This window comes from Dermacentor variabilis, chromosome 1, assembly GCF_050947875.1.
Source record: "Dermacentor variabilis isolate Ectoservices chromosome 1, ASM5094787v1, whole genome shotgun sequence".
In the NCBI taxonomy this organism is placed as follows: Eukaryota; Metazoa; Arthropoda; class Arachnida; order Ixodida; family Ixodidae; genus Dermacentor; species Dermacentor variabilis.
This window is the reverse complement of record NC_134568.1, coordinates 74088100-74160188: the sequence shown is the minus strand read 5'-3', so window position 1 is coordinate 74160188 and position 72089 is coordinate 74088100. Positions and strand designations below refer to the sequence as shown.

At 46.1% G+C, this 72089-nt stretch overlaps 2 protein-coding genes across 3 annotated transcripts; one reads left to right on the top strand and one right to left on the bottom strand.

Moving 5' to 3' along the window:
- Positions 1-20290: 20290 nt before the first annotated feature.
- On the bottom strand, positions 20291-66213 carry PIG-K (Phosphatidylinositol glycan anchor biosynthesis class K). 2 transcript variants are annotated; one of them, XM_075689900.1, is made up of 10 exons: positions 65914-66213; positions 65673-65839; positions 65450-65585; positions 54644-54755; positions 53054-53150; positions 42827-42944; positions 41779-41889; positions 38202-38374; positions 29097-29161; positions 20473-20540 (listed from the first exon to the last, which is right to left on the bottom strand). In XM_075689900.1, exons 1-9 carry the CDS (start codon positions 65992-65994, stop codon positions 29128-29130), a joined length of 1029 nt encoding a protein of 342 aa, XP_075546015.1. In that variant the 5' UTR covers positions 65995-66213; the 3' UTR covers positions 20473-20540; positions 29097-29127. The 2 variants fall into 2 exon arrangements, with proteins under 2 accessions (XP_075546008.1, XP_075546015.1); XM_075689893.1 differs by lacking the exon at positions 29097-29161 and having other exon boundaries at positions 20291-20540; positions 65914-66212.
- Positions 66214-66421: 208 nt separating this feature from the next.
- On the top strand, positions 66422-70258 carry LOC142579549 (uncharacterized). The gene has a single exon (XM_075689887.1). It carries the CDS (start codon positions 66783-66785, stop codon positions 69837-69839), a length of 3057 nt encoding a protein of 1018 aa, XP_075546002.1. The 5' UTR covers positions 66422-66782; the 3' UTR covers positions 69840-70258.
- Positions 70259-72089: the final 1831 nt, after the last annotated feature.

Genomic DNA, 72089 nt, shown 5'->3' with positions numbered 1-72089 from the left:
CAGTTCCCCGGAATATGCACCCTGACCGTCAAAAGGCCGAAGAAGGGCAAGAGCACAAGCTCTGGCTCAACTGTTTGGCGATGACACATCGAACACACCGGTCCTTCAACCAACCCTTGAGCATGTCACCTGTCGCGTACTGCAGATTCCCCCCTTATGCGGCATGTGAAAGAAACTGGTCCGAGTTTGTAAATGTGAACAACAAGCTACGCAACAGGCTCCTTCAATACGGAAGGCTTTGTCCACTGCACAGCGAAGCGTTTACGCATCAAGCGGGAATGGGTCGGACACAGATTAATACAAATGTCGGTCTTGGCGCTTTGATGCGCCGGCCAGCAATGCCTTGACGTGAAATCGTGCCCAGATTTTGAACCCAGAAACGCTGCTGGGCCTTTTGTGATTCAATAATGTAATAACTATATTGTTTTCAGTGTTAGATAAATAAACGTGTCGGGTTTTTAATAGCTCTGTGCGCAATCGTCTTTTTTTCAATTCTGAGAAAGAAATGTGAAAGAAACCAGTTTTTTTTTTTTCACGCCCCTCAAGATTTCACGAAATTTTACATCTCTGGCTGGGTGTGCCGCGCAGGCCTGTGACTTTTTTTCTCGTTACCTTTAGCTCCTGCAGGCCCACTGCGCATCCCCTGTGCCATTGCCTGCACAGCCTGCATGCAGGTGGCTTAGGCATAGTAACTCCTTAGGCAATGGAGTCGTTTCCTTTAAATAGGTGAAGCGCCAATAGTGACGGCACACAAGAAGAAATGCAGACAGGACAAGGCATTACTTGCAACTGTTTATTGAAGTCACAGGTGGCTGATTATATAGCCATGAGGAGAGGGGAACGAAAAAAAGAGGGACACTGAATATGTGAATGCGCACGTGCGAGAACTCTGAAGATATGTATGAAGGGAATCACGCTTAATCTAAATTTAAAACTTATCTAAAAACATGCTTTCATTCGTGTATATATTCAAAGACGGGGTACTGACACAGTTGTCCCCTCTTAATCTCGTTGGCCTCCAACAATTCACGCGCAACAGAATCTTTACTTTTATACGTGATTGTCGTATCATGAAGCCTTGCTTTACATACTTGTTCATTCTCATTCCCGTAGGCCTTGCAATGAAGCGGCAAGTTTGAACCATATCCATTTTTCAATGAAAGCTTATGATCCCGTAGGCTTTCATTAATACATCGGCCAGTTTGGCCGATATACTCTTTTCCACACTTGAGTGGTGTGTGGTATACTACCCCTTCTTCACACTTAACAAAAGGGTTCGTATGTTTAATAGAACACCCTACTTTTTTAGAGTCATCCGGACCAATCAGGCGGCACAAAGTAGCAAGTTTTCACGGCGCGGAAGTCACAGGAATTTTGTATTTGACGGCGACGTGTTTCACATTATGCGCCACTTATGAGAATATGGTATCACCACCGCTTTAGCTTTCTTTTCGACTGTTTGACCTTCTTCACTTATTTTTCTTTCTTTATTCAGTTTTTTTCAATAACGCCTCCGAAACTGCGCTTAAAACCAAGCAAGGAAAGCCAGCCTTCCTCAACTTCAAAATCTGGTCGTCAAAGCTTGCTTGTGCCTTATGACAGCACGATTTTTTCAGCGCGGATTCGAGGCACATAGTGGCAATTGCTCGTTTAACAGTCTTGGAGTGTGTAGACTCATGCAGCAACAATTCTTTGCGTGCACGGGGTGGGTACATCCAGCAGGAGCCTTCGTCAGTAAGGGTTAGGTTAGGTTATGTCAAGATCTAAAAACTGCAAGCTGTTATCCTTGGCTAGTTCGAAAGTAAAATCTAAGCCTTTAAATAGGTTTAAAGCCTTTAAATTGCTGTTTAAAATCAGTTAAAATGCCATGCACAGTATGCGAGTAAGTCATGGGAGATCGTTCCGTCAGTAAAATTAAAAAATCGTCAACAGCGCCAAAAAAACACACCGCAGGAAAGCCAACGTTCACATCTGCGTAGAACACTACAGCTAGTTTACATTCGCAGTACCGTGCCAGCGTCGACTGGCCGGCCGGTTAGTGCCTGATAACGGCGCGAAGCGACGAGCTCAGCAAGAGTAGCGCATGCGTACAAAGTTCACTGGAAGCGCAAAGTTTCGTCCGTGTTGTGCCATGCTACGAGCACCACGTGGCGACCACGAGGTGACGGGAGCTGCCCTATTACATGCGCCACGTGGCTACCACGAGGCCACGAGAACTCCCCCTTCTCCGCGACGAATCGAGAATTCGACACGGGAGGCGACTTCAAGAAGCGCCCGGCCATCTCCGGCGCCCAGGCATCTCCGCCAGGCTCCGCGACGAATCAAGAATTCGACGCGGGCGAGGTCATCACCCTGCCCCGCTTGGTTCCTGCCGACGTGAACTCGCCCAAACCGGTTCCTGCCGACCAAATGTCGCCGAATGGATTTAAGGGAGAACCGGCCCATTGTGAGAACAGAGTCGCTTGCAGCCGCCCAGTCGGTCTGATGCGTTCCTACTGCTACCTGCACGCTATCATCCACGATATGTAAATATTGTATAAAGTTTTTCGTTTCTTCTTCGTCTACGGAACGAGTCCGTCTTTCGTCCTCCATCCCAAAGTCTGCTAGGCATATGACACGACTCCTGTCGCGATTCTGAGCTTCCCTGCTTATCAGAGACAGCAAGTGCGCGTGAACACGAGCTCCGTCTTAGGATATGGAAATTTTAAAAAGATCAAAGCGCGTTTTTTAAAGAAAGATGGCTGAACGCCACGCTACCCATACGAACTGTATGTATCTGCATTGCATTATGCACGTCACGCAATGCATTCCCGGCCGTCACCATGGGTAGACCGCGGGTGCAGCGCACGGCAGAATTGCCGTACACGAATGTAAGCGCGAACACGATCGTGCCCGTAAAGCCGATCCAGTGTATCGGCAACGGCATGCAGAAGCTATATGTGGGAGACACTTGTGGCTAGTCGAGATGCCTACTGGCGATCTTGTGATCGTCAGCATGTACAGCCTCGTCCACTCTTAGGGTGAACACGGCTCACCGTGGCCGCGCTCCGCGGGGCGCCAGTGCGTCCGGCGCGGCGGCGCATCGAAGTGAAGCGGCGCAGGCGCACACGGACCCAGGGGAGGTGCTTCGCGTCGTCTGCTACAGCGCTGGAGCGCGTCGCCTCTTGCTTTGCTGTAAAGTACACTTCGCTACACCCAGGTGACTGAGTGCCCGAGGCGGCATTGCGGGAAGACACACTTCACTAACTGGAGCATTTTCCAGCTAGTTCCGTCTACAGCTTGTGAACAGCCTGCTTAATCAATATACATAAACAGAAACAAGCTTCTCACCGCATAAATCACTTAGCATGTTTTTTATAAGTGATGAGGGTAAAAATATAGTCATTTCTTTCGCGCTCTATATTAGGCTGGGGCGTAGAGGAGACGCTTGATAGCCGTGTCAGGGACGTCACCCAGCCTGAGGCTGTTCTTAATTTCTCGGTGGAGGTCGGCTTTGCAGCAGCCGCCGCAACAATCGTCACTCTTTGCCGGGCTTTACGGGGAGCATCCGCAATTGCTCCATGCTTCTTGTAAGCCTGGACGATTCGATTCACAGTTTTCAGTGGCCTTTTTGTCATCTCCGATATAACGCGTCGAGCAGAGTTTTGTAGGCATAGATCTACGATGCGGCGTCTTTCTTTTTCCAGTACCCACGACATGGCTAGTTTCCAAAGTGCACCGGGGAAATGAAATTATCCTGCACTGTTACAGCGTTTTTATCGCCGAAGTGTCATGGCAACCAGCAACCGAACATGCAATTCATCATGCAAGTCGACGGGAATGCCTTTAATGGAAACACCTCTGGTGTCTTTCGATTTGGCGAGTCATCCCAGAATCTTTAACTCCGGAGCGGCCAGTCACTCAGTTGAGTAGTCGTTGGCTGCACCGCATCATCATATTAAGCTAAGATGGGGTAGCATGACCTAAGCAAAAAAAGAAGGGGGGGGGGGCTCGGCGGTTGATCGGGCTGATGCCCATGTTCAGTTAAAAAGTAGACTGGCTCGACCACAGCAATCTGGCTTGGGCCAGGCTTAGCTTTTACAAATGGCGAGCCTGTTTGCAGACCACCGGCATGCGGTGGGCAGGCGACACCGCGCCGGCATCATGACCGCCGGTTTAAATATCTTGGCGGCATTCGTCCGACACACGGACCGGCCACTTCCCCACGACGGCAACAGCATCGCTTGTTCGCGGCAAGGGTTCCTGGGCCGTATTCATATTTGTGTTTCACTCACTCAGCCCAGCCCACCCCTGCCTACCCCCTAAAAATAAAAAGAAGAAATAAATTCCTCCTAATCTCCAAATTTATCCGATGCCCACCTCTATGGCGTAACTCAGATGCCATATGGCGCTTCGGGACGTATACCGCACAATTAACAAATTATTATAAGCTAGTGAGAATATGCATATGGCCCATTCCGAGGAAGTACTGAAATGAAATAGAAGCGAATAACGACCTAATTACCAGGCAAGACGTAATTTAAGCTAGAAAACAGACATGCAGATTATAGATTTTCCACTCCAATTACCTATTCAAAACCGACGGAAACAGCATTCGCATGCGGCGTGCATTGACTCCAAGGGAAAAAAAAACGTCGGCACCACATGTTTTACTTCACCTAATCAACGTAATCAAATAATTGACCGACGATTCCTCTAAATGAGAATGCGACTTCTAGCGTCAGGTAGACGTCAGAAGACCGGCACCGCTTCGGTGATTTTACCCAAACTGTGACAACAAAAATGAATTTAGTTCTTTTATAGGATGTAGGAAGATGAAAAGGGGGAGTAAATGAAATTGCCGCCAAATCAGTTGCTATACCGGGAGAGCACTTTGCTACATCGCGTAAAGCGCTCCATGCTCTCCTACCAGCGACATTAACGCGTCAATAAGAGTGCGAATCAGCGGATACGACTTCTTAGTTGCTGTCGAAGTAATAGTATAGGAGTCATCATGTGATGAGCCTAACGCGCCGTTTCGCGCATGTCTTGATGCTAGAACGAACGTGCTTAATTGACTTAAGAAAACGACCTAAACCCGCTATAAATTTTGCAGAAAGTTAGAGAGCGATTGTTCAATCACGCATCATCATGTTTGCCATGGTTTTTACCATTAAGGAGGGCAATTGCCCTCCTTAACATGCTAACATGCTTAACATGCTAAAAAACATGCTAAGTGATTTATGTGTTGAGAAGCTTGTTTCTGTTTATGTATATTGATTAAGCAGGCTGTTCACAAGCTGTAGACGGAACCAGCTGGAAAATGCTTCAGTTAGGGCAGTGCGGCTTCCCGCAATGCCGCCTGGGGCACTCAGTCACCTGGGTGTAGCGAAGTGTACTTTACAGCAAAACAAGAGGTGGCGCGCTCCAGCGCTGTAGCAGACGACGCGAAGCACCTCCTCTGGGCCCGTGTGCGCCTGCGCCACTTTACTTCGATGCGCCGCCGCGCCGGACGCACTGGCGCCCCGCGGAGCGCGGCCAAGGGGCTTTACGCGGCCACGGTGAGCCGTGTTCACCCTAAAGGCCGCCCCACATTCAGCGTTTCTACCGGCGTTTTTTGGCGTTGCGTCTCCCGGCGTGGTCGCATGAACGGCGCCAGAGAGGGCGCCCAGCCACACGAGCGGCACGCGGACCAGCGCCAGCGCAGCGTCGCACAATGTGACCAGATTTATTTTACCAGATACCTCCTAAGCTAATTGTGTAATATCAATGAAAAGAGCTGTCATAAGTATTCTTCAATGCAATACTTATGCCTTTTGCATAGTTTTACGCTAAATAAAATATTCAGGGCTGTGTAGAAAAATTACACAAGGCTAAGCTTCAGAAAACTGGCAGCAATATCGGCGTGAACATCACGAGCGGTCGGCGCGTCGGCGTGCGAAGCTGAGCATCGAGGGTTCTTTATTCTATGATAGAGGGGGAAGTAGGTGCTTTTTATTGCTAGACGCCATACGCCACATCATGGAAAGAAGGCAGCAGCTTTTGCTGCTAAAAAAGAAGCTCCTGCTTCTCATTTGGTACACCCGGCAGGACGATGGCGGCGACTTCAATCCACAAAACGTTTCTTTAAACACGATTCTTGTGTTCCTTGTGTTTGGTCTGCCCCAATATCGGCCTTGCTTCTACAATGGCTATAAGAAGCTCGTTATCGATGTTCGCCGGTAGCATGATTGAAGCAACCAAACAAACAGCAATGGCGGCGCGAACTGCGAATCTGCGGAAGTTTCTTGCAAGAGTTGCCAGCAGCGCGGCCACGCCCTGCCACGCCCTGCCACGCGCTGATTAGTCGGCGCTGTCGAGCCGCTTCCGACGGCGGCGGCGAGATCTGGTGTCCCTTGAGCACGACGTTTTGGCTTGGCGCCAGCCTCAGCGTCGACGCCGAGCGACGCCGGGTGACAAATCGCCAGAAAACGCCGGGAAAACGCTGAATGTGGGGCGGCCTTAAGAGTGGACGAGGCTGTACATCAGACCGAACACGTCTCGTTGTGACGCGGAAACGTTCCTGGGAGAAACGATGAAGACCTTAAAGGGAAACTGAAGAGTCTGTTGAATTCAATAAGACGCTCATATACGGATGCGGGAACCTTATAAACCATGCAGGTAAAATTTTAGGGGGGATTTTTCACTTAGGAGCGACGCAATCGTCGGTTAAAATTGCGCTGTAGCTCCGCCCCCCGTCGAGCGCCGCGCGCTGCTGCTGACGATGCGAGCGGAGACCGGAAACCGCGGCGTAGTGACGTCAGCATTGGTGTTCCGCTCCTTCGCAGTCTCCGCGACCGTGCCTGACTGTCGGCCTGACCGGGCTTATTTCTGCGTGCGTGCCGTCCTAATCTGCTTCGCTCGACCCTACATTCCTTTGTTTGTGTGTATATAGCAGTAGTAGTTGACGTGTGCAGCATCAATTGAACTTGTAGGCCGATCATCCCGCCGTTCTGTGCAGCCTACGCTTGCACGAACACCAGCGGCCGCGACGATGTTCCGATGTTCCATTAGTTCCTGCAAGACAAGAAGCTTTTAGCTAAGTGGGAGGCTGCTGTGAAGCGAAACACTTCAAGCGCTCAAGAACAGTGTTGTGCTCTAACCACTTCCGTGACGATTACTGCCGGAGTTTATCAATAATGCGTGCTTTGGGTTCTCCTTCGTGTTAAAGGGGTTGAGACACCAAATTTTGAGGCTATAAAAAGCATGTTGTAGGCTGCTTCCGTATGCAAGGACACCCAGAACGAGGTATTGGACGCTGTAAACATTTCAAAATAATTTTAATTGAGCTCCAAAGAGTCATTAAAAATTCCTTCTCGTAGTCGAGACCCATCGCTAGCGCGGCAGTTACTACGTCACAGAGGAGGAACGAAAATATTGACGTCATAGCACACCAGCACAAAAACGTGACGTATGATGAGTAGCGATGAAATGCCGATTACGGAGCCTGCTGAGCCGAGCAACCGAGCATAGCCTCCACTACGACCGAGCCACAGGCATATAGAAATCCTTTCTTAATGCAAAGAAGGGGTAAGGCGTGCAGACACGGACACAAGAGGAGAGAAGTGGACAACACGAACGCCGCACGCCGGCCCGCGAACGGCAAACTGCGTGCGGCGAGTTGCCCTGCGGACGGGCCTTTACACGTTTGAGTGTAACACTAGCCGGCCGACTCCGAAAGGGACCAGGATATGCGGCGTTCGTGTTGTCTGCTTCTCTCCTCGCATAGTCGCGTAGTTCGGCCGCTCGGAGCGGACTCTCCTTCGCTTGGCCTTTCCACGTTACCGGCCCGTCCACGTTACCGGCACGGAAACTCGTCGCACGCCGTTTGCAGTTCGCGGGCTCCCGTGTGACAGCGGTTTTGCTCGCGAACGGCTGGATTTCCTTGCCGTAGAGAGGACGGGCCCAGGACCCATTTGTGCGGCAGCCGTACGGCGAAGCGGCCAATCAGCGACCGAGGAGTGGTCGCTCTGGCATCGACGGCAGCTTCACCGCCTCTGATCGTTCGGCGCCGCCGATATCGTCGCTAGGCCTTTTCCGGTTCACTTCAAAGCTAGAGCTTACGGCGCTTCGGAATGAATCACCGACTCTCACAAGCCGCAATATTTTCTTACCGTTGTTGTCGCTCTTCGCAATAATTATAATAATCACGACATGCACTTCGAATCGCCAGTGGTTGACCCCTGCTGGCAGAGCACGCGTATGCGCGAGCAGACGACGCAGCATAGTTTTACGTCACTATTTTTTGTGGGCCACGTGACCAAGCCATGTTGCGTTTCCTCCTCTGTGACGTCATAGCATCCCCCGGAGCCCAGAAACCGAAACCGAAATCGCTCGGTATAATAATGCTATTATTAAATTATTTATCGGATATATATGAATCCCGCTGTGTGTATCGTGCTCCCTGAAGCATGACGCAACGTTTGAATCAACAAACGCATGAACGAAAATTTTGATGTCTCCACCCCTTTAACACACTGAACGGAAAGTGCATGTTTATTTCCCACCCTTGACGCAGGTTTCATCGCCAAGCACCGCGAATTTTCTATTCGCACGTGTGTTGTGAAACAGCCTGCATGCAGCTACCATAACGCAGTGCAAGCGTAAAGTTTGCATGTGTTGGAACGCCTGCTCGCGCTAGGACGTTGTGCTCCCCCTTCTCTCACACACAGAGGAACTGGCCATCTCACTTAGCCGACATAATTCGCCGGTTACGAGTAGCGTGCGGATGGCGAGCTGATGAAGGTTCTATACTACACGTGCTACAACAGCCGGTAAACTTTTCCCGCGTTTAAACCGTCCGTGTAGATTGCCGACAGCTTTGGGGCAGCGCACAAATGCCGAATATCGCATCGCCGCTTACGTTCTACGAGGAGGCATGCATGAACATAACACTACAGTTGTTTGCCCAGAAACGTACTCACTGGAACGCTGAATGCAGCTTAGCAAAAAACCTACTCGCCAAAGAACATTTCCAACACAAGGACATGCTAACACTTCGCCTTCGTTCGCGTGGAAAGCAGTGCTTGCACCAGCATTTTTTGCTTCTTGGAGAGGCCGTCTCTTCGCAATCGGCTCGTACATGTAGGGAGTAAAGTATAAACCCCCTTACAAGTGATCTTGCACGCGACAGCGCGACAAGCGAGACGGTGGCTGTCGCGTTCACTCGTCGCCTGCAAGCCGAACTCCACGCCAGCGAAGGCTATGAGCGACGACTTCCCGGTATGAGGGCAGCAATATACGTGCCAAAACTAGCGTGACGCATGCTTTATCAAATTAAGTTGATGTATTTTACTGAAAAAGGAGCATAAATATTTCTGAAGGTCTTGCACTAGGTTCTTATTCTTGCGCGTGTAAAATTCAATAGTTTGCTCGTTCCGTGCGACAAGCAGTAGTATTTGAGTTATGTACATCCAGTTCGGGCATCGCACAATTGGCTAGTCGCTCATAGCACTTCCGGGCGACGAGTTCTAGATTTCTAGAAACGAGCGATCGAGCGACAACACCGAGCGATCTGTTCAAGCGACGGCCCGTTTTGTCGCTCGAAGCCGTCGCCGTCGCGCCCAAAATAGCTCTCGTGGGGTTTGCACTTAACGCCGAACTCCTCAGAGAAACGCAAGCTCTCGAAATTTTCGATGACCGTCTCAGCAAAATAGCAGCACACTACCTTGCACGGTGCTTCGTGTGTAGCGGCAGCAGTCGGTCCGGACGAACACCATTGTTGACGTCACGAGGCGCCCGACCAATCACAGGCGGAAACGAGGCGCGCGAGCTGGGCGTGTCTGCTGCTGCACTTTTCGTCGAAATATGTGTTTGCGCTTTCTTTCGCTCAATTTCGATGCGATATTTGAATTCAGAGGGTTGAAAACCACGACGTACTGCTCTTCACTCGTTTTTTCTGGAAAAGCTTTCAGCTTCCCTTTAAAGCCACATAGTATGCCGAGTCTCGTGTGCGGTGACTTCAATGTGGCGAGGGCACTGCAAATGGAGTTTCGCGCTAGATCGCTACTCGTCGAAACTGAAGACGCTACAAAGATCCACGACGCAACACCGTTCCTGCATTGATCTAGCTCATGTTGCAAGCAGGCTGTGTCACGTTACGATGGCAGAGCCTCTGACCGCCTACCACAGCTATCACAAGGTAATACTGTGCAAGTGTAAAGTCGTCTGTGAAAGTGTGAGTGTGTGCGTGTAATCAACGGCTACGTGATCTGAAATAAAGGCTATGTAACTTAACGAAATGTGTCTTCATTCAATTTCAACGTTCAAAAAGTACAATTCTAAAAAATCAAATCACGTATGTGTAGCATCGGTCCCTGAGCATTTCGTTGCGTGGTCGTCGGCTTTGTACTTTGATTCAGTTTGCATTTGGGGGAAAGTTTCGCGTTCAACCATCTTTCTTTAAGAAAGGGGCTTTGATTTTTTTTCGGACTGGCAGATTACTAGGACGTTTCTGGGGAAAATCGGCTGTCGCTTGTATTTATAATCAAATCTGACACTCAGTATGCGAATTGCGAACTCGGAGGCGCGGCAGTCTCGAAGCAAATGTGTACGAACCAACCAAGTGACGTAGATGATTTACGGTCGTAGCTATAGTATGCCTCATTTTTTATTTCAATACCCTGAAGGCCCAGAGGGCATTATACATAGGGGGAGGATTATTTACAATAATAAGGTACAACAAGGTCACAGACACCAAGGAAAATAACAATTATAATAAGTACAATAGAAATGGAGCATTTATAAATAAAGCCTGGCGGAGCTGTTTATAGCTGCTCTCCTTCTCTCGGTTGGCAAAAACAAGATTTCCTATGGGTATGTGCTGGAACACCTGCCAACGAAAGTGTTCGAAGGTTCAATGTAAAGTTGTGTTCGAAAATGCTGAAGTTCTTAGTATATATAATCCAGGCAAGTACCCAGGGGCGGCCCGGGGGGGCCGCCCCCCCCCCTATGGCACCACACCGCACACACGTTCCTAAAGCGTCGACAAATCCATCTACTCGGCGGTCAACATTTTACTGCTTTTTACATCGAAAGCAGTCTATGACTAATTTACGTAGTTTTTTTTTCAGCGTACGTTAACAGAAAAAATAATGTGGGCCGATCCTGGTGATAGTGCAGAAAGGGTCCAAGAACAATGGCACATACCCCTGTGGAGTCGGGAACCTATAACGCGCCCTTCGAAATCTTCGGGATGGGCCCACGTATGGGGAGTGCTTAACGCATGCTTCACTTCCACCGCGGGTCGGCCCGGCATTGCACTACCTTCAGGATGGACCCACGTATGGGGAGCGCTTAACGCCTGCTTCACCTCCGCCGCGGGTGGGCCCGGTATTGCAATATCTTCGGGATCGGCCCACGTATGGGGTGTGCTTAACGCCTGCTTCACCTTTGCCGCGGGTCGGCCCGGCATTGCACTACCTTCGGGATGGACCCACGTATGGCGAGCGCTTAACGCCTGTTTCACCTCCGCCGCGGGTGGGCCCGGTATTGCAATTTATTCGGGATCGGCCCACGTATGCGGGGTGCTTAACGCCTGCTTCACCTCCGCCGCGGGTCGGCCCGATATTGCAATATCTACGGTATCACCCTACGTATGGGGAGTTCTTAATACCTGCTTCACCTCCGCGAGGGGTCGGCCCAGTGTTGCACTATCTTCGGGATGGACCCGCGTATGGGGAGCGCTTAACGCCTGCTTCACCTCCGCCGCGTGCGGTCTCGGTGTTGCAATATCTTCGGGATAGACCCACGTATGGCGAGCGTTTAACGCCTGCTTCACCTCCGCCGCGGGTGGGCCCAGTATTGCAATATCTTCGGGGTCGCCCTACGTATGGGGAGTTCTTAATACATACTTCACCTCCGCCATGGGTCGGCCCGGTGTTGCACTATCTTCGGCATGGAGGAAGGAAACTCGGGAGGGGCCCCGAAGTCACTCTTTGTGAAGCTAAAGCGAAGCCGGAAGTTGGCGTTGCTCATGGCGTTGCTCCGCCTATCGGGCCGGCTGTCCTCTCTTGTTTATATTTCTCGCGAAACCACGCCGCGCTGCGCGCAACCGGGCTGCTCGGACGCGCGCACTCAGCAGCAATACTAAACAATCGCGATGTCTCATTGCATTACCGTTGCCGAAGTCATGTTGAAAGAAGTTCATAATGAACTTCGCAAATTGGGCTGTGAGGTCGAATCGGCTGCTTTTACCGGCTTTTATGAAAATAAACATGCCTTTAAGGCCAGCGAACTGAACTGTTCTCGTCAACTGCAGGTACTGGCCGCTGCCCAGTTCTTGCGTGTTTTTTTTTTTTTAGAGCTCACCTTTATCGCTGCCTTCTACTTGCTTTTCTCTGCTTGCGCTTCCTGGGGCTATCAGACGGTCTCGCGGGCTTGACGTCTGGCGATACGAAAAAAATGTACGCATTCTCACTGCACTGCAAGAACGCACTGGAGACACGTCGTACGACATACCGACCCATTTGCGATCCATTTGGAGTTTATGAGCACAAACACATATTCTCGCTGTGGCTTTAGGAATCGCCGTGCTTTATTGAACAAACTTCGGGTGGCCGAGCATCTCTACGACAGCGCGCCTGCGAGGAGGCAAAATGTCATTTCTGACTCCGCGTTCAGATTCATCGACTGCGCGCCCTGGGGTGCCTTCCCACGGTAAGCGAAGCTTCACGGAACCAAAGTTTTGCTATAGCCAGCCGGCGCACGGTGCAGAACAGTACGCGCGTAGAGCCGGCCTACGTGCGACCATGGAACAGCCGTTTGATGTGTTCGCGGGCGTACGTTCTGTGGATCCCTTGCCGACTCTTGCAGCGCATCCGCTAGCCTTCACTTCCCTGCGCTTCTCGTGCGCACAGATAAGATACGGCTGCGGTAGGGAGGATTCGTTCCTTAAGTCAAAGCAGCCGCTTCTTTCTCATCTTCCAGGATGAAGCCTCGGCTGGCAGGCGCGTACGGTGCCGAGGACACGAAAATGCACATATTCTGCGTAACGCTGTATCAGCTAGCACGTGCACTGAGGTTCATGCACACCTGTGCAGGTGTGCATGAACCTCGAACGCGCTCTGCTTAAAATACTTCGTGCTGTCGCGAGTACTGCGAGGAACAAGCAACAGCTAAGCAACATGTGTTTTATAATATGCACAAAAGCAAGTTGTTACTGAACACGAACTATGCATTCATAACGTACGTTCTACGTGCCGCAAATGCACCATGCGCTGTCAAAAGCAGGAATCACTGAGCTGCAAGGCGTTCATTGTACAGATTCTCAAACGCATCGGTTTCGGCCTGCGATGACACGTTAGCATGATTCCGCCAAAGAGGGCGAAATTTGCCACGGATATTCCTTCGTCCATTGCCGTGGCGCGGTACATTGCGTACAGCGTTGCATACGCGTTCATTTTACGAACTTTAGTTCCTCCTGTCCCACTTGGAGAGCATGGTCCAGATAACACAGCGCAAACAAAACACGGAGACCAACGCAAACCTACCCGCACGGCGCCTATGATACGGTAAGAAACCTACGGTGCAACACGTGTGAGCGCACAGAGCCATAACAAAGCCGCCGTTGTGGCCCGAAAGGCGGGGCCGCTACAGCAAATAAAAAAAAAAAGACAGCAAGAAATGGAGAACCTACTACGTCATTTCCTCCACACTTTTTTCCTAGCGCGCGGGGTTGGGCCTAGAGCTGTGCACGGGCTCGGGCCGGCCCGAAAGCCCGTACCCGGCCCGGCCCGCGGGCCGGGCTCGGACCATTTGGCGATTCTCTCACTCGGGCTTGGGCCGGGCCCGGGCCAGGCTTTCTATGTCTCGGAAGGACCGGCCGGGCTCCCCGATCTCGACTGCGTACCTTATGCGAAAGTATGCTTGTCGTCTCGCATGTAGGCACAGCAGGAAATGCAATGTATTTATTCATCAAAAATGGAATCTACAGGGACGGGAGAAAAGTACAAACGCTAACAAAAGGCAAACGAAAGCTAGCGGAGTCTCTGAATGCGTTTTTGGTTCTACCAAGTACCGACGCCGTGGAAAAGCCGCCGCTTGCAGGCGCCACGCAGTAAAAATGCTGAGAAGGGAAGCGTTTGGGAAGTGAAGATAAGTCTGTGTACGGCGCACGCGGGGTCGCCTTTGCCACACATACAAATTAGCCAAGCGGCGGCGTATAGGGGGCTTTTCCAATGGGCAGTGGTATTGCTTGAAGACTAGTCGTTGACCGAAGTCGACAGGAAGCACACGTCGTCACTGCCCATGCTAGAAAGGCCACTATTTTCTTTGAGCAGCACCTTAGAAGCGGGTGAACTTTTTCAACTCGTCGCTGTTGGCACCCAACAAAGGGGACGATCGGGTGTTTGTGGCATTCTCAGGACGAGGCCTCACAATGCACTGAAGACGCGCACCCGGAAGCGCTTGCTTTAACCCTTCATCAATGGACAACTTGTTGTTTTTGCACAATAACTTAGAATAAAAATTGTGTGCGCGCGCTGCATCTGTATATATTCACGATTTGGTCATATGGAATGCAAGAGTTCAACATTATAAGGTCATTTAAATAAACTGATTTTCCTGATATTGTTTCTTTTTGTGTCGGCGTCGCTTTATTGCAGGTCGGGCCGGGCCCGGGCCGGGCCTTAACCCGGCCTAAGGCCGAGCCGGGCCGGGCGAACTCAGGCTTCTTTAGCGTCGGGCCGGGCCGGGCCGCCTGTGGTAGTGTAGGGCCCGGGCCGGGCGCGGGCTCAGAATTGCGGCCCGTGCACAGCTCTAGGAGGGCCTCTCCTCAGTTTCCTTTCTCCATGATCTTCGGTATGGCCCACGTATACCTTCGCCGCGGGTCGGCCCGATATTGCAATATCTTCGGTATCGGCCTGCGTATGGTGAATTCTTAATTAATGCTTCACCTCCGCCAGTGGCCGGCCCGGTGTTGCACTACCTTCGGGATCAGCCCACGTATTGCCAGTGCTTAACGCCTGCTTCACCTTTGCCGCGGGTGGGCCCGGTATTGCAATCTCTTCAGGCTGACCCGCAGCGGAGGTGAAACACTTTGCTTTTCGTTTGAGAGCTTTGATTGTCGTCAGCTTTCGCTGCCATTCCATCTTCACCGATTGTAATGGTTGTCAATTTTTTCACTCCTTTTGGATGGCGGTAGTTATCGGCATCTCCTAGGGTGCGGAGGCCAGTTTTCTCATCGATTCGGTGCCTGCGCGATTAAGATGAATTCAGTTGTCACCGTATATTGCAGCAGGCAGGGCGTAGTTTATTGTTTTAATTATAATGTTTTATTTTATTTATAATGCCCAACACAGTTTTTATGTCACCATCTATTCAGCGATCACGCGCGTTGCTGTTGCTTCGTTAGTTTTAACCTTCTTTGTCTAGACTGATCCAGGGGCCAGTAAAAGGATTCGGTTCATAGTCAGCTGGTCTATATGCTCGTGGAACCAGCTGTGGCCAGAGAAAACGCCAGTTGCGTTTAGCTTTGCCCTTTGCTTCATTATTTCCACGAGTGACGGCTCGCCGCGACGCTGGCAGATCCTCGGAACCATATATTTGCGATATGTGTTAGATAAGGTGGAAAATAAGATATTGCGAAACAGCGTCCATAATCAGACCCTGCAATAACCGTTCAACCCATAAGCAATATGACTGTCACCCGCTACCTCGTCTGGTTTTGCCCTAATGGTACAGCACTTTTCGTGCAAAATTGGCAACTGGAAAGAAGAGTTGCAAGGAGATGAGTAATTAAGCGATCTACTAAGGAAGAGAGCCCAGGCAACAGCCAAACAAGGAGGAAAAGCGAAAATTTATTGTGAAAATATTTATGGATCAACATCTTTTTATTTAAAAAGGTAGTAAAGAGAATGCCGCCGGAAGTGGAGAATGATTCCGCGTGCTTTGAATGACGCTGCTACAGCTATCAATCGAGCCGCCTTACACGTATGCTGTGCGAATGGGGGTGTTTTTCTAACCTTCCGCGGAGGGCGCAGTACGTCTAGAACCGCAGCGTCCTGCGCTCTACGCATTTGTACGGGACTGGTGACCACGCATCGTTACGCAACTTCCCAAATAAAACACGAGTCGGTTTTGGCACTTGGTAGAGCAGTAAACGAGGGATCCAAAAGAACTGTGATTGTTCCGCAAATATACATTTCTCTATAATTCTTCCAGAGCTAATTCAAAAATCGCTACTAGAAATCTTTATTTTGCACTTTCGCTTGTTAACTTGTTCTTGGCAAGGTTCTTCCTGCGCGTCTTTCATGTGCGAGTCCATTTGATGTGGTTCTTTGTTTGCCAAGTAAAGAAGAGGTGCATCTCACAGGCGTACCTGTGAGATACACGTTACTTCATACACGTTATTTCAATTCTCTTTTGCGGTTTTACGCGTCTTTATGGCAAATAGTAGGCATTCACATTTGTACTAGTAAAAGTACCCTCCCCCTCATTTGCATAGAAAAGTTACCTTGGGTTGCCCCCCCTCCCCCCCAGAAAAGATATCCTGCGTACGTGCCTGCAGGTATAATCATATACCATAAATTGTGAAATTAACGACGTTCTTTTTTTGGGAGAGAGTGAGGAAAAGGCGCTATTTTCTGCAACCTATAGGGATCGCGGCTCAGCGCCCGTTTGAGCGCAGCGCGATTGAAGTTTTCGGCGCGCGGGCGAGCGTCGCTTGCGGCCAGTCACTCAGCTTGCGTTGCGCCATCCGAAATGCCATCGCCCTTATGGACCCTTTTCGCGGCGATCCTGTGGGCGCTGCCATGTTTGCCGCTGACATCTACCACCGCGCTGCTTGTCTATTCCGACGGGTGACGCGTTGTACAACGTTGGTTTATCAGCAATGACCTTCGTAGGGCTTCTGCTCTTCGTCGCCGTTGGTCAGCATTATGAGCATCCATGTTCTTTGGCAGGGGTGTCATTTTCATTTCTAATTTCCTTTGGGATCTTCGAGGTGTGTGGGGTGAGGTTTAACATCCTCAAGACTTCGTGCCCTGTTGCGTGCAGGACAATCTCCACCACTGCGTCGCACTTTGTGCTTGCATGGTTTTCGAGACGGTGTTGCTAAGTCCTATAGCTGCAGGAGTGTCGTTGCTTACCCAGGTGGGCAGGTCTATGGCTACTCTGTAGACGCTGCGGAGCAGGACGTATATCTTGCTCACGTCAGAGTTTTTCAGTTGGAGGAAGAGGCATGCATTCTGCATATGAGGTATGCTTGGATGAGCATGCATGCTTCCTTCTCTCTTAGCTAGGCTTTTCCCGGTTATTCTTTTCAATAGTCCTACAGCTTGTTTGGAGGCGCAGCCTCTTGATGGTTTCTTCAGCTGTCTTCCTCTTCTATTAGTAGTCCTAGAACTCTGATGGTGTCGACATGTGGTACAATTTCCTCATTGACAATGATTTTTAGCTTAGTTTTTCTGCTCGAGCGGGGCAGCTTTTCTGTCCACATAGGGCTCCGATTTTTCGGATGAGCATTTCGGGCCGTTACATCAGCGAAGCTTGTACTGTGTACGCCGCTTTTTGTAACGCCTGTATGACTTCTTCCATGTGTCCTATTCTGTTCCAGAGGGTCACTGGACCAAATTCGCTGAGGCAACGTGCGGCGCGCAGGCGAAGGCGTACATGTACGTCATATCTCGTTTCACTAGAGCTTCGCGAAAAGGGTCAATGCCTACACGCGCGCGCCGTCGGCTGCTCTCTTCGAAGCATGCGCAGAGCGATACCCAGCCCACGCACCGCTTCGAACGACTGTCCATAGAATAAAGAACCAACTGTGGGCTGTCTGCGACCGTCGGCTACGTCGGCGAAGCGGCGTGGGCGCCATTTTTGCTTCGCGCAATGCATTATGGGTCGGCGCGATCAACGCGCGGATGGAGCAAGAGATATGTCGACGTCTGGCACGGCGGATCGCGTTGGCCGCGTCCGGTTACGTTGGCTGCGCCAGTGCGTCGAACTATTGAAGCTGTTGCTCTCGCCAGCGTGACGTAGGGTGTGCGCGCGCCTTCACGCTACGTCGGACTATGTGCGCGCCTTTACCTGCGGCAAGCGTTGGAGATGTCCCTCTTAACCGAGCGAACGAGCACAGCGAAAGACGAACGCGAAGCGCAGTGGGAGATGAAAGACGGCAATAGCGCATAGAGTTCCATACATTAATTACTAGGGGGGACTCTGGCGCTAGTGTCTACTGGAGCTGCAGGTTCAGCTAGCATGGGAATTAGGGGAAGTACATGGATTTGCCCAAACTTCGTCCTTCTAGCTTCAAACAGCTTCGTGACTTTGTAAACTCTTTGTTTTCAACAATGTACTGCATATTAAATGATTACAGAAACATCATAAAAATTGTCCGACAGCAGGATTCAAACACAGGTACTGTAGCACAGAGGCCCGATATTGAAACCATTACACCACGGACGCATGCATCGACAAGTGATATGAAACGCCATATGAATCTATCATGGGCAAGCCAGTGCCTTGAGACACATGGCGCATATCGATTTGGCCACCTCGACAAGCTCAATTGTTGCAATTAGTAGAGATTGTGCATGTTTGCAGTGTCTTCTGCACTTCGAAGTGTATAAATTGCTCTGAAATTTACAAGAACGAAGGCATATAAAGCGTAATAAACAAATCCACAAGAACGTCTGAATCCACAAGCATGAAGATCAGACAAATCAATGTGCTTCCCATGATTCCCATGGTGGCTCAACGAGTGCAGCGCCAGAGTTCCCTCTAGTATATTGTAGGAAATTATGCGATAGCGAAGAGAGCATGAGGCTGGAGGAAATCGTAGGAGGAGAGTATGGCGAAAGTGTGATAAAAGAATAGTGCTCCGCAAGATGGACTTTGCGGCGATGACGGCTACGAGATGGTGCCAAAGTGGCATGTGTAGTCTGTGTGAAAACAAAGCGCTGCATGGGCTGACGTCAGCCTGCGGCAGCTGCTGTGAATTGTGCCCACACGCTGCCTCTCACAATCTCCCGATTAGCAAGGCAGTTGCCCCACACTTCACTCCATTTGCAACGTGTCCGCACCAGCCAATATATCGCGAAATGAAAACATGCATAGAGTTGCGCTCAAATTTTGCATTAGGGAGTATCACAATCATTGGTGAATTTTTTAAAGCACATCTTTGGACACCACTGCTTCATCGTAGTCCGTAGTGAGGACAGTGGCGAAGCGGTGGTCTCATTTTTAATGTTTCAATTGAGCTTATGGACCAGCGACCACATATTGCTCTCACATAGCTTGCCCACTATAACAGCTCCACACATTCATTTTTGTGATTGCTTTCATTAACCTGCCCTGAAAGCCCATTTTACTGCTCCGAAACACGTCTGGCTGCTCCAAAATGGCCTGAGGTTGTAAATCACTGGAACTCTGTTTCAGACAGAATTCTCCGGTAAGCTAAAAATTTTCTGGTTGTTTCTTTAGTACCATTAGGCATAACTTATTACCAAAGTGCCCTCATGCTCATCTCAAATGGGGTCACCCGCCGTGGTGGCTTAGCGGCTATGGTGTTGGACTGCTATGCACGAGGTTGTGGGATTAAATCCTGGCCGCGGCGACCACATGTAGATGGGGGTGAATTGCAAAAACGCATGTGTCCTGTGCATTGGGGGCACGTTAAAGATCCCTTGGTGGCCAAAATTAATCTAGAGCCCCCACGGCATGCCTCATAATCGAATTGTGGTTTTGGCATGTAAAACCCCAGAATTCATTTATTCATTCAAATAGAGTCTGCTGTAATTCGTTTCACTCAAGTTTTTGTTTCCTATCCATAAGCTAATCAGTTCTCCAGCCATCTTTTAATAGCAATATTTTTATCAAGAATTATTAAACATTGCTATTTAATACAGTCACAGTTTGGATAGTAAACACTACCAATCTTTTGCAGCAGTACTAGGAACGCTGCCAAACTGGAGTTTGCCATCTACACTGCATGGAACATTGGTGTAATAAATATGTATGTGGTGGTGCATTGCATCAAATTCCTTTTCTATGCAGACCACGCCTTATGATTACTGCACTGACTCCAAACAAGCCATGAGAGGTAGACATGTTACCATTTCCTTTTATTTCCTTCCTCTCACTGCTGCCCCCTCCTTTAGTTCTACCTTTTGATTGAGCCAATATACTACATCTCGATGTCATTGCTTTGTTATGATCAATTCCTGGTTACAGGAGCACAATATTTTCATTTTACTCAAGTGCACAACTCAAGTGCATACCTTCTAAATAGAAGATATCATGACTCATAACACAGCAAAAAAGGGAATCTTGGCACTCAGACAATTCAATTTCTTTATTAAATATCTTAAGTAATAGGCTGCTACAAGTGCTTATTTACAGTTTGTGCGTGACTGTACAACGGAAGAGCAAGGACATTCTATCCTTGGTTGTTGTGCACATGTTAATTAAGTATCAATTCGAGTTGCTCTAAGTGGATGTGGTACTGCTATGAAAGGAATGAAAATTGGCCAATTTTATGCCAGCCTTGCTTTTGCTTGACAGTGGTGTTTTCCCGTGGTTTGCTTCTGAAAAATATAAAAGGTCATGAGTCAAATATCAAATTTATGAGAAAATAATTAGTTTCTCAGAGCAAGGTCGAACATCTTTATAACGAAGTGCTTGGATGTCCCAGAATCATTCAGTATATAGCTCACTTCGTTGTAAAGGTCGCACACCACACAGCTCAACACAGAACCGGGACAGAATTATTCCTTATTATACAGGTCATTTCGTTGTAGAGACGTTTGTTGAAGAGGCACTTGACTGTAGTCTCCAACTGCATACTGCGTCATTGAAGTCTCAAGTTTTGTCATCCTGTTGCAAAATCGGTTTATCTGAGGTTCCAAAATACCTACTAAAGAGTGAAGTTTTTTTCACCAATGCACTACTCACAGCAGTGGATGTCCGGTAGTACAGTCGAGGCATCTTACAACATTGTGTTCGACACGAAAATATCATCATATTCTTTATTTGTTACAAGCTGATATAGGTGAGAAATATTTTAGACCAACTTTGTTATAAGCCAAATTCATTATACTCAAACTCAGCTGCATTTAATAGGTTCATGAATTACCTTGTGGTAACTTACAAATTGAATTCTGGCACTGCTCAAGGCACATATCCAATAAGCCGCCCAAATTTGTAAAGCTCCAGTGAGTGACGTGCCACTAGCTACGTTCAATGCAGAATTGTTTCTTTATATGTATATTTACCACCATCCGGCTCAATATGCTTCAAAGTTCAGCGAGAAGAACATGGCGGTGCTTCTACACCTACACAAATTGGGAAAGATCTAAGGAGAAGAGATTGCCACTACTTCGCTGGGTCAACAGAAAATGCCACGGTGGACCTTTACCCCAAATCAGCAATTTGGGGATGTCCACCAGCAAAATGAGCAGTGAAATAAACTGGTGCGCTGTGTAGTATTGTCACAAAGTGCATGAGTAAGGCTTTTGGAGAGAACATGTGGAATGAATTTCACCATGTACTTCGGGCCTACAAACTCGAGTAGCACCATCCTTGGGACTGAGAGAGTGACATGTTTTGAGCACCTGGCTAGCTTCAATTCTACAAGCATATGTGCCCTAATAGAATTAAAATTTTGTTATTTACAATTTACCATAATTCCTGATGGCTGCTGCCTTCAATATGCTGCCCTCAACTGCTTTTATAAGCTACTGCAATGTCCATGAGAGTTTGCCATTCTTTGCTGAAATGCCCAGTATGCACAGAGTGCAATTATAATTCTTCCACTTGACAAGATATTTATTGCTAGCAAGACCAGGACAAGGTCATGTGGGACCAAGTCTGCAGAAAATTGTGAACCAGCAATCAGTCTAGAGCATTGGCATAGCTAAGGGGGTTGAAACTCCCCCTTACCCAAAATCTTCTGACGAACCCTCCTCCCTTCTTTCTCCTTCTCCATGGAACAGAAAGTACAGACAGAACAGGAGATGCACTCCAGAAGAGCAACATGGATGAAAGGAAAAGCCCGAATGTGAAAGCAAGGCGAAGGCTAGTGGTGGTCAAAAGGGGGGGAGGGGTGTCATGGGGGCGATCTCCTCTCCCATGCACAGAACACTGTGGCCCCACTCATAGCGCGCCTTGTTATGAACGGCCTGCAAGGGTACCGACCTACAAAATTTTACCAGCCAGCTGCAGCTGCGGAGGTGGCGAGCTCCCAAGCTCCTGTAACGAGCTCGGGAGCAAGCTCCTGTGGAACCCTTCCTCACCTGCTGTGGCGACTCGTATTGTAGGGGCGACGACGTGCCACATCAACACCCCCTCGGCGCTGCTATGACTAAACACGGTCGACGGACCAAGTATTGTTAGTGGATTCGCCGTCGCCGTCACGGCTTGTTAGAAGCGGTGGAAATCCTGGGAGAAGTCTTGAGGCCGTCTCACGGGGCTTAGAAGTCATGGACAGACACGGCAGCCATTGTCTGCAGGGTAAACACTGAGATGAAGAGGCACCTGCTCGTGGCAAGACCCGTGTCTGCGAAAATCCTCTCACCTTGGTGTAGTCAGTGAAACCTGTGCAGAAGCGAGTGTGTAAACCCTCCCCCTTGAAGGCGGGTCGGCTATGATAGCCGACCCGCCTTCCTATGAACGCTCCGAATTGGTAGCAGGTTGAACGGCCGTTTTCCCTCACCTAGGGATCTAGGGAGGACACAGTGTTTATCAGCAGCCGTGGCGCGGCTGCTGATTGTGCATTCTCTTTCTGTCATGCTATACTGATGAACTGTAACGTTCTCATGTAGATACTGTAAATAAATCCCATATTCCTCGTTCTCGATGAGAACAAATCCTTCCCTTCAACAACGTCCTCAGCGTGGATGAGTTGGACAATGGCATGGGCCAGCTACCATCTATTTCATGCCAGACCCCCAAACATTACAACTGGCTGACAGCGGTGAGACCGACTTTGCGACATGGTGCTGTGTCTGCGGTGAGTGCTTGGTTCTTGCTTTGACTCTCTAGGCTTCATTTTGTGGTTGTTCTGTTTAGAACAGTAGGGAAGCCGGATTGTTGATTGTTAGCTAGGTTGTGTTTTCCTAGGTAGGTTTAGCGAGCAGGATCAAGGCAGTAAAGCAGCAATCATGGAGTTAAGGACACTGCTGAGAGACGAATTGTTGATTGCTGGTAAGGGACTGGGCCTAGAGGTACGCAAGGAAATGCTAAAATCGGAATTATTGCAGCTAATTTCCGAACAGGCCAGTGAGGAAGACATTGAAATTGGGTTACAGCTTTTTAGGAAAAGAGAAGAATGGGAAAGAGAAGAGCGGGACAGAGAGAGAGAAGAACGCGAGAAAGATCGTGAGTTAGGAAAATACGACTTGAACTTGAAAGCAAGCGTTTAGAGTTATCTCAAGGAAGTGAAGGGGCTCTGGGACGATCAAGTGAGGCAGAATCATACCGCATGGACAGGCTACTAAAGCCATTTGAGGTCGGGAACGACATAGGATTGTTCCTAAGCAATTTTGAAAGGACTTGCGAGAAGATGAACTTCGGTCCGAGTACATGGCCACAGCGGTTGCTGTCTATGTTGCCATGTGAGGCTGCAGAAGTAATCGCCAGACTTGATGCGCAGGATGCATATGATTATGCAAAGGTTAAGGCTAGTCTTTTGAAAAAGTACCGCCTTTCAGCCGAAGCTTTTTGGCAGAGGTTTAGAAGCACAGGCAAGAAGGATAGCGAGGGATATTCAGAGTTTGCATATAGCTTAAAGGCCAACCTAGTCGAATGGCTGAAAAGCGCGGAAGCGTACGAGAGCAGAGACATGATTGTTAAATGCACGTGTCTAGAGCAGTTTTATAAAAGCATCCCTCAATCTGTGAAGCTGTGGGTGCAAGACAGAGGAAACGTAAACACTGTGGAAAGGGCGGCTGAATTAGCCGAAGAGGACTCAACGCGTAGAAAGCTGAACGCCGAGGATGGAAATTGGGACAGTCGAAAACGACCGCGGAAACCATTTCCGTTCAAAAGGGGTTCGCAGACTAGATGACCGGAGCCTGTAGACATGGAGGAAAAGCCCTCAGAAAAGAGCGAGGTGAAATCAAATGGAGAAACCGTACAAAGAGAGCAGAAAAGAAAGTTCGAATCTTTCAGACCAATACGCTGCTATAAGGGCCACAAACTGGGACATATCGCTGTAAACTGCGGGAAGCCTAGCGTAGTTTTCTCCTACGTGGATGAAAAAGACAAGAATATGGAACTTTTAAGCCCATATCTTCATGACGTGCAAGTTAACGGCAAACCATGCAGGGTGCTGTGAGACAGTGCCGCCACTATGGACATTGTCCATCCGTCTTACATGACGCTAGATGACTTCACTGGAGAAGTAGCATGGATCAAACAGGTTGTAGAAGAACACAGCGTGTGTCTGCCCATGGTCAAAGTCAAAATTAGTGGACCGTTCGGGGAGCTGTTGACCGAAGCTGCAGTTTCCAAATTTTTGTCGCTGCAGTACCCTTACATTTTTTTGAATCGTTCGAATCAGTTACTGCGTGACAAAGGGCTTAAACTGGGAGAGGGCATAGTACAGGCTTGACGCAAGGCTAAGCTCGTAAAGTCGCGTCGCTTTCGGCTGAAAATGCAAAAGCTGCTCCAGCGGAAGTAGCGAAAGAGGTAACTTCAGTAACCGAATCCGAGCTAGGCTTGAGGGATGGAAAAATGGTTGAGGAAACACTGCCAGCTGACGAGCTCAATGAGAGCGTATCACAAGGGTGTCAAAGTTCATGCCTGCAGGAAGAGCCAGCTGACGCACTCACAGGTGAGACAGGGTCGTTACTATCACCGGCCTCAAAGAACTTTGATCAGCTCTTATGTATGGACAGAGATTCACTGGCAGCAGAGCAAAAAAAGGATGACAGCTTACCTAAACTAGATCACACAGCTAAAGAAGGCATTGCTAGGCGCAATTTGACAATACGAGAGAGAGAGGAGGATTGCTGTATCGGCACTACAGAGACCGAAAGAGTAGGATTCTAGATCAGTTAGTGGTACCTACTAAGTACCGGGAGGACCTTTTGAGTCTCTGTCATGGAAATGGGTGGCCTGGCCACCTAGGCATAAACAAATCGAAGGAAAGATTGTTTATGGAATACTAATGGCCTGGCTGTTTCAAAGACGTAGAAAACTTTGTAAGATCATGCGACGCCTTCCAGCGCTCGGGTAAACCAGGAGAAACATGGAAGCTCCACTAAAGGTAGGGACTTTAATAACAACCTTTCAGACGACTTGTGATAGACACGGTAGGGCCTCTACCAAAGACAAATTCGGGTTACAGGTACTTGTTTACCATGCTGTGTCCAGCTACAAAGTTTCTAGAAGCAATCCCCCTGAAAGAGCTCAGCTCCACCGAAGTAGTAGACACGCTTTTGACAGTATTCGCACGAGTTCGGTTTCCAGCCAAAATTCAGGTGGATTAAGGGTCAGTATTCACCAGAGCACTGACTACTACATTCTTACAAAAGTGCGGGGTAAAGTTGATGCACAGTTCCGTCTATCACCCTCAGTCAAATAGTGTAGAGAAATGGCATTCAGTGCTTAAGCAAGTTTTGCGGGCGCTCTGTTAAGAACACAGGGAGGACTGGGAGAATTGCCTTCCGGCCACTTTGTTTGCTTTGCGAACGGTTCCTCATGAGGCTACAAGGTTCTCACCAGCAGAACTAGTGTATGGGAGGACACTCCATTCTCCACTGAGAATGTTAAGAGAGACGTGGGAGGAAAGAGGAGAAAGTCCAACAGTGGTAGAATGTGTGCTAAATCTGCTACAATGGCTAAGTGCAACCCAATTTAAAATTAAAATTAAATTATGGGGTTTTACGTGCCAAAACCACTTTCTGATTATGAGGCACGCCGTAGTGGAGGACTCCGGAAATTTTGACCACCTGGGGTTCTTTAATGTGCACCTTAATCGAAGTACACGGGTGTTTTCGCATTTCGCCTCCATCGAAATGCGGCCGCCGTGGCCGGGATTCAATCCGCGACCTCGTGCTCAGTAGCCCAACACCATAGCCACTGAGCAACCACGGCGGGTAAAGTGCAACCCAAGAACTAGTCGAAAAAAGAACATGGGAGTAGCTCAAAAGAATGCCAAGTTTTATTACGACAAGAATGTGAGGCTTCGTACGTTTAACGCCGGAGACCAAGTAATGATCCTCAAACCTTCAAGAAAGAACAAGCTTGAAGTTCACTGGTTCACGGGCCCATTAAAGTGTTGCACAAACTTTCAGATACTAACTATGCTCTGAACATGCCCGGTCATAGGAAGGAGGTGAGGATATATCACTGCAATTTGATGAAGCCGTATATAGAGCGGAGCGGAGTCGTTAACTATACCGTCAAAGAGCAGGATGACACTAGTACCAACTTTAGTGAGTATAAGGCGACCTCCAACTCTGAAATCAGCCTAGAAGAAGTAGTAAAACATTCGGTAAGCTCGCACGCTCTTAGACCTGAGCAGCTAGATGAGCTAAAAGGGATGTTAGGGGAATATCTCGATGGATTCAGCGATCGGCCAGGTGGAACCGAACTAATAACGCATGAAATAGAGCTGACGTCAACCGAACCCGTAAGATCAAAGCCTTACAGCGTCTTCACGACAGAGAGAAATTATGGAGGCAGAGATACAGCGCATGCTAGAGTTGGGAGTTATTGAGCCCGCTGAGAGTGACTACATGTCACCGCTAATACTTACTATAGAAACACCTATTAAGGACCCTCGTCCGTGTGTGGACTACAGGAAGTTAAATGCCACCACTAGAGATCAGCTGTACCCGATACCCAACGTTGAGGAACGAATCGAAAGAGTTAGCACTGCTAAATACATTTCAACTATAGATCTCGTGTGGGGATACTGGCAAATTCCCCTTTCAGACTTTTCGCCCTCTCGCCCTCAGCTTCAAGCTGAAGAATGCGCCGTTTAGCTTCTCTAAGTTAACGGATATTGTCCTAAAAGACTTGCAGGAGTTCGCCTTGCCATATCTTGATGATGTAGCAATTTTTTCGGACAGCTAGGAACAGCACGTATCGCACCTCAAACAGGTGTTCTCACGGTGGAGGGAAGCCGGCTTAACGATGAAGGCGGGAAAGTGTAGATTTGGCTGTTCGCAGGTTACTTATCTGGGCTATGTTGTCAGTCGGGGCACGAGACGGCTGGCTGAGCTGAAAATAGTTATGATTAGAGATTTCTCTCAGCTGCGCACGAAAACAGTCATTCGTTCATTTTTGGGACTTGTGGGGTACTATCAACGGTACATTCCGAATTATTCGCAAATGGCAAGTCCTTTAACGGATGCCCTCCGAAAGGGAGCATCGAATAGCGTGAACTGGGATAAGGACAAAGAGAACACTTTCTAAAGTTTGAAAACGCTATTGGTTTCTCGTCCTGTGCTTTGCGCGCCATACTACGCAAAGGAATTCATAGTTCAGTGTGACGCAAGTGGCAGGGATATGGGCGTGGTACTTAGTCAGGTCGGCGACGATAATGAGGAACATCCTATCCTCTATGCCAGCCGTAAACTAACTGTAAGAGAGGAAGCCTACAGCGCTTCAGAGAAGGAATGTGCTTGTTTAGTTTGGGGAGCCCAGAAGTTGTCAAGTTACTTGTACGGAGCGAGGTTCATCTTCGAGACCGACCACTGTCCTCTGACATGGCTCAATCAAATGTCACACAAAAATGGCCGCTTGCTTTGATGGAGCCTCACTCTCCAAAAGTAGAACTTTTCCGTTAGATATAAGGAGGGAAAGTTGCATAGCAATGCGGATGGTTTGAGCAGGCTAATTTGAATTCTGCGTTTAGGGATCCCACCGAAATTTTGGGGTTCTTATTGTTAATTTTGTTAAGCCAAGAAGATACCCTCTCATTTAGCAGGCCTCCATCCATGATTGCTCAATTTGTCAGCACGAAATTGCTTCATAAATTGGCATAGCGAAATGCAGCATTTGTTGTTTCTGCACTTATGTTTTCTTTGAAGCCTAGCGGGTCTAAAGTGAGATCCAAGATACGTCATCTCGGTGCAGAGCTGTGTTGTGGGGTTCGCTTTGCAGTTGCCTGTCCTTGTTGGATTTTTTGGGCGGTGTCATTTCACAGCTGGTCGCTGCAAGCCAAGGCGTCCCCGCCCCCTCTTGCCACCAGCCATTCTCTTCCTGCCCAGCGGTTATCAGCACTGGCCAGTCGAGATTTTCCGTGCCAAGGAGGACCTGTTAGGAATGGCCTGCAAGGGTACCGACCTACAAAATTTTCGCAGCCAGCCGTAGCTGCAGAGGTGGCGAACTTCCGAAAAGCGACCGTAGAACCCTTCCCCACCTGCTGTGGCGACTCGTATTGTAGGGGCGACGATGTGCCGCATCAACACCCCCTCGGCGCCGCTATGACTAAATGCGGTCGGCGGACCAAGTATTGTTAGTGGATTTGCTGTTGCCATCACGGCTTGTTAGAAGCGGTGGAAATCCTGGGAGAAGATGTATTGTGGCCGTCCCGCTGGGCTTAGAAGTCATGGACAGAAACAGAGGCCATTGTCTGCAGGGTCCAGACTGGGATGAAGAGGCGCCTGCTCGGGGCAAGACTCTTGTCTGCGAAAACCCTCTCACCTTGGTGTGGTCAGTGAAACCTGTGTGGAAGCGAGTGTGTAAACCCTCCGCCTCAAAGGCACTTTGGCTACGATGACTTTGAACGCTCCGAATTGGTAGCAGGTTGAACGGCCATTTTCCCTCACCTAGGGATCTAGGGAGGACATAGTGTAAGGAGCCGTTGGCAGCTCCTCAGGGTGCATTCCTTTCAGTCATGTTAGACTGATGAACTGTAACGATCTCATGTAAATACTGTAAATAAACTCATGTTCCTTATTTTCAATGAAAACAAGTCTCTCCCTTCAACAACGTCGTCAGTGTGGATAAGTTGGACACTGGCATGGGCAGCTACCATCTATTTCATGCCTGAACCCAAACATTACAGCCTCTACCTCATTCCGGATCCATGTTAACCATAACTGCTGAGGGGGAGATGAGCGGTAAAAATTCCACATAAAGATGGGACAAGCACATGCATAAAACTTGGGGGTACTGTTGCTCCCTACCAGGCCTTCATGTCTGTTGTCAAAGAGCTTCTCATTTTTGGTACTTGACCAATTTGTCGACGACGCTGTGCGGAAGAAAAGCATTCCGAAAATATTGCGACTTGCTTATCTAGGAAATGCATACTAAGCACCCCCCCCTCCATTTTTTATTGTTCTTCTTTCCCTTGTCTCTGACTTTCATTATGTTAGTAAACTTAAGAAGAGCTTGCTGTAAGGCTAGTTTGTACAGTGTTCAGCAACTGAAACGCGATACTCAGACAGCATGACGGCCGGCACTTTTTTGTGCCACCGTTGGGCGCTGGAGTCATTGAGCTGATACACTTTTGTGTCACATAAAAACGAAGGTCATTTTGATGCATCATGACGCAATTGGGCCCCCTCAGTGATCACCCAGTGCTCACCGGTTGCACAAGAATCACTGGCCGCTATACTGTCCAAGTATCGGCTTTCAATCGCTGAGCACTGTACATGCTGTTAAGAATGAAAACAGGAGAGGGAAAAAACAGGACAAGAAAGAAAGACCTATAGCACGCTGATTTGCACACGGCAAATTATATCAAGGACGGAGGTGCTGGGCCAGGGAAGCTAAGAAACTGCCACAACAAACAGGTGGGAGGGTAGGTAGGTGAATGGCCTCGAAATTCATGCAGAAACAGAAATAGAGGAATGTTAGGGGCTGCCACTACGCCGTTCCACAGCCTAGTGAATGTTGAGTGCAACAGTGACTACTAGAAAATAATTTTAAGGAGGGTGCGGTGATGGATACGATGAGGGAGTGAGGGAGGACGCACATAAAGGGTGTCAAGAATGAAACTGGCGGATAATTATGAACATGGGGAGAGGTTCTCGTCACTGCCTGATCACAACACCAGACGGCCGTGGTGAGTTGCCTAGCTGAGGCTCTTCGACCCTGTCGTAACGTGTGCTGCTTGCTGCGGAAAGCCTATCTAAACATCTTGGTAATTTTCAGAATAGATTAGTTTCAGGAGACACGACACTAAATTTAATATCTCTTGAAGCTACTGGCCCTTATTTTATGGCAAACTACGGATACCGTAATTTTCACAAAGGCTTCTAAACAGGAATCAGCCCTGCTTCCGACTGTCTGCCTATCAGTTCCCGAACGTGATCAAACAACAACATGCGTCGTGTGATGACTACACTACCATGACCGCAAGTCACGTCCAAACAGCTCTTCAAACAAATCGGACAGCGGGTCACCGAAAGTGAGTGTAACTTGCATCACATGATACTACTGAAGTTCTAGCGCAAAGCTTCATTCCTGTACATTTAAATGTAGAATAATATAGCATGCCCACAATGACAAAAGTGCGATTGACTGACAGACGACTTGCAAAATAGTGCCCGCCCTCTTCCGTACGTAGCCATGGAAGATCTGGCTGGAAAACAACGGTTATCTCCACTGTAACCTGGGCTGCAACAAGCCTGGCGAACAAACAAGAAAACATGCGATAGTGCACTGTCTTGCTTTTGTTTGGCACCATTTTTAGTGCTGGTCATTTTACAAGTCATGTACAAGCTAGGTCATTGACATACATCATATAAATACATCAATTCGTAAATGAAATTTTTGTTTTTTTCAAATATAATTATTCTGAAAAATAGCATAAGGATGATACCATAATTTGATGCAAAGTGGCTGCATGCCTTAACAATGAAAAACTTTTGTCAGAAATTAAGCAAAGTGTTGTTTCGGCAACGCAAACATGTGCATGATATATATATATATATATATATATATAGCGAGAGAGGGAGAGAGAGAGGTGAAGAAGTGGGAGGAGTGGTAGTTGTCAGCAGGGGATCCCACAGAAATAAATTTATTTTCTAGAGTCTAATTTGTGTAGATTCTTTTCACTCCAGTCAGAGCATGAATATTTTTTTTGCCTCATTAATGTGGCAAGTGTTACGATATTTGCTGCAAACATAAAAATTCAACACATGAAAACATTATTGCTGATAGCGCCAAACTCTCTGTACTGCCTCAAGTCAACTGGCCTTCTATAGAAAGAAGTTGCATAAAAAGCTCAAAATTGGTATAATGTGCTCACACATTGGATGACCCTTGTAGAGCTCAGCCTTAGGCAAAACACATGGGTGTGAGGTCCCGCACTCTGCAAGGCATTTGGCTTTTTTGACTGCCTCAAAGTAATGCACCTGTCATATGGACATCCATGAACCTCCTTAAGATGAGGGCATGCGGGTGCCATGAAAAGTACTTTCATAGACGCATTGAGAGCGCAAGAAGCCTAGCCCCCTGCACATTGTATGCTACTTTGCAGGAGCTCTCGTACCTCAGAAAAATTAACCCCTTGGTTGCATTACCTCGCTAACCAACTGCGGGTTGTTTTATAGTTTGTAGCAGAATTAACTGCCTCGAGAAACTGAATGGTTATTCTACAAAGACCAGCAAGCCCCTTGTGGTATTGCTGGTATATATTGCTGTATCTCGATGTTGAGGTCCTCAGATGCAAAATGCTTTCACATTTTCAAAGTCCAGAAGGTGCTGTAGTTGGTGTCACTATGCAGACTTGGTTAATTTTGTGCTGCACTTCTGAAACATGCAAATCCTATGTTAAATCTAATATTGTAAATGCCAGTGCAGTATGCAGAGCCCAAGAACCAACTCAGCGCGGTAATCTTGCTTTTTTTGATCGCCTCAGAGTAATGTCCCCATCATACGGAGAACCGTACGATGAGATAAGACCACGAAACACCCGCACTTCGACCTCAAGGTAATTGCGGTCATTTCACATGGCCACTAACACCGTTTTCACGCATGCCACCAGGGGCCTATTAAACGATGTTTGGTTTATGTATGCCCACAAGAATTTCAAATCTAATTACACATAAAGGTATTACTTATGCTGCCTCTAATAAAGAAGATACTGTAAAAATTTCATATGAAACAGTTACTACTTCTCAAAAGTGCACTCGCTAAGTACTGATGCTGATAGTGACACTGGCAACCTTGCACTTGTTTTTGTGTATGGTGTTGTCACAGTTACTCTTTTCTGTTCTTGTTGTTATCATAGCATAACCATATTTTCAGCAAGGCATTGCAAAAATAAACATTTCAGTTGTATCTCAAGCACTCCGAGAAGGGCAATTCCACGAGAGATCAAGCATGCGTGTCTGCTTGACATTTTTGTTTTGTCTAGTTTTTATTTGTCATGTAGGAATATTCAAACTGCACGGAACCGAAAATGTTATTCCCGAAAAGCGTCCTCCCCAGCACCCTTCTATTACTTACCACAATATTTTTTTAAATTCACGGCCGAAATAAATGCAAACTAAAAACGTTGTTTCATAGAAATTTTCTGCTCATTTTAGTACACTTCACAGTGCATTAGTCCCATGCGTTTTTTATGCTGTTCACAAATGAAAAAAATGTAAAAAGTCCTAACATGGCCCAAATCAGAAAAATTTTGTAACTTTGATGCGTCTTGGCGCATTTTATATTTTACACAGGAACTTAAAAAATGTGTCAAACATTTAGCGTTCTCTTTGCAACACTTATGCAAAAGATGATCTCCCTACATGAAACACAAGAGAAGAAAAAATAGTTAAATAGACAAGTAAAAAAAACTAAGTCTCAAAATTTCAAAAAAAAAAAAAAACCGGTCCCAATTTTAACAAAAATTTTAGATGGAAGCTCACTTATGTCGTGCAAAACGTGGGTGTGATAATATATTTCCTCCATTTGCTTTATTCACAAAATATAACGGGCCAAACTGGCCCATGCTGAGCGTGCTGGCTTTAATGCCACGACGACTCGTTTCGGTTTGTTAATATTTACTCGCTTAAAAAAAAACAAAAGGCAACGGTTGCCACAAACGAAGGAAGGTTTACCCTTTTTTTTTTATTGTGGAAAGAACAGAGAACGTGTTCTCTGCTTTGTTTTCTGGGACACAAGAGAGAATAAACTTGACACTACTTGTGGTGCTTGAACAAATTTATTGCATGTTCTTTGCAGTTAGTATTTAAAAGGGTTTAATCACCGTCGGCTGGCTAGCAGCAGTTTTCGCAACGGGCAGTGCATGTCCGCTTGACAGATTGCAGGCACTCATCCACACATACCATGCACACATCCACATATGCCACTCCACTGACTTCTGCTGCTGATGCTCCTCGATGGCTGCAGCAGGCGTAAGAAGCAGGGCCACATTCTTGAGGTTTCTGCTAAGTTAGGAGACCATCTCATGTCCCGAATGAATGGACGTGGCACTTTCAGACCTCAGGTAGCGCTGGGAAGCTTGCTGTTTAAGGAGTCCACCCACACCGTCACAAGCACTCTCACCTTGCCCGGTAGCAGAAAATATACACCTCGCAGACGTACACTTGGAATGGCACAACTCGTACAGTTGGTACCTATTTTTAAAATTGCTCGCTGCACCATTGCTGGCGTATGTTACGTGACAGTAGACGGGTGCTCTTTCATCTAACGCTTCGTGCACTCTACCTAGGGTGTAGTGGGCGTGCACTGCGTTGTGATGCATGTCGTCGCTTAAGAGAGTAAAGCTTTGTGTTGCTTTCCTTGTTGTGGCGGCACAGATGAGAATGGATATTTGTTTCTTGTGCCAATGGTACAATTGTGTTTCATTTGAAAGAAGGGCTGTCCAGTTTTCCGCAAAATCAAAATGCAGAACAATGCTTCTGCGCTGCTTGCACTTCTTTGCCTCATGAAAAGCCGCGGCTTGAGTGTGGCGCATGTATACGCGAGGAATCCATTTGGTCACCCATTTGCAGAGCTCTTTCACTAAAAGGGCTGGAGAGGACATCTTGATCAAGTCACCACTTCCCCAAACAGTAAATGTGACCTCGTCCTCATCGACCATTCCCAGATTGGCCAAAATGAGTACTTCACTCCATGGGCAGCATTTGCATTCACGTAACATACAATCTGTGGTTGGGGAGCCACAAAGGCACAATGTTTTCTTGCCTTTCAATGACATTTCCATGCCGGTCACGTTCTCAAGCACAGAGACGCAAAGGTTGGCATTAGCACAATAAAAGCAAACCACTCGCTGTGGTGCGAGCAGCACCCATTTTGGACGCATGCTGTAAAACTTCGACAGGGCTATGGCACATTCGGGGTGAGCTGCTTTGAATATTGGGAATGTCTCGTGGATAGAATGTGTCATAAACCGCTTTGAGATGTACTCTCTCTGGCCGTTCGTGATGACTGACACGTCATTCTTGGGTGCTCATGGCTGAGCCCGAAAAAGCTTGTCCTAGGTGAAGTAGTCGAGCGCAGCTTGTACATCCGATGGGCTTAAGCTTTACCTGGCGTATGGGTCAAAATCTGACCACTTTCAATGCTTCTCGCACCAATTTTGGGCCTTTCTGAGCATGTACAATGTGACAGCTGGGACTGCCTCTTGAATGCATTTGTAAAGGTAATCCTTCCTTCATTTGTGTCAACTATTGCCTTTCCTTTTTAAGAGAGTAAATATTAAACCAGAACGAGTAATCGCGGCACTAAAGCCAGCATGCTCATCATGGGCCACTTTGGCCTGTTATATCTTGTGAATAAAACATGAGGAATGAGGAAACATTATCACACCTACTTTTGCATGACATAAGTGGACTTCCACCCAAAGCTTTTTCAAAAATTGTAACCAGTTTTTTTTTTATTTTTTGAAAATGAGTTTTGAAAAAGCTTGTTTATTTAACTTTCTTTTTCTTTTGTGTTTCATGTACGAAGATAATGTTTTGCGTAAATGTTCAAAAAAAGATGTTCTATGTTTGACACGTTTTTCAAGTTTCTGTGTGAAATAGAAAATGCATCAAAACGCATCAAAGTTACAAAATTTTTCTGATTTGGGCCTTGTTTGGAATTTTACATTTTTTCGTTTGTGGACAGCATAAAAAAATGTATGGAACTAATTTACTATGAAGTGTATTAAAATGAGCAGAAAAGTTTTTCGACACAACATTTTAGTTTGCATTTAATTCGGCCATGATACTGGAAAACATTGTGGTAATAGGAGGTAATAATAATAGTAATAATAGGTAATAATAAATATCAAGCAGTCATGCATGTTTGATCTAAAAGTTCGATTAAACTCCCTGAATGGGAGGGTAACCATGGAGCTTCTAGTGCATCTTCTTTGTCATAAACACAAAGCTGTAAAGAGTTGATGGATTCCCGTATGAAAGATTATTAGACTAATATGAAGCACCTTGCATATATTAATCAACTTCGCAGCATATCTAGGTGTGATCAGAAGCATCTTAAGATGTAGGCAACACGTTTTAAATAACATTATTTTTATTAGCTAACTAGGCTTTCAAGGCACTACTTTGTCAAGTGCAACAATACATGAAGTGCCTAAAAGGGTTAACCCTTTGCCCTTCCACTCAATAAACTTCCACAAAAATACAACACTCTGAGCTATATTTAGTCTATATGACCACACTATTCCAAAAACACCTGCATTGTTGCCATGTTCTCAAATGTTACTTCACAGAAATGTTCATGAAATTCTTCTGTGTCCTTCAGTAATAACATAACAGTGCTTCCTGTTATGATCAACAACAACAAATATTGTAAGCATCAGAAGTTTACAGGGTGCAGGATCTGTGGAAAGACAGAATTTTCATGTAGCTTGTGCTCGTAGCCTGAAATGGAGCAACTGCAGTCTGCAGTAACATAAGACCAATGCAGAACTCTACTCATTTAGAAGTCTCAGGGTGTCTACCAAGTTGACATTTCCAAATTCCCTGAGTTTTCCAGGTTTTCCCTGAGTGCCATTGCAAATTTCCCGGAGTGATGCAAAACTATGTTTTATGTCAAGACGGACTGAAACCATATCACCTGATGCTGTCACTCTCTAGAAAGCACATGAAAAAAATAAAAACGTGATTTAATCCAATTAGAATACTAAGGAGCAGTGTTTATGTTATTCAAAAAGAGAATAGAAGGCATGGGTTAGTAAAATGCACAGAAAATAAAGTGTCCTCTAAAAAAATTGCAAATGGGGTCGGACATTATCAAATATACGAATAAAAAGGAGATGCATATAGAAGCAAATATTTTCGAATATGAACTATTTCTATCAACTAATAGCAACCTCAGTGGGATGAGGCCCGAACTCTGTCACAATTGACATTCTCTCTCAACAGCTCGTAAGTCAACCTCAACTGTCCTGACAAAATCTCAGCCCGCGCACGACGCCCGAGTGTTGTGTTTCACTGCTTTAAAGAGTTTATTTTGGTTTGGATGAGGGACACCTGCATCTCGGCATCAGCCAAAACTATTTTTTGAGCTCAAGCTCCTTCAAAACGGCGGCAGCAAGCTTCCATTCCCGTTCATTCCTCAATGCGTAGGTCATTTCTGTTCTTGTCCGCCTTCCGCCACTCATTCGCCCCAAGGACCATTTGAAGCATCTTGGTCAGTTGCACAGTCCACGACCGATTTTTCGACCTCCCTAGGGGCCGCGAAAACGTCCGAAAAATCGGCCAGTTGGAAAAAAAATCTGTCACTTACTGCCCTTAGGGGCTCAAACCGCCACAAGCACGTTCGAAAACGCTCTGAAGGCCTGTCAGTACACATATTAGGCATATCGATGCTCGTACTGTGACAGGAAATAGCGGGTGCCTGCGTGTATAATTAAGGAATACATACTGTGTTCCGTGGCCCCTTCTCACGCGTGTAACATTTCAAGCTTGTAAGCTTCACCAAGTAACATTTCTGTACAGAGGCGAAGCTGACTTTCAGGAACTAGCATTATGCAACGCACCGTGTTTTCCAAGTTTCTAAGCCAATCGCGAGGACCACAACGGCGGAGTCCGTGCCATTGCTGACAGCAGCTAATTCTTTCAATAAAAAAAACTCGACACCCAACGGCAAGAAGCTTCATAGCGAACGTCGAAGCAGCTAGGCCTAATTCTTGTAGGAAACTCTATGGTGGCAACGGCAGCCAGCGAATCTGCGTGCGAGAGTGCCGGTTCGAGGTGGCGAAGTAATCAAAACGGCAGTGGTGGTGCCTTTGATTATTGCCGCTTCGGACCTGCGGTCACGGCAGAACGTCCGGAAACTCGGACGGCGAAGAGTTCTTGCGTCGGAAATTTCACACGTTTTTATACGATGACTCTATGGGATACGTGGCGGGGCCGCGAAGCCGTCCAAATTATCGGGAATCCGGAAAGTCGCTCATTGACTGTACACTGGCAACTCCTCCTGCCGACGACAGGGCATCAAAGACGATTCATTACGATTCCTGTCTGTTACTCGATCCAGCATTACCGCAACTTTCGACCCTTTCAATATAATTGCCGCTAATTTTCCCTAATAGAGGCCCAAATTCCCTGAGTTTTCCCTGACTTTTTCCAGACTACTCAAAATCCCTGAGAATTCCCGGTTTTCCCGGTTGGTAGACACCCTGAACTGTCTTATGCACAAGCTGAAAGAAATTGAGCTTCTTTACAAAATTTGTGACCCATGCACTTCTGATGCAGACAGTAGATTAACAACGCTGAGTTATAGTTAAAGCAATCAATACACTGTAGCACAACTGTTGCATAAGCAGAAAACTATATCACTAAAATCACTTGTTTCTCATGAAATCATAGTCTGAGATTGTTTTAATCGCCACTATAATCAAAATTGCTACAATAAATTTATTTCAGAAGAAGCAATATTTCAGTACCTACTGTAACTGCTCACTCAGTTAAACAGAAGCGCTTGAACCAGGAGTGCGGGGTGGGTGGGGGGAAAGAATTTTCTAAGTTCCCACCTAGTGGACTGTCCATTTCGGCTGCTGCCGAAGTGCTGATTGGTTGGGCTGGTGCCGCCAGACAGCTCCAACCAATCAGCGGTGGCCGAAATGAAGTCCATTAGGTGGACATTTACAGAATACTCCCCCCCCCCCCCCCAGGTTGAAAGGTAAAAAATGGAACCTTTTTTGGTGAAGTGCCACAGTCATTTACTTTAATCACACCTGGAAGAGGCATAACGGTAATATTTTTCCAGTATTACAACACTAAATGTTATCCTGAAAAATTACCCTGGTCTCTGCAAGACAACAATGACAGTGCCTGTAATACTGCAACTGTACTATAAGAGCTGGCTGCCACACTCACAGCAATGTGCTTGGTGGTGGCAGGGGCTTCAATGTGACCTTCTGTTGAGTGAGCTCAACATTGCGCACACTCCCAAAGAAATCTGTCAGGGGCACTTGGTCCAGGTTACGTGTAAACAAGTCTTTGCGTGAAACTGCTGTTGAGATGCACACTGACTTGGGACAGACACGTAACTGCAACAGAGAATACGGGCAGCGTATGTGGTGAAGGTGGGTCTAAAAACCATGAAGCTTCGACAACTGCTAGCTTATTACTAAGTGATTAGTACATTCATGTTCATTGGCGCTAAGGTAGGGCTTGTTAAAAAGAAGTACAAAGTTGCTGCTAATTAGTACCAGCCACACTTGCAGGGCAGTATAATTTGATCCTGGAGTATCCTAATAAGGACGCACTGACTCACTGGGAGATCCAGAGGGTCCTTCTGAGACAGAGACATGCTGGCACTCCTGTGCAGGTAAAATTCAGCAGATAATACACATCCCCACTCTCTAATTGTGTTGAAGGTTCGTGCTTGATGCTACGATGGATCCGCCCCTGCACTGACCTGCATTTTTATTAGAAAAGCTTTAAAATTTTGTGCTCACCACTGATTTATTTCCCCTCAACTTTCGCAGCAACACAGAATTTTTTTGGGTTCGCATCATTAAAAAAAAAAAAGAAAGAAAGCTTGGCATCACTGTTTATGCGTCTTCTTTGGACATAAATTTACTTGCCAACAGGCTTCAAAAGCAGTCAAGATTTCTGCTGCAACTTGCTGCGTTAAGGGGACAGACAACCGCCCGGAACATGAATAGAGATAACCCCACTGATGGAATGATTTCCTATCATAGTGGCCAAAACGAGCCACGTTTTCCTCATTAAACGCTTATATTTTTAGTTCATCACTAAGAGTCGCGAAAAATGACCTTTGGCACCCCACGCAGCAAAAACATGAAGCTGCATAAGAGGCCCACCACATTACCTTCTGCTAGTGTATGCAGTTCCTGGCTTGGCTCATCTATCGACAGAACAACAATGATGGGGGCCAGCCAGCCCTGATGCATGTGTGTACTTAGGGAAAAACACAGTAGAAATATAAGAAATGTCTGCACAACAACATGGACCTACTGCACCAGATATTTATTTTCAAAAGTGGTTGAAAAGGTTAAAATTAAATTTTGCGGTTTTATACGTGCCAAAACCACCTTCTGATTATGAGGCATGCCGTAATGGGGGGCTCCGGAAATTTCGACCACCTACGGTTCTTTAACATGCACCTAAATCTAAGTACACGGGTGTTTTCTGGTTGAAAAGGTCAAAATGTAGGTGGTTAATCACAGTTACACTTACTCCTGTGAGAACAGAACGATGCGCGGCTTTCACAATTTGCTAGGCGGGCTATCAACATCGCTCTCACTTCTCAGCGTTGCTGGAGGAGGGACTCTTGCTTTGTTTTTAGAGGCTGCTCAGATAAAAAAAAAGGAGAGAGTGAAAAAAAAAATTCTGCTTAATAAATATCCATGTGCTTTTGGAAGTAACCGTTGCCAATGTAAACACTACTAAGGGTGAGCTCTGCATTGCGCCATAGAAAACTAGGTCCTTAAATATCGGTTGTCAGTCTCTCTAAAGTCAAGTTTCAGATAGTGTATTTTCATAGTTTTCTTTTTTTTTGTTCTACAGGAACCACAAACCAAGGTCCCAACGTGTTTAATTTAATGATGCAGACCCAAAAATAATTTTGCTGCAAACTTGAGCAATACCAAAGCTGTGATAAATCGAAGGTCTTTTCTTAAAGTTGTTAAAAAAATAAAGGTCACTAACTGTACTGGTTTTGTGTCCCACACCTGCACAGAAGGCAAAACATCGATGCCATGCTGGAGAGCTCCGAATTGATTACCAAACTCTTGATAAATGCGTCTTTACGTGCACCCTAATCGGAATGCCAGAAATCAAACCCACAACCTTGTGAGCAGTGGCAAAAATCATGGCCACACAGCCACTACAGTGAGTATGCAATGGCCTGACAGCGTGAAAAGGTAAACATGGCACATTTAACCATGCGATAAAAACAGACCTCATAAAGCATTATGTTACACATTACAATGGGTTTTGCCACATTAACTATAACTACAATAAAGCTTCGTTATAATGAAGTTGAAAGGAGAGCTGAATTTACTTTATTATAATGAATGCCCACCATGGCCAACACAAGGAGGGGAGCAGGGTGATTGCAATAAATTACCAAACAGTGAGTTGAAACCAATGCAAAAGCCCAAAGTGCTCTCCAAAGCACCACAAATGAATGTTTTTGCCATGTTTTCGTCAATGAGGTGACTTCTTTCTCTAACGCAGCTGTCAATGCTAATCCATTTTCACTGTTGTCATGCACATAGAAGTAACGGCGCAATAAGTCTTGGAACATTTTGTGAATGTGCTGGTACTCTGAGTGCTGGAGGTCTCTGATCTCGTGCGACATGCATCACTGGATACCAGCATAAAGAAATGTTTTTGTTGTTGTTTGGATGTGTCCACTCGCATAAAGCAACAAGCATACAATATTAAAGCAGACCTGCCAGCCTTGGTACTTCGAGAATACTACAGTCGTAGCGAAAAAATACTGAAGTTAGGTGAAAAATACAGAAAACTGTTGATTGCTCAAGACTGACTGTTCACTAAAAATGTGAGGGCTTTGCTCTGTAGGGAAGCTTTCAACAGATGCTCTGCCCTATGTTTTTGCAGCTAGGATGATCTGCGCCACAAATATTTATGAAGCTTATTCATGAAATGTTTGTGTAAATGTCTGCCTAAATTTCGGTTGCCAGTGGACATTGGTTAAGTTCGTGTAGCTGCTGCACAGGTAAGTCCATATAATGAACGGGTCTGAAAAGTCGTTATGAAAAAATTAGTTGGCGACTGTATTTATATTCTTTAGAAATAAGTTTTCTTCTATAGTATTAGGCACAAATTAGAGAAAGTTATTAGTGTCACTATCGCAATCATAATCAAGCTGTATAAAGTGTGCATTTTACAATAAAATCGTGAAAGTTTACTGGCACATTAGAGGGTTGCAGTGGTCCACCAGCATGTTCACAAAACTTTGATGAGTTGAGCAATCGCTGAGGAGCAGATGTTGCATTTTGTAACAATCTATTTCATTTAACGCATGTGAAAGCTGTCAGCGAAAATCGTTCTGCGACGTGCGCGGCAGAACTATTTTTTTCGCCCCAATCACACCATGTAAAACAGCCTTGAGGGTGATTTGGCATTGCTGGCATCCCCTCACGCAACACCTGGCACACTACTGCGGCAGCAGGTGTTTCCTCTCATCCACACTTCTCCGTCAAAGTGTGCTCGTGACATGGCGTTGCAGCCAATGGGAACTTAGGTGCAGCTACAGATGCGGCACATCAGGCTTTTCGCTCAATGAGCCCTTTGACGCTTTCGCATAAAAAATAAACACGCCTGTTAGCGCAAACATACCTTTAAATAAACATGTGTGAATGAAATACAGTGCTGCCAATGAAGAAACCTTACACATTAGCTCTGAGTTAGTAGTTGTGGCTAGCAGTTAGTAAGCATCAATCAATGCGACACTCACAAATTGAGCCATAGTCTTGGTGTTGTTGGTGCTAACCTCCTCAAGGAACATGAGTGCGTAGTAAGTGTACCGGTCAATGACATACACTCCTATCGTCGGGTCACCATGGTGCTGCAATAAAGTTGCATATGAGTGCAATGGCAAAGTGGAACCTCTAAACCACAATAGAGTAAACCAATATTCAATATAAAAATTTAACCATTTATCTTTTATGCTCGTTCATATTTTACATCAGTTATTAATGTGCAGAATTTCCCATATTCGCTGTGCTGCAACTGCCATCTCACTGTGGTTCGTCAGAACTTGTTGCTGGCCTAATTAGTTATGCTTCACTTGACACATACTAATACAACAATAAGACAACACATGTGGAGGATGGAACTAGCACCTGCCCCATCTTCCGCAAATGTTGTCTTTTCATTGTACTAATGATGAATCAGTTCACTGTGACCATCCAGACAGGTCAAACTGTGTACTCCTTGTATAGCACAATGTCCTCATTGCAATGTAGTTTGCACATGCTTATCCTGTTGAAAGCTAGAACCTGCATGTAGCAGCATTTTTTGCTGTTTGCTACCCCTGACTGAAGACCTCTTTCTTTTGAATCCAAAAGTTCAGGAGCTTGGCACAAAGAACCAGCAGCCGTACGAGTTTGTAAATCTAAATTGTATTTATACTGTGCTAAACTCCCCACAAAATTAAACAGAAGCAGACACATTTGATCACGCAAGATTCTGTATTCTCAGTAGGCTGTTTCTGTTCAAAACTCATATCAATGTCACAGACAGTGGAATATGCTGGGTAAGATCAAGTAGCTGAATGCCATAATTTTGTTCAGTCAGCCTAAAAGTTTTCACAGTTTTGTGTAGAAAGGAAATTGCTAAAATGCTGCAAAAGAACACTACTTATCAGCAGCTCAGTGCTACAAAGTTCATGCACTCACTATGCAACTCTCACACTGAGATCTCTTCTACTGGGTACATAACTGTAGCAAAACATAAACACATAAAAAAGCTAGAGACAGCACACCTGCCATCAGTGAGCTCACCGAGAGCGAGTCCTCGCCAATCTTGCTGCTGGCCACGGCAAGGATGTTAGGAGAGTAAAAACGCTTAAACATGGACTCTGCCTGGCATGTGTCAATCATAAAGAAAATCTCATGGTACCTGCAAGCAAGTAAACATGTGCACATTACGAGACTTGGAAAACAAGTGAACTGTTTCACATCGCAGTTGTTTTCAAAGCATACCAAGCCTTGGAATGAAGAAGTACTACAAAAAGAGCGATTGCCCTCAATAACTCTGGCTTACTCGCAGTGATTCCACAAAAGTGGACACACCATGTACAGGAAAGACTGTGGTGGTGCATGCACTAAGCGACAAGTGTCATGCAAAGCTTAAAGGGGCTGACAATTGGCCAGAATTTGTTGCGAGACACTGATGAAATTGAAATGACCATGATTTATAGTGATAGAATCCAGCACGCTGTTTGCAATTTAAGTATGAATTATAATTTTAAATTGGCAAAGAAAGTCTCAAAAATGAGCAAGTGGTATGACCTGGTGGTGAAATCTTCCCAGATGTAGTAGACGAGATTACTGTACGTAAGTTGGCTGTTAAGTTCAGCATACTTAGTGCTTAAGGGGAGACACTCCTCGAAACATTTTTTTTTATTACTTGTATTAGAGGTTTTGAAATTCATTCAAGTACAGAGTTTTCTATGCAGATTTCAAATATGGCACTACATTTTGTGTAGCTCTTATAGCTTTAGTTATGTGATGCACAATGGCAAAATATAGTGATCTTTATGTGCACTTTTTTATGTAATAAATTTTTACAAAAGGCATTGTGATGTAGCTTGTTTAGCTCTTATAGATCGCAAAGTGCCGATATCTAGCCAAACAGTGTACAATTACTGAAACTATGAAAAAAAAAATTGAATATTTCAACTAATTTTCTTTCTCAATTCTCTGAAACATAACATGTACTTTCGCAACTTACTGCTTGGAGATATTGCAATTTCAAGTAGATATTAGCACTGTACGTGTCTTCAAGAGTATGCAGGCCAAATTTCGTTAGTATAAGACAATTGTATTTGTAGAGTTATTTTCATGTGATTGTGAAAAAAATTAGTTAAAGTGTCCTAATTATTTTTATAGTTCCAGTAATTGAACACACTGAATAGATATCGGCGCTTTGCAGTCTTAAAAGAGCTAAATAAGCTACAGCACAAAGCGTTTTGCGAAAATTTATTACACAATAAAGTACCTGCAAGATCACTATTTTGCCATTGTGTAGGACTTAAGAACTATAGCAGCTACACAGAAACTAATGACATATTTGAAATCTGCTTGAAATGCTCTATAAGTGGGTGGATATTCAAATCTCTAGTACAAATATTAAAGAAATGTTTTTTCGAGGAGCGTCTCCCCTTAAAATTGCAGTTCGTATATTATTAGATGCTTGCGCTTTATTCTATGCGTATTACGAAGTAAAGTAAGTCTACGCTAACGAGCAGCACACATGCTGTTGCACGCACGCAAGTTTGCGAGTAAGTATCCAGAGTTGTGTGGTCTCCCTGTGAGATACAAAATGCCATCTACTAGTTGTGCCATTAATGCATGCCAGCACTACAATAATGTATTAGCACACGTGTGGCTACGGCAACACGCTGAACTGCATTCATGTGTAAAAATGTTGTTTTGCTTTCGAGAACTTAATTTTAGCTTGGCTAAAGAAACACTCTTGGCTGGTTAATGATCAAAGCAGTTGGACAGGAAACCACAAAAGCATGTACCTATTATTGTAGAATTAATAAAACTTTGGAAAACGTGAATTGCAGGAACAACGGCTTGATAAAACAAAATAATACTTTCTCACAGCTACGCCCACACTTGTCGTCAGCCTCCCACCATTGCTGGCATATAATCGCTATTGCGCTCACCTATCACTGTTTTCAGCATGCTTTTAGTGAACAATTACATCGTCCCTGCAGATTGAAAAATTCTAATAAAAAATGTTCCACAGCGTCTTCCGCGTCACCACTTCATAATTAGACACTATGACCGGTAAGTTTTCCATTGCACTAAAAAATAGAAAAAGAGAAGAGGGGTACCATGAAAATTAGTTGTCAATCCCTTGCAGCAAATACAGGACTGTGTTACCGAAAAACCATATTTGTCTTTAAAGTTTGCCATGACAAAAGACCTATAGCATAAATGCCTGCATGCAGGCAGTGCCTGCAGATAATTTTAGTATACGTGTGCTGCAAATGCAGTGAGCTACACAACACAATGTGCACTTCTGAAAGCAATAGCACACCGTGCAAAATAACAAAGACTTCTAGATTTGGTTCAATCAAAGCTGAGGCACTAATATATTTTAAAATTGCATTTCCGCATATGGACACATTCATTTTCATTTTAGTCTTAATAGCAAGTTAGTTACATGTATCAAATGCAATAACTAAAAATAAAATGTGAATTTTTAATATTGTTACGTGTGGTCGCGTAGTCCACCGTGACTGCAACCCACTTGTTTCCTGATGTAGATTCTGGAAATGGGCCGAGAAGGTCTAAACCAACACGATGGAAGGGCTCGGCAGGGATGTCGAGCGGCTGCAGGTAACCAGCGGGGAGCTGGGAAGGCTTCTTGCGTCGTTGGCAAAGTTCACAAGCGGCGACGTAACGTCGCACGGAACGGGCAAGGCCCGGCCAGAAAAAACGGCCACGTACACGGTCATAGGTTCGAGATACGCCGCGGTGTCCTGCCGTTGGTGCGTCGTGAAACTCTTCTAGAACGGTTGAGCGGAGGTGTTTAGGTATGACTAGTAGGAACTCAGAGCCGTCCTGATGAAGGTTATGACGGTACAGAGTACCGTCGCAGAGGACAAAGAGGCGTAAAGTGGCGTCGGCTGGAGAGTGTTCAAAGCGGCCTATGAGCGCTCTGATATAGGCGTCACAGTGTTGCTCGTCGGCGAAATGAAGCAGCTGTGACACAGAGAATACGCAAGCAGCACTGGTAATATTGGAGGAGTCAGGGTCGTCAACAGGGTAACATGACAAGCTGTGAGCGTCTTGGTGCAGGCGGCCAGACTTGTACACCACGGAATATAAAAATTCTTGTAGCCTCAAAGCCCATCGACCAAGCCGGCCTGTAGGATCTTTTAGCGATGAGAGCCAGCAGAGAGCATGATGGTCAGCGACTACGAAAAAAGGGCGACTGTAAAGGTAAGGACGGAACTTCGCAACTGCCCAGACTACAGCAGGGCATTCTCGTTCCGTAATGGAATAGTTGCGCTCCGATGGTGCTAGGAGGCGGCTCGCATAAGCAATAACGCGATCCTGGCCACGCTGACGCTGGGCTAAGACTGCACCTACGCCATGACCGCTGACATCTGTACGCAATTCTGTAGGGGCATCAGGGTCGAAGTGGGCGAGAATGGGTGGTGAGGAGAGAAGAGTGACAAGACGAGAGAAGGCGGCGGCTTCTGAAGTACCCCACGAGAATTGTACGCCTTTCTTCAAAAGATTAGTGAGGGGTCTAGCAATAGCCGCAAAATCTTGAACAAAACGACGAAAGTACGAGCATAGCCCTACAAAACTTCGAACGTCTGCGGCTGTCTTCGGAACCGGAAAGTCTCGGACAGCGCGAGTTTTGTCGGGATCAGGCTGTACTCCGGAAGTGTCAATGAGGTGGCCCAGAACAGTAATTTGGCGACGGCCGAAATGACATTTGGACAAGTTAAGTTGCAGCTTCGCCTTTCGAAATACATCAAGTATAGCTGTTAGACGCTCAAAGTGAGCGTTGAATGTGGGCGCGAAGACGATGACTGTCGTCGAGGTAGCAGAGACATGTGAACCATTTCAAACCTTGGAGCAAGGAGTCCATCATACGCTCAAAGGTGGCAGGGGCATTGCATAATCCAAACGGCATTACTTTAAATTGGTATAGGCCATCAGGTGTGATGAACGCGGTTTTTTTTCTGTCCATATCGTCAACAGCAATCTGCCAGTATCCAGAACGAAGATCAATAGAAGAGAAATAGGTGGAACCGTGGAGGCAGTCAAGGGCGTCGTCTATGCGTGGGAGCGGGTAGACGTCCTTCTTAGTAATGTTGTTCAGATGACGGTAGTCTACACAGAAGCACCACGTGCCATCCTTCTTCTTAACCAACACTACACGTGATGCCCAGGGACTCGAAGAAGGCTCAATGATGTTTTTATCTAGCATTTTGTTTACTTCACTTTGAATTACTCGGCGTTCTGACGCAGAAACTCGATACGGTCGTCGGTGAATAGGAGTAGCATCGGCAGTAAGAATCCGATGCTTGACCGCGAGCGTCTGGCCTAAAGGGCAATCGTTGAAGTCGAAAATATCTCTGTAGGACGATAATACTTGGCAAAGGTCTTCAGCCTGCGCAGAAGACAGGTCCGTAGCAACCATTTTCTGTATCTTGGGACCGGCAACCGAGGCTGGCACGATGGGCCTGCTAAGCTTGTAAGAAGCATCGGTCGATAAAGTTGCCACGTGATGGTCGCCGAGACAATAAACGTTGGCAAGGCAAATACCTTGCAGTAGAATTTGCTTTGCCAATCCAAAGTTAAAGATAGGCATGAAAGTGCGGTTCGCAGTAATAGTAAGTATACTGTGAGGCACAGTAACGTCATACTGTAGTGGAATGTCGGGCAGAGGAGTGACGAGGTACTCGCCATCAGGGACTGGTGGGGAAGACAAGAGTTCAATATAGGCTATTGATTTTGGCGGCAGGCGAATAAAGCCGGTGGGGCTTGCGCGGCACTGGAGTGCGTCAGAAGGTTCTGCGAAAATCGCAACTTAAGGCGAAAGGTACTGGCAGAGCAGTCAAGATCAGAATGCGCGGAAAGAAAATCGAGGCCGAGAATGAGGTCGGGGGGGGGAGCAATGAGCAATCACGGTGAAGAGGACAGGAGTGTGGCGGCTGGCGATGCTAACATGTGCCGTACACATGCCGATGATAGGCACAGTACCGCCATCCGCAACACGGACGATGCATGCCGACGCTGGGGTGAGGAGCTAGTTCAGTCGTCGTCGGAAGGCAGCACTCATAACAGGAAGATGTGCACCTGAATCAATGAGTGCCGTGACAGGATAGCCATCAACGTCAACGTCAAGAAGGTTTTGGTTCATGTGTAACGTGAGCAGAGGATTTGAGGGCAGGGTGGACAAGGCAGCTTCACCTCCAGAAGCTGCAGTGCCTAGTTTTCCGGCTGGATCCGGGAGGCGATAGGTGACGGAGAGAAGCGACAGGGTTGGGGCGAATGAAACTGATGGCATCGAGGTGAGGGCGAGCGGCTGTAGCGAAGGTTCGGGGCAGGAGCATCAGCGGCAATGGGTTTATGGCGGGTGGCATAGAGAACAGAAGGTTTAAAGGGGCGGGAATGAGCAGCGGTGTATGTCCGAGGAGGTGGTGGCCATCGGTTGCGGCAGTGACGAGCGACGTGGCCGATGTGACAGCAGTGGAAGCAGATTGGCCTGTCATCAGGGGTACGCCATTCGGACGGGTTGTGGCGAGATGTGGCAGAAAAGGACTGCTAGGGACGAGGAGGGCTGCTAGAGAACTGGGGAACCGTGGGTGGAGACGATGAACACATGGAGTTGAGACCCATGTTCTCAAATTCCTGTCTGACGACGGCCTGAATCATCACAACGGTGGTTGCTGGTGGATCGGGAGGTGTCTCGGAGAAAGCTGGCAAACAGGCAGCCTCAAGCTCGCGGCGAACAATACGGCTTACGTCGTCACAGGGGGTGGTCCGACACGGTTGACCCTCATATGTCGACAAAGCAGCAGTGTTGGGTAGCCGCGTGATGTGATGTGTGATACGGCGGCTCTTAGCTTGTTCAAGGCGACGGCATTCTTTGATGATGGCGTCAATAGTCGAGACGTGGCCGAAAACAAGCAAATTGAAAGCATTGTCGGCGATGCCTTTTAGCACATGCAACACTGTATCTGCTTCAGTCATAGTGTCGTCAGCTTTGCGCCATAGAGCCAAGACGTCGAGGATGTATGAAACGTACAGCTCTGTAGATGTCTGAACACGAGACGCAAGAGCCTTTCTCGCGGCAGCCTTGCACCCAATGGGGTCGCCGAACAGTTCCCTGAGCTTTTCTTTGAAACTGTCCCAACTGGTTATGTCGTCATGCATTTGGTGCCACACGCGTGTGGTGCCGCCGAGATAAATGATGACATTGGTGAGCATGATCGTTGGGTCCCACCTGTTATTAGCACTGGCGTGTTCATAGAGCTTGATCCATTCGTCAACGTCCTCTCCCTCCAGGCCAGAGAACACACCAGGGTCACGATGTTGGGCAACCGTGATGATTGGAGCAGTCGGACAAGCCGAAGCCGTTGCAGAGGCAGTCTCGTCACCGGGAGGCATGGTGACAAGCTTGATGTACCGACCACTCCGGAGTTCCGTGGTGAGGACGGGGATCGCTGACCTCCACCAGAATGTTACGTGTGGAAAGACACGGATGAAAGAGGCTATATACAGGCTATTTACAGTGGAGCCGGACCGCCAGGCCAACACTCGCTCACGCCAAGGGCACAGACCCACTTCGTCGTCGTTCTCGCGGCGGCTCGTCCCTTGAGCATCGCTCGATGATATCGTAATAATATACACACAAATGTTTAAAATAAATTGGTTTAAATATATGAATATTTATGCTGCCCAAAAATGTTAGAGGAATGAAAACTGCACAGATATTAGCAAAGCAACTTCCATTCATTAAATAAAAAAATAAAAAAAAATCAACAATATTTTAATGCATGCCATGAATTACAGCACCATGGAGGAACTTGATGTCATACTTCAGCTTTGTCGTCGGCTATCTGCTTCGGAGACTTACAGTTTAAATATCTGAAAATGTTAGCCGCTCAACTCGAGGCTTCACCAGGTACCGTTCCAGCTAAAACAAAATAAGGAAGCACCTTTCATTGCTCTCTGCAGCATATTATGAAAACTACAGAGAAACATAAATGTCACCGTAACAAGTGTGGTTTGCAGTAAACAAGGCTCTCTACTTTGTGTCCAATGCTACAAGACAATGCTGGAAAAAAAAAATAATGAAGCTGACTGTTTTGCAATTTTGACTAAGACAAACAGAAAAATACCTACATCACCAGCTGATTTTCCATAAATTTACATAGAAGTGACACAATTAATGGCTCAGAAATTGACAAACATACTTTTCACCTTCCTCTTTTTAAGATGGGGGCAGGAGGGAGTTGAGGGGTGTAATTTTGACCACCTGGGTTACTTTGACGCGCACTCAAAGCACGGTACATGAGGTTTTTGCATACTTTCCTCCACTGGAATGCAGCCACCACAGTCAGGATCTATCCTGCAACATTATGCTCAATTGCCTTCCTTGCATTGAATCGGTCAAGACGAGGGTAAGCGGTTTGTTGCTGGCAGAGCACTTTAATGCCACACTGTGTTTTTAAAAGCAGATGATGCTGTGCTGTGGAGGCACATAGTGCATTCATGCTCCCGATTGGATGAAGCCAGCTGTAGCTTCCACTTTGCTGCCAACATATCATGAAATAGACTATAGGGAAGCATTTCTTATGAACCACACAACAATTTCTGAAAAGACAATAAGAAAAAAACCATTTGCTCAGAACAGAGTAGCATAAAAGGCTACTCAGTTTTATTTTAGACTTAATAACAGCCACAAATGCAGACAAAATGTTTGAATTCTGGGATTTTATGTGCCAAAACAATGATCTGAATATGAGGCACAGTGTAGTGGGAAACTCCAAATTAGTTTTAAGCATCTGGGGTTTTCTGATGTGCACCTAAATCTGAGCACACGAGCCTTTTCACATTTTGTCCCCATCAAAAGCTGCCACAGCTGAGATCAAACCCTCGACCTCGAGCTCTACAGACAAAATGAGCATCATGTGTTCCATGCATGATAGTAAGAAGTAAAACTTTTTGGATGCCTTCCCATTGCTTGTGACTTGTGCAGCACCTTGCGATGCAGAACAAATGTAGTTCCTTAGACTAAGCATGTTTTTATAATATTTTAGATATTTAAGTGTTCCATGACATAGCATGGTGTACACGGGACGTACACTGTGAAAGAAGGAAATCTGAACTCAGGTAGCCCAGGGTTTAGCGTCAAAGATTGAGGTGCAAGAAGAGATGTTACAAGAGAAAGAAAGACCTGGAACATTTTGTAAATGTATTTATCCCTTATCTGCCACTGTGGTTCCCATCGCATTACACAGGCTTACTTTAAAGGGACCCTGAAATGATTTTGACCACAACAGAGAGTTTTCGTATGTCTGGTATTTTAATAAACGCAGGCGGGCTGGGCGTTTTGCCAGATGGGCAGAGGCACAAACATGAGCAGTCTGCAGGGTGCAGCCACCTGGTGGCACAGAGCTCAACCAGACAAACACAGAGCTAATAAAGCAATAACCGAGTGTACCCTACTTTGCTGCTGATACAAATTTTCGGCAGCAGCATAATCATGAACACATCGTTTTAAATGTTTAAAATGTTTTAGACTTGGTTAGAGCAATTATTAGCTCTGCGTTTGGCTGGTTAAACTCTACACCAACAGGTGGCTGCACCATGCAGATGGCTCATGTTTACGCTAAAACCCCTTCATCACAGCAGTAGTACAGTAGTATAGAGGTAATTTAGTTCACGCCTCCTTCCATCCGTCAAAATTCCCAGCTCGCCTGCGTTTACTGGAATACTGGACCTACTTGGCACTGCTACAGAACACTCGCATCACACACTGCTTGGATAGCCCTTGCGGGGCATCGACAGCCAGGCTTCGACAGCCAGAGAGGTTGGAGAGACTTTGGGCGCTGGCTCCAAGACACCGGAAGTAGACACCATGACACCACATCATGACGCAGAGCTAGTGAAGGCGGAGCTGAGCCCGAATCGCTCGGCAAACAAGTTGAAGAGAAAAAGCATGGCTAGGTAGGGGCGTAACTTGTAATTGTCCACAGCTCTCATAACATGAGACACTTAAATTGTGGTGTGAATGTTTTACTGTAGCTGTACCTTATGCACCTACAAAATTTGTCCAAACTGTTGCAGGGACCATTTAATGTTAGCGTAATGGCAGGGTAAAGGGAAATGGCATCATCGTTTTGCAAGTGAACTATGCAGAACCCGAGATTGAGTATAGTGTGGTAGTGTAGTTTACGTGCGGGACGCTATTCAATTACATTAAATCCTCGCATACATAGTGCGCATAAGTGATTTTATCTATTCGCCAATCTTTGCCTGTGCATCCGAAAAGTGCGAGAGGCAGTACACTGACAGCCAGGAACACGTATTCGTACTCCCCATGTCTGCTGATCTGTGACCAAATCAGTACAAGCCTGCCGCCCATGGCCTCAGAGATATCGGAGACCACATGCCATGCCAATTACCTCGTGATTTCACCAATAGGTGGCTCTGCTATACCAAAAGTTTTGAGAAACAGAAAAATAGGTTAAGGAGATTTATAGAAAAATGCTAGATTGAAAAGCATATATAGCCTATCAGATTAACTCAAGCAGGCTACGTTATAATTTGTCACCACCCCATTTCAAAGGAGATGCCAATAAATGATCACCATCACATTCATTTCTCTCATTAGTTATCAACGCATATGAAATTAGAAGCAATCTCAAAAATTCTGCAAGGTTATTCATGTTGTCGAACCGGCCTGGAGACTAAGCGAAAGCTGTTTACACGATCATTTGCCAAGAACGAAGCGAATTTTACAAAAGCAACACTCAATTCAGTTCGAAGCAGGCTGCCAGGACCACCGCCATGTTTTACCTAAACTATGCAAACCGCGCAAACACAACAATGTTAAATATGAGGAATAGCGTGCATACGCTAAATTCTATGGGTGCACGTACATTTTGATCTTGTTATTTGACTAAGCCTACTATTACACTAAACTAAAACTGTCTACTGCTAACTGACTTCACACCTGCAAGCAGGCAAACTGTGACATATAGAAGTATGCACAGATATCATCATGGCCACCATGCAAGTGTAATATTAGCACAGTGCAGTGCAGCTGGTTAATGCAGTCTGCTCATATTTCGCTATCTTCAGTGCTGCTGTAGAAACCACGAATTGCATACCACTACGGTACTCATGTCATCTTGTGAAACTTCCTTATAACACTACTGCGGATATTTTTATTTTCAGCAGCAAGTTTACTGCAAGTTAACAACTTTGATGCTGCGATCTTATGCAACAATAACCTACCTCCGTTTCTGCCACATCTGCTCAAATGCATCAGCCAGCTCAACATTGGTGACTTCTTCAGAATCTTGGAACTTGAGGAATCCATCACCACCATGGCCTGAATCATCAAAGTAAGGAATGGTTAGAGCATGTTACAAGCACACTGGAGCTCTACCTGCTTCCATATTCTGTGTCAGAATCAATTGTGGATGTATACATCTCTCCCCTTCAACCACAGAAGGCAATCAATGCTAGTCTAGCTCTGCATTGCATAATCCCAGGGTCACATTACATTAGAGAACTTTGCAAGGCTGATGAAATTCTAAGCATAAAATTCCCCGTGGATAGTCAGCGCCCAACAAGAAATAAACCCTTTCTTTTAACTGTAAAGCTAGCTTTCCCACAATGCTTTTTGCCAATTCAATTTTTTAATCAGAGCCTATGTGCACAGTTTCTGGATTTTATGAGATGAAAATAAAGCCATATGCCACAGCTAAGTGCTAGCATGCACTGTTCATAACATCTTCTTCATTTGAACAATGACCAGTGCTGGAATTAGTTGGGTGAATGTACATTTGCAAATTGGTAAATGAGTTGCAACATTACAATGCTGTAGTACAGATTTAAGTGTCATAATTTAGAAGTAGTAGATCTGCAACAAAATAAAATGATCGGGGATAATTTGTCACGAAGTTAAGAATGAGACAGAACAACAATATGAGACTGTTCCCTTTTCACAGCAAAGGAAACATCACAGTAATAGCCAAGAGGAACCCACGTTTGATATGATAAATGCCAACGCAAGCACTTCACCGCACAGTTATGTCATTTAAACCTGTTACCACATTAAGATATTTAGAAGCTGCTTATTCATTGACATGCTCTCTAACAATAGTTCATGTTTCTTATTCATTACACTAGCAGTCTGGCTGTACCAACAAATAAATTTGCATTTTCAATGTTACACATCAAGTCCAGACACTTGATATACCACACTCAGGTCCTTTGCATGAAGCATGTGAAAAGCGGCACATCTAATTGCCTCACTACGTGTGTGTTAAGCTCCATAACATACTGCCATTATTCTTCCACTCCTATAAAATTACCTCAGTGCAGTGGGTAGAGCAGCCTGTTCACAAACAGAATGTCAAAAACTTGAATCAATACGGAACAGAAGGATTTCTTTTCTCGCCAGCATCATTTCTGATAAGCAGACAGACGTCCCCAGGAAGGGACCACATTCATGAACACAATAAAAAATTCAGTCTCCTCCTTGTGAAATGCCAGCCATACGAGATGCAGCGGTGTATTCTTTTGGGTTAACTTCTGAACTTGGGTGCTTCTAAACATAGACCGAAATGGGGATAGTTATACTCAATTCATTAACTTGTCCGTCCTGCTGTGCCGTTATTCGCATAGCAGTCAATAAATCTTGAGAAACACAGTGCAAACAGAGATGAGGAGAGCAATAAAAGAAGTAGTGGGATAGGCACTTGACTTTCTATTAAACAATTCATAGAATGATGCTGCAGCTCTGGCCTTGTTGTCAGACATGAAATACCATTTAGAAATGCTTCTTCTTAAAAAGCTGTGGCAGCATTCTTTACATACCTGTCATGTAAATGAGAATGTTGCTGTACTCATCCGTTAAAAGTCGCTTCGAGCGTGGAGTGTTAGCAGGCAGGCGTCCTGTCAGGATACGGATGAAGTTCTCTACTGTGACCTGCAAGACAGGGAAGAAAGGAATGTGCACAAGCTGACTGGTACATGACAGTTTCCCAGCTTTTTTTTTCTGTTCGTTTGTTTGACAGTGGTGATGCTCAGGCAATCTGATACTGAAAACTTTGAAACCATGGTTGTATATATGACAAAAATACAGGGGTAGAAGCATAGAAAGGGATGCAGGTGAGGTGCAATGCAGAGTCTTTCCCTACGAACTACTTGAGTGCGTTGTATGTTGCCATGCTATATCACATTCCATCTTCTTGGCAAGTTGCTTCTTAACTGTTCAGAGGTTTCACGTTCACAGCTATCATATCGAAGTTAGAATATAATGTTTAAAAGGAAGGGCTTATGGGCTAGTTGGTATTGCATCATGCACAATTTATAGAATTCTGTGCATTCAAGCAAAATAAGACATGGCAATAATGTTAGATATGTTGACAATTATATTTTATTACACTTTATATGTCGAGCTTCTACCACGTCTTGTTCAGGACTGTGTAACTGCCCACTGACTCTGATCCTGACATCAGCCTATTTTTATGTCCACTGCAGGATGAAGCAACTCCCAGTGGTCTCCGATTACCCGTCTTGCACTAGCGGATTCCAACTTGCGCCTGCGAATTTCCTAATCTCATCACCCCACCTAATTTTCTGCCATCCTCAACTGCGCTTCCGTAACTCTAATGGTTCACCGGTTATCTGCTCTATGCATTACATGGCCTTCCCAGCTCCATTTTTTTTTCCCTCTGAATGTCAGTTAGAATATTGGCCATCCCCGTTTGCTCTCCGATCCACAGTGATCTCTTTCTGTCTTTTAATGTTACGCATTTTTCATTCCATCGCTCTATGCACAGTCCTTAACTTGTTACCGAGCTTCTTTGTTAACCTTGAAGTTTCTTCCCAATATGTTAGCACCAGTAGAATGCAATGATTGTACACTTCTCGACGACAGTGGTAAGCTCGCAGTGAGGATTTGGTAATGCCTGTAGTATGCACTACAGGCCCATTCTTATGCTTCTATAAATTTTCTTTTCATGATCAAGGTCCCCTGTGATTAACTGGCCTATATAAATGTACTACTGCACAGAAACTAGAAGCCGACTGGCAATCATCATGAATTTTCAGATCTTGACATATGAACTGCCTATTAATTAAACTGTTCAGATTTTAGGCCTCACGCCTCACTTTTCTAACAGATGTATGCCAATGCTAGGACCCCAAAGGAAGAAATCCCAGTCAGCTCATTGTAAACTAGTGAAGTGAAGCATCATTCCCATGTGTTCTAAAAATGGCATAGACAACTAACTACTACTCCTTATGCGCATAAGCTTTGAGAATTAAGGTGCAGAGTTTATAGCTACTGGCTGCCGCTTGCATTTAATGGTGGCTGGGCGGCAGGCAGCATGAAAAGAAGAGATATGTCATGATTCTGGTGGCCAAGCAAGGGCAGACAAAAATGACATGGTTTTTCCATACCTTTACCAGATAAGCCAGTTTCTTTTACTTGGCAAATCAGCTGGCATTGATAGCATGCTCTCTTGTGCTTTAGAACTGTGTCTTCTGTGCATTAAATAAATTATTTTATGCAGAAGCCACATGAATATGATAAAAACACCATAAACATTTTGTACAATGCATAGAAGGAGTGGTTTCTCTTTTATCAAGCAGGAAAGAATATGTCATTAAGAATGGCTATTGTAACACCTAAAGAATGTTAGCAAGTTGGCATTGCTTGAGCTGCAGTTGTAAGCCTTTGTCAATGCACAACTGCTATCTAGGAATGCTCACCACTTGACTACCAGATGCAATGCTACATGAGCTGCTCATCTGTTCGTCAAAAAAAAAAAATGAAAATGTGTTCCTTTCCAGAAGCCTGTTTTATATTCTTGTTGTACTGTGCTACATAAATGTTATGCACAACCGACTGCAAAAGTTTTGCAAAGGTTTATGGAAAAAAATTTGCAAAAAAAGTTAAAGGGCCCCTGAAACGATTTGGACAAATTTTGTAGACGCATAGGGTAGAGCTTAAGTAGAACATTCGCACCACAATTTAAGTGAAGCATTATGTATTAATGGAGCTACAAGCGACTACAAGTTGCCCTCCTCCCTAGCCGTGCTTTTCCTCCTCGACTCGTCCGCCGAGCGATCAGGGCTAAGCTCCGCCTTCACAAGTTCTGCGTCACATCAACGTCATGCGACGTTGATGTGACGCATCGTCCACTTCCTGTTATTTTGTAACCCACCCCCACCCGTGCGAAACCTCTCTGCTAGCCGCTTGGCCGTTGACCCCAAGCGAGAGCTATCGAAGCAGCGTGCGTTGCGGGCATTCTGTTGCAGCGCCGAACATGCCTGGTATTCTGGTAACCACACGCTAGCTGAACATTTCGACGGAACGGTGGAGGCATAAACTCTAAGATGATGAAGGAACTTTAGCACAGACGTATGTGAGCTGCCTGATCGGTCTCCACGGTCTATCCACCCGTTGGTGCAGAGCTTAACCAGCCAAAGAAAGAGCTAATATTTTAACGCGATAGCGTTAAGGAGCTCGTGTCGCAGAAAAGCCGGTGTCGTCGGCGTCGGTGTCGGCGTCCGCGGCGTTGGCCGTGAGCGATAAATCACGGCAGGCACTTCATAAATAAAAAGCAACTTCCAAGATGGGCTGGGTGGGAATCGAACCAGGGTCTCCGGAGTGTGAGACTGAGACGTTACCACTGAGCCACGAGTTCGATGCTTCAAAGCAGTACAAAAGCGCCTCTAGTGAACGCGGTGTTGCCTTAGAAACGAGCTGTTTCTAAGGCTCAGGCGTGCGTCGCTTGCTCAGGCGCACATTTCGTTGTCGCGCCGAACGCTGCGTTGCTCGACGCTCACCGCGTCCGATGCGGGGAGCGTAGTTGCTGCGCCGTAGCCCATTGTCTTACACCCCTTGGCGGGTCGACGGGAACGCTGTCGCGTTCCACTCTTGAAGGCGAAGCTTAAGCGTCCTCCAATTTTTTCTAACCAAGTGTAAAACATTTTAAGCATTTACAAAAACAACCATGTTAACGATTACACTCCTGCGAAAAATTTACAGGCCAGGACACGGCCAGGCCCTGTCCCCTTACGCTTACTCTAATACAGGACTCGCGAAACGCTATTGCGTTAGTAATCTTCCGGTGTAAAGTGACGGCCGCAAACGCGCAAATCCTGACGCTGATCGGATAGCGGCAGTCCGATGTGCTGCAGCCAGTCTGCTCGTCTACTGGCTTGAAGAGGGACACAATGCCGCAACTTGACATATTGCCAGTCGCTACATTTGCAGTCCACAATGCAATAAAGCCGAATCATAGCGCTCGCGAAAAGACTGACCGACACTTGCTGTGTGCCGGAAGTGCCTAAGTATACTGAAAAATTTTTCTTGCGCATTCTCTTTATGTTACTTTCTTTTTATAAAAACAAATTAACTAACATTCCAACTATTACGAACATAATTTGTTTACCTTAAAGTTGGAAAAATTATCGATCACGCACCCTGGTCAGCCAATCGGATAGCTCGCCCCACTAACGTCATGTGGGTGATTTGCTTCATATGGGTAGGGGCGGCTTAAAATTCCGCCAAGCAGTGTGCTGCGATCGGCAGCGATGTGCATTTTTAAAACCTTATAATAAATTACATGCTTTACGCGGAGCACTTAGGTGTGTCAATTAATGATCAGAAGGATCTACTCTAACAACTCAGTACGTTTGTAGAAAATCGTCAAAATCGTTTCAGGGTCCCTTTAAATTTCGTCATGATCTTGCCATACAGCGTGAAGTTTAGGTGAATAATGTGGTGGCCATTTGAGGAACTGTCCACTGCACCTTTCGAATTGAGGGCGGATGCATCGCTGCGAGTAAATTCGTTTTCTCGAGTCTCATGAACCTAAAACTTTTGCTGTTGTGGGTACATATAATGTGCAATAAAATGTTAATTGTAGGGAGTGCCATGGGCAAGTTTCTCACTGGTGTTGCAGAAGTCGCAGGGTGCTTTTTTCATAGCGAAGCGATATATTGAATTTTTTACAAGTACTGCTTCAGGAGGGCACACGCAACCGGCAAACGGTAGTCTCAAGAGAAGCTGAGATTATAATAAAGTAGGCAGCACAGGTTCACCAGGGCATCCAAAGGGCAGAGGGAGGTTCAAAGCTGGATGCAGGGTGGACCGTGGGTTGGGGCCGCCGAGGCCGCAGTGTGCCACGAGGTGTTCGCATACAATTTTAGACACCCCTGACAGGGCCAGGCTTCGACGAGCTCCCAACCCATGAACCAGCCCTGTTTCTAGCTTTGTGTCCCCGTTGCCGCTTTAGTGTCCTGGAGGCGCCACCAACAATACAAAATAATGACACAATGTTACAATTAGTAAAAGGACACACACACACACACACACACACACACACACACACACACACACACACACACACACACACACACACACACGCACACGCACGCACACACACACACACACACACACACACACACACACACAAATACATATAATAACGCCCAGCCACCAACTTCTGACACTAAGTTCAGCGCTACTGCGCCCCACGACTTCTGCAACACCATGGATGGATGCATGCTTTGAGTGTCCCCTTTGGAATGAGGTGGTGGGTTGCGCCACCAAGCTCTTATTATATTGCCTAATGTCCTACCTATGTTAAAAAAATGGAAAGGAAAAAAAAACCATGATGAATTCCCATAACCAAACTTGCTGAACCTCTATTGTGAACTTTGTTTTTACCCGCTGCTATTGTTTGTCGTTGCCCTACTTCCACCAATCTTCCAATCGCTGCTTACTAGTCTCTACTGCAGACATGTTTACTTTCCCCCTGCTTTCACTGAACCCAAGGGCTTCAAGGAGGCCAGAGATGCCTAAATCGGCCGCTGGCCAGGCATCTTCACATTCTAATAAAACATGCTCCATCACTTCCCTACCTTGACCACAGAAAACACATGCTGCTTCTCCCTTCTTATGCCTTGCTTTATAAGTGAATGTTCTAAGGCATCCTGATCTCGCTTCAAAAAGTAATGAGCTTCCCTTTGAGTTATCATAAATTGTTTCTTTCCTGATTTCATTTTTTTCCTCTTAAGTAGTTACTCATAGCAGGTTTCTTTTCCCCATTGCCGCCACCCATGAGATTATCTCAGCCTCTCTGATTTTCCGCTTCATGTTCTTCGTTGCCATGTTTCACACCATACAGGTCGCATACTTGCTGGTAAGCTTCCTAGTTCTTTGTCTCCACTATGAATCAACGTTTTTTCTGTACAAATACCTGAAAACTCTACCAGCCTATTTACTTTCTTCCATATTCCTCAGTTGCTCTTCATAGTCAATTTTACTGCCAGCTTCCCTCACTTCAAAACTAGTCCAGCCCATACCACCCTACACAGCTTCATTTGTAGTCTTCCTGTGAGCGCCCAATGCAAGGTGTCCCACTGACCTTTGGTTGCCATCGAGTCCTGATTGCACCCCTGATATCAAGCAAACAACCGCGTTGCCAAATGTAAGTCCTGGAACCATTACACCTTTCCACATACCCCGGAGCACCTCGTACCTATTGTATCTCCATAGCGCTCTGTTTCATTACGGCCACATTTCTTTTCCCCTTTGCTGTTACTGTTTTTTCCTGTGTTTCCACATATCTATTGCCTTTGTTTATCCACATACCAAGATATTTATATTCCTTTACCTGAGGTATTTTCCGGCCCTGAATTAACACCGTCTGTTCACTGCTTTCATCAAACTCCATAACACCTGATTTTTTAACGCTAAATGTCAGACGTAACTTATCGCCTTTCTGACTACAGATATTAGCCAGATGTTGCATATCACTGTGCTTGTTAGCTAGTAGCACTATGTCGTCCGCATAAAACAAACCTGGAAGCTTATGCTCTACTACTGTACCCGCCTGTTTGTATGAGAGATTAAACCAGATATTACTTTCCTCTAGTGCCCTCTCCATCCTCACCATGTAGATCATAAACAGCAGTGGGGCACCCCTGCCTCAGTCCCTTATTGATATCAACTTTCTCCTCGCTGCTCATCCCTTCCCATTCAATCTAAACGGTATTTTATAGGTAAATCTCTCTCAAAAGCTGTAGACAATTGTCACCTAAGCCTTCCCCTTCCAAAATATCCCACAAAATGTTGCAGTCTATGTTGTCATAGGCTCCTGTAATGTCTAAAAGGCCACATATAACGGTGTGCTTCCTACTTTTGATATTTCAATACACTGAGTAAGAACAAATAGGTTCTCATCCGGACGCCTACCTATGCTGAAGCCATTCTGAAGTTCTCTCAAAATGCCATTATTGTCTGCCCATGCTTGCAGCTTTAATTTAACTGCCTGCATTAGTAGAGTTTGCAGAACAGAATAATATGCGGATAATGAACACCTTTTTCCGCAAGCGGGTTAGTCGAAAGTGGACGTGGAGGAGCCCGAATGGTGAGACTAGAAATGAAATCGACTTCATACTCTGCGCGAACCCTGGCATCATACAAGATGTAGACGTGCTCGGCAAGGTACGCTGCAGTGACCATAGGATGGTAAGAACTCGAATTAGCCTAGACTTGAGGAGGGAACGGAAGAAACTGGTACACAAGAAGCCAATCAATGAGTTAGCGGTAAGAGGGAAACTAGAGGAATTCCGGATCAAGCTACAGAACAGGTATACGGCTTTAACTCAGGAAGAGGACCTTAGTGTTGAAGCAATGAACGACTATCTCATGGGCATCATTAAGGAGTGCGCAATAGAAGTCGGTGGTAACGCCGTTAGACAGGAAACCAGTAAGCTATCGCAGGATACGAAAGATCTGATCAAGAAACGCCAATGTATGAAAGCCTCTAACCCTACAGCTAGAATAGAACTGGCAGAACTTTCTAAGTTTATCAACAAGTGTAAGACTGCGGACATCAGGAACTATAATATGGATAGAATTGAACAGGCTCTCAGGAACGGAGGAAGCCTAAAAACAGTGAAGAAGAAACTAGGAATAGGCAAGAATCAGATGTGTGCGTTAAGAGACAAGGCCGGCAATATCGTTACTAATATGGATGAGATAGTTCAAGTGGCTGAGGAGTTCTATAGAGATTTATACAGTACCAGTGGCACCCACGACAATAGTGGAAGAGAGAATAGCCTAGAAGAATTCGAAATCCCACAGGTAACGCCAGAAGAAGTAAAGAAAGCCTTAGGAGCTATGCAAAGGGGGAAGGCAGCTGGGGAGGATCAGGTAACAGCAGATTTGTTGAAGGATGGTGGTCAGATTGTTCTAGAGAAACTGGCCACCCTATATATGCAATGCCTCATAACCTCGAGCGTACCGGAATCTTGGAAGAACGCTAACATAATCCTAATCCATAAGAAAGGGGACGCCAAAGACTTGAAAAATTATAGACCGATCAGCTTACTGTCCGTTGCCTACAAAGTATTTACTAAGGTAATCGCAAATAGAATCAGGAACACCTTAGACTTCTGTCAACCAAAGGACCAGGCAGGATTCCGTAAAGGCTACTCAACAATAGACCATATTCACACTATCAATCAAGTGATAGAGAAATGTGCCGAATATAACCAACCCTTATATATAGCTTTCATTGATTACGAGAAAGCGTTTGACTCAGTCGAAACCTCAGCAGTCATGGAGGCATTACGGAATCAGGGTGTAGATGAGCCATATGTAAAGATACTGGAAGATATCTATAGCGGCTCCACAGCCACCGTAGTCCTCCACAAAGAAAGCAACAAAATCCCTATAAAGAAAGGCGTCAGACAGGGAGATACGATATCTCCAATGCTATTCACAGCATGTTTACAGGAGGTATTCAGAGGCCTGGAGTGGGAAGAATTGGGGATAAAAGTTGATGGAGAATACCTTAGCAACTTGCGATTCGCTGATGATATTGCCTTGCTTAGTAACTCAGGAGACCAATTGCAATGCATGCTCACTGACCTGGAGAGGCAAAGCAGAAGGGTGGGTCTGAAAAATTAATCTGCAGAAAACTAAAGTATTGTTTAACAGTCTCGGAAGAGAACAGCAGTTTACGATAGGTAGCGAAGCACTGGAAGTGGTAAGGGAATACATCTACTTAGGGCAGGTAGTGACCACGAATCCGGATCATGAGATTGAAATAACCAGAAGAATAAGAATGGGCTGGGGTGCGTTTGGCAGGCATTCTCAAATCATGAACAGCAGGTTGCCACTATCCCTCAAAAGGAAAGTGTATAACAGCTGTGTGTTACCAGTACTCACATATGGGGCAGAAACCTGGAGGCTTACGAAAAGGGTTCTGCTGAAATTGAGGACGACGCAACGAGCTATGGAAAGAAGAATGATGGGTGTGACGTTAATGGATAAGAAAAGAGCAGATTGGGTGAGGCAACAAATGCGGGTAAACGACATCTTAGTTGAAATCAAGAAAAAGAAATGGGCATGGGCCGGACATTTAATGAGGAGGGAAGATAACCGATGGTCACTAAGGGTTACGGACTGGATTCCAAGGGAAGGGATGCGTAGCAGGGGGCGGCAGAAAGTTAGGTGGGCGGATGACATTAAGACGTTTGCAGGGACAACATGGCCACAATTAGTACATGACCGGGGTAGTTGGAGAAGTATGGGAGAGGCCTTTGCCCTGCAGTGGGCGTAACTAGGCTGATGATGATGATTGCTAACTTGTACATTACTGATGTAATGGTCAATGGTCTATATGAATGAATTCTATCTTTGTCCCTGTTACCTTTATAAATTAAACTCATTCTACTTTGTCGCCGACTATCTGGTATTTGCCTATCTTTTAAACTTTTTCTACTGCTTTCAACAGAGCTTCCTTACTTTTTGGACCTAGTTCATTAATTAGCCTAACCGGAACCTCGTCTAGCCCTGTGGCTATGCACTTCGGAATTTTCTTTTCGGCTTTCTTCCAGTTGAAATTTGTCGGCACCAACTCCTTTCCCACCTGGTTCTCTTTCAAGCTCTTGTTTTCCTCAAGTAAAACCTCGTCATTGCCTTGGGAAAGATTCGGTTGTTATTTTTCGGATGTAATTTAATGCCACGTCCCCTTCCAGTTTGTTTCCATCTTTGTCTAGGATTTGTTGTTGTATTGTTTGAGACTTCCTGCCTAATAAGTTTATGTGGTTCCAAAATATTCCAGGTGCGGCCTCCTTTTTCTCACGTATTTCTGACAACCAACATTCACCTTTTATCACTGCTTGAACGAGTATTTGAACCATGCATTTTTTTTCTCCCGGTATATTTCCCATTTTCTGGCTACTTCATCCTGCGGCAAATGCGCTACTTTTGCCTCCCTGTGCTCTTGAGAGGCCTTCGTCATTCGGCAATCGCTTCTCGTATCTCCCTGTTCCACCAGCTTTTGGTTTCTTTTTTCCTTTCCAAGAGCATGTTGTTTCTCTTTCCGCATTTCTGTCGTTATTACACTTAGAAGCTCACCATATTTCCACTCTTTGCTTGACCATTTGCCAAGTTCTTCCTCGACTCTCATGACTATATTCCTTATTTCCTCAGCATTCAAATTTGGACTGGCCATTTTGTGCTCCTTGCTCTCTTTCCCAACTACATACCTCATTTTCAAAATGATGCCTTTATGGTCACTCTCTATGCTGCTATACCCTTCCTCGTCAATGACCATTTCTCTCAACTTATCATGAATTTCTTCCATCATCAGGCAGAAATCAACGGTCGATTGCCGATTTCCTACTTCCCACATGGTCTGCCCGTCACACTTAAGCCCCGTATTCATGATAACAAGGTTATGTTGCTCAGAATGATCTAGCGTTGACTGCCCGTTGTTGTCGGTATGGCCATCTAGATCCTGTATGTGGGCATTCATGTCACCTAATACGATCATTTTGGCATCACTCCCGAAACCCTTAATATCAGCACGTAGGCATTCCACTAACTCTTGATTCTTCTCTCTGCAATTATTTCCGTTACACCCAACCAAGTTTTTTTTCCACTAATTGTACATGATAACTAAAGATGCTCTTGACATTCTGAATTTAATTTTTTCCATTTGGCTTCCTGATGATGAGCATTCGGACTCCCCCTCTCTTTCTTTCCAATTTACTTCTGTTGCACCCTTCCCAAACATAGTTCGCAATCACTGGCGGCTTTTCCGAGTCTCTAAGGTGCGTTTCTGTAACTGCAGACACCCCTATTTGTTATCTATTTAACTGCTCCTCAATCTCTACCCACTTTTCCTTTCTTCTGCCGCCCTGCATGTTTATGTAGCTTATTGCGTGGCGAGCTCTTTTTCTTGTTTTCCTCCTTTTTCTTTTATTGACGGCGATGCTATTCCGATGTTCCCCTAGGGGACCTTCTTCATTGCTACCTACACTGGCCTCCTGATCGCCCGTGGGCCCCCAAAAAAGCAACCGCGCGACCAGCAAGTCGCCAACCCACTTCTCGTCCAAGCCTGTGATTGAAGTGGATCCCGTCTCGTTGGAAACTACCACACCTCACTTCCCTGTTTACTTCTACAACCTCGAAATCTTTCTCTCCAGTCACACCAGTCAGAACCTTACCGCGCGGTCTGGCGTTCTATTCTGCCGTGTTACCCGCAGTGCTTGTGCTACTCTGTGCACAAACTTGAGGTAGCAACAACAATGGTATAGCCAGCCACAGGGACCATGAACGATGGGAGGAGGGGACAACCTTACCTCATACCCTCTGTAATCGACTTCCACATTGTCGCCGTAGACGTTGATGTGGTGGTGAGCGTTATTGAACACGGTGGCCGGTTTCGGATTGCGGAGGTTGCAAGGCATGTCATCGGCGATCATCAAAATTATCTGGCTAAATGTGTGGTGAAATCACAAAGTAATAAATAAGTGGCCAAACTGCCGCTTTCAAATTTTCTCACGCACATTTGAAATGTCCTACCTGTCGGGAATGCCGAAACGCTTCACGCTTCGGTAGATGGAAAGCACGTTCGCAACGTGCCGGTAGTTGAACCAAAATCTCGATGTACACACGAGAACAGCCCAGTTGTTAGTGTGGCCAGATCTGAAGAACTCGGAGATCTTTGAATCAACGGTCTCGCTGGCGTGCTAGTAAAAGCAGAGAAACAGCAACAGTCCAAAAGAGGTGAAACAGAAAACTGCAGTTACGGGCACCAACTAACCTGTGACTGGCACGGCTGCACTGCCAATAAAATTAGCGATACTGTGTAAAACAGGTACAGAACTAGCTTCCACAGGGTCATTCCTGAAACGTGTGTATTGAAGGCGCTTCTTGTTCAAATCTCCTGGGGCTCAAACAATTTTTTAAACCACTTTGACAACACACCACAGCTACAACGGCACACTCCACCCTCCCACAACTCATACGGGCACGCTCCATGGCTCCATCGTGATGCAGTGCCGACCGCTTGACCCGCGCGACTGCCGGTACAGTCAGTACATAGAATCACCGCTACTAGATAGGTACAGTGTACTACTGGTGTCACACCTCCTTCAGTGATGCCTTCAGTGATATTTAGAGCTCTTTATAAAGAATTTTGTGCTCTAAAGCACGTAAATATGCAATTTTAGTTGTTTTTTGAACAGAGTAATACTCATAAACAAAATAAGTAAAATTTAATTTCGCCTTTGTTGAACGTATGTTTTTGAAGTCAATCCAATCCAGTACTTAAAAACGCCAAGAGGGATAAGCACAACGGTTGACGCAATAATATCGCTAAACGAATCTTTGTGATGGGGACGTGCTAGTAGCATTCATATATCCATTATTTTGCGCCGCATCTCTTTTTTGATCAATCTGTGCGGCGCGTGGTTGTTCGAAGTTGCTGTGGTTGCTGTACCTACGGAGACTACGCAGATTGGACGCGCTCAGGAACGCTGCCCCAGAAATGTGCGTAGTAAACAAATGCGACGATGGACCGTTTTTGTGCGGTGTGTGTGAGGACATTTGAAGTGAGGTCGCTATCTTTCGTGCTTCTCCGTCTGCTACACAGTTGCGCGAGGCGCGCTTACCTTCCGCACGCGCTTCACGATGGCGAGTAATGAGCAGCGGACTTTCATCTACCTCAACTTTGACATCGACCCGTTCACGGCGGAGCTCGTGTTTCCTCAAGGCGTCCCCAAGGGCGGCTCAGTGTCCCTCGTGTTTGGTGCCTTCCAGAAAGGACAGCCTGTCAAAACAACCAAGTTCACCGAAGAGTTTGCCCGTATGGTGAGCCAGAAGTTCCGCGTATCGTCTCCACTTGTCGATGGCAGCCCACAATGCTTTATCCGCATCTCTCTCGTTAAAGAAGGCGCTGAACCACCACTGGTCCCGAAACCAAACAAGACGGTGAGCCTTCTCAAAAAGTCCCCACTTCCAGCATTGCCACAACCGTCACAGCAGCGGAAACAAGCGCCACCAGATTCTGAGTTCCCCATGACCATTGACTTGGACGACGAAGAACAAAATGAAGAGGAAGTAGACGACACAGACGTGCCCACTAAAAATGCAACAACAAATGCTACAAGGGGCGGGCCAGCGTGTGCCGAGCCTGCGGTCGTAACACCTGTGGCGGCGGTCTCTGCGACATTGAAATCCGCGGCTCTGCAAGCTACTGTGCCGAAATCAGCAGAGGCTAACGGTGGTGTCGACGATCACAGCGACAGCGATGCGTCGGTTGGGTCACGGCCAGGTTCACCTTTCGACGACGGCGGCGATGGTGCTGCCGAAAGTACGGCGTCCGACGGTGATGAGGTTGGCGCATTTCGTTGCGATCAATGCCCTGTGGCATTTCACTTCGAGTCAGAGCTGCAGAAACATGGAGCACTGGAACATGGCTTACTGGAGGCCTGCAAGCATTGCAGTAAGAAGTTCCCGAGCAAATTCAGCCTGGTACGCCACATGTGGTCACACTTGCCTCGCAGCAGGCTTCCTTTTCGTTGTGCAGAGTGCAAGAAAGGCTTTATTACTAAGAGGGAGCTCCTTGGCCATAAAGCCAAACCACATGTGGGGAAACTGCGTGCACAACAGGAACTTGTAACAAGAACAGAGAACAGGCCACAAGCTCGAAGTGCAGTTAATTCTGAGGAAGTCAGAGAGGAACTTTCCTGCCCAGAGAGGCGCTCATACTCGGCTTCTGCTGAAGAGGAAATCTTCTTCTGCGAGTTCTGTTCCGAGGTGTATTTGACAGGCCACTTCTACCGGCAGCATGTATCTAAGCATCATGCTGAAAAGCTTGACATGTATCCTGTTGACTTCAGCCCATTTAACGGCATTGAAAAAGACCCTGAAACTGGCCCTGATGAAGGGAAGTTTCGCTGCACGCTCTGTGACAAGTGTACAGGCATGAGTTTCCGAGAAGTGTGCAACCATATCAGTGACGAACACCCCACTGCGGGCGTGTACGCCTGCAAACGTTGCACCCTTGTGTTTTCTAATGAGGAGGAATATGGGGCACACAGCAGCAGCCACATTGTGAAAGTAACTCCCAGCCAGTCTTCGCCAGGATTTAAAGACTACCACTGTAATCTGTGCAGTGAAGTGCTCACTCACCGAAAAGCCTTGGTTCGTCACTTGCAGCAGCACCACCGTGATCCCAATGTAAAGCCCTATGCGTGTGAAATATGCCCATCTCGATTTCGGGGCAAGGCAAGCTTGTACATTCATACCCGTAAGCACAACACACAGGTTGAGCGTCGTCGTTTCCCTTGCTCTCAGTGTCCCAAGATCTTCACAGCGAAGCAATTTCTTAAACGCCATGAGGAGGCTGTGCATGCTCGACTGCTGCCTTTTGCTTGTACCCACTGTTCCAAGCGCTTCTACTTTGAGCGCCACCTGCAACAGCACCTGGTCATGAGTCATCGGTCAAAACTTACAGAAGAGCAAGTGGCTGGATTGGGCCTTATTCATAACTTCCAGTGTGAAGAATGTGGTTTCACATCGTACAGTGAGCGCACCATCCGTCGCCATGTATACAGCCACACAGGCACGTACCCATTCACATGTGAAATCTGCAATCGTGGCTTCGTATTCCGGTTTGAGTTGACAGCCCACCATGCGAGGCGTCACCTGCACCAGAAGCTGCATTGCCACCTGTGCTCCCGTATTTTCTTCATCAAGGAGCGGTTTGAGAAGCACCTGTCTGCTCACCAGGAAAACTGGGGCTTCACATGTCCAGTCTGTGGCCAGCTGTTTGAGACACAGGGTTACCTGGAAAACCACCAACTACGCCATTCAGGCAAGACACCATATGAATGCACTGACTGTGGCAAACGTTTTAGTGCACCCCAGGGTTTGACCTTCCACAAGCAGCAGCACCACCATGCCAAGCGTCCTCGCCATGTTGGCAACTCGCGCATGGACCACTGGCCCCTTGGCTGTGACATATGTGGAATCCGGTTCAAATACTTGAGCAGCCAGCAAGCACACATGGCCTTCCACCACCCATCAACTGAGGGCGAGTCACTCCAGTGCAGCTACTGCCAGCGCAAGCTAGGCTCCAAGCTGGCCCTCTCACAGCACCTTCGGAAGCACACAAACGAGAAGTACAAGTGCAAGCACTGTGAACGCTGCTTCCAGTCATATGTAGGATGCCGTACTCACCAGGTCGTCATGCACACACGCAGGTTCAAAACAACTTGCCCATTTTGCAGCAAGGGCTGTGTATCTATCTTTGACCTCAAGAGGCATCTCAGAACTGTTCACAATGCTATTGTGGTCAAGGAGCACAACCTCGAAATGGTTGGTGCTGGTGGCACTGAAGCTATAGAAATGATGGATGAGAGCATGATCGTTGGGGAAGAGACCATTCATGTTGTTGGGGAGGATGGAACGGAGGTCATAGGCGAAGAAAATGTGCATATTGTCGGTGAAGATGGCATCGAGGTAGTTGGCGAAGGTGCCATTCAAGTTGTTGGTGAAGATGGGATCCAGATTGTTTCTGGTGAGCATGCGATGGAGCTTATTTCTCAGGAAGGCATGCAAGTTGTCAAAGGGCAGTACATCCAGGCAGTTGGGCAAGACGTCCAGGTGGTCAGCAACCAAGGTGCTGAGGGTGGAAATGAAGTGGTTTTGTTGGAGCTTGAGGAGTCGTCAACCCTCATGTAGAACTGTTTGCACCCTGCCATTAACCTTTTATTAGTGCAAAGAGTGCACTTTATTAAGTACATCCAGGCAGTTGGGCAAGACGTCCAGGTGGTCAGCAGCCAAGGTGCCGAGGGTGGAAATGAAGTGGTTTTGTTGGAGCTTGAGGAGTCGTCAACCCTCATGTAGAACTGTTTGCACCCTGCCATTAACCTTTTATTAGTGCAAAGAGTGCACTTTATTAAGTACATTCAGGCAGTTGGGCAAGACGTCCAGGTGGTCAGCAGCCAAGGTGCCGAGGGTGGAAATGAAGTGGTTTTGTTGGAGCTTGAGGAGTCGTCAACCCTCATGTAGAACTGTTTGCACCCTGCCATTAACCTTTTATTAGTGCAAAGAGTGCACTTTATTAAATAAAGAGGTTGTTTGTACCATTGTAATCAATATTAGATGTTATGGCTTCATTCTTCTATACACGTGTTTGTCATATTGGGTGTCCCAATTAACATGTGCCAAGTGAGAAAGGACGAAACTACTGCATTGTTAGCTATGCTGCAAAAGTGTCACTGTTTGTGGTTTCTTGCTGATTTAACTAAATTAAGATAGCTTCTTAAATGTTTGCATAAGTTCCTATGTTTCATAAAACTTATGGTTGTGCAAGCACCCTGATTCTATTCCTTTCCACTTTCCTTGTGTACATAGCTTCAAGGCAGCCTCAAGTGAACTTCAGTTGTTAGGCATGTTGAATGTTTTCCCAGTGGGTTATTTTTATTGCATTTTGGCATACATGCTAGAAAATACTTTGATGATTGATTTCTCTGTGTTATGATAAATGCATTGGTGAAAGAAAGCCATAGTTGACATAGCAGCCATAGTTGCCATTCAGTCGGCTAAAAACTACAGCTACTGACAGCCATTGCAGTAGTAGTATTACAATGAAAATTGCACTGACATCGGACAGTGAAGCTTTGGCCAGTATTTTGAAAAAAATACTGGCCATTCTATGCGAAGATATCTAAGTGCATATTCACTGTTGAGTAAAGTAGCCACCAGTAATGTCTTTGTTGATGCTTACTACTTACTACTACTACCCACCGTGGTTGCTCAGTGGCTATGGTCTTGGGCTGCTGAGCATGAGGTCGTGGGATCGAATCCTGGTCACGGCGGCTGCATTTTGATGGGGGCAAAATGTGAAAACACCCGTGTACTTAGATTTAGGTGCACATTGAAAAGTTAAGTAGTGTGCAATAGAAGTCGGTGGTAACCCCGTTAGACAGGATACCAGTAAGCTATCGCAGGAGACGAAAGATCTGATCAAGAAACTCCAATGTATGAAAGCCGCTAACCCTACAGCTAGAATATAACTGGCAGAACTCTCGAAGTTAATCAACAAGCGTAAGACAGCTGACATAAGGAAGCATAATATGGATAGAATTGAACATGCTCTCAGGAACAGAAGAAGCCTAAAAGCAGTGAAGAAGAAACTAGGAATTGGCAAGAATCACATGTATGCGTTAAGAGACAAAGTAGGCAATATCATTACTAATATGGATGAGATAGTTCCAAGTGGCTGAGGAGTTCTATAGAGATTTATACAGTACCAGTGGCACCCACGACGATAATGGAAGAGAGAATAGTCTAGAGGAATTTGAAATCCCACAGGTAACACCGCAAGAAGTAAAGAAAGCCTTGGGAGCTGTGCAAAGGGGGAAGGCAGCTGGGGAGGATCAGGTAACAGCAGATTTGTTGAAGGATGGTGGGCAGATTGTTCTAGAGAAACTGGCCACCCTGTATATGCAATGCCTCATGACTTCGAGCGTACCGGAATCTTGGAAAAACGCTAACATAATCCTAATCCATAAGAAAGGGGACGCCAAAGACTTGAAAAATTATAGACCGATCAGCTTACTGTCCGTTGCCTACAAAGTATTTACTAAGGTAATCGCAAATAGAATCAGGAACACCTTAGACTTCTGTCAACCAAAGGACCAGGCAGGATTCCGTAAAGGCTACTCAACAATAGACCATATTCACACTATCAATCAAGTGATAGAGAAATGTGCCGAATATAACCAACCCTTATATATAGCTTTCATTGATTACGAGAAAGTGTTTGACTCAGTCGAAACCTCAGCAGTCATGGAGGCATTACGGAATCAGGGTGTAGATGAGCCATATGTAAAGATACTGGAAGATATCTATAGCGGCTCCACAGCCACCGTAGTCCTCCACAAAGAAAGCAACAAAATCCCTATAAAGAAAGGCGTCAGACAGGGA

Coding starts and splice junctions, on each gene's coding strand:
- LOC142579549 (XM_075689887.1), top strand. CDS start 66,783: ATGGCGAGTAATGAGCAGCGGACTTTCATCTACCTCAACTTTGACATC.
- PIG-K (XM_075689893.1), bottom strand. CDS start 65,994: ATGACCCTGTGGAAGCTAGTTCTGTACCTGTTTTACACAGTATCGCTA. Junction 65,840..65,913: donor TGCAGCCGTGCCAGTCACAG/GTTAGTTGGTGC, acceptor TGCTTTTACTAG/CACGCCAGCGAGACCGTTGA. Junction 42,945..53,053: donor CAGATGTGGCAGAAACGGAG/GTAGGTTATTGT, acceptor ACTTGCTTGCAG/GTACCATGAGATTTTCTTTA.